The sequence below is a fragment of the Mastomys coucha genome, unplaced genomic scaffold, assembly GCF_008632895.1.
Source record: "Mastomys coucha isolate ucsf_1 unplaced genomic scaffold, UCSF_Mcou_1 pScaffold23, whole genome shotgun sequence".
Lineage (NCBI taxonomy): Eukaryota > Metazoa > Chordata > Mammalia > Rodentia > Muridae > Mastomys > Mastomys coucha.
The window spans coordinates 27,342,717-27,410,678 of NW_022196906.1; the positions used below are offsets into that span (position 1 = coordinate 27,342,717).

At 37.8% G+C, this 67,962-nt stretch overlaps 1 long non-coding RNA gene across 1 annotated transcript; it reads right to left on the reverse strand.

Moving 5' to 3' along the window:
* Positions 1-33,677: 33,677 nt before the first annotated feature.
* Positions 33,678-45,618, reverse strand: LOC116073506. The gene is made up of 3 exons (XR_004111832.1): positions 45,365-45,618; positions 33,872-33,914; positions 33,678-33,776 (listed from the first exon to the last, which is right to left on the reverse strand). It is a non-coding gene; the product is annotated as an uncharacterized LOC116073506 (long non-coding RNA).
* Between the last annotated feature and the right edge of the window lie 22,344 nt (positions 45,619-67,962).

Consider the following 67,962-nt stretch of genomic DNA (forward strand, 5'->3'; position numbering starts at 1 on the left):
AGAGAGAGAGGAGAGAACTTGCTTTTATTGGTCAGGTAAAACACTTCAGCATGAACAGATTACTACCTGCTCTCTCTTGATGGATTCTAGTTGCTCTATCACAGCCTGTCTCTTACGACTACTCAAGGACTGCCACTGTCAGACATAATGCTCTAAGGTCCTGGGCTATGTCCTATTGACCTACACCGACAAAGAAATGCAATAAATGTGTCTTCTTTGTTCCTGAGAATTCTCATGAGAATTAGAGTCTATAGTCTGCTTGAATAGGTCTTTGTGATCAAAGGTGGCAGGAAACACCAGAAAGGAGAGGGGAAGAGAGAGTAGGGTATTAGAGAGCAAAAAGATAAAAAGTGACTTGGCTGAGTTATCAGTAAAAGGGGAAGGTGTGGTATCTACCATGTGAGTAAGATCACACATAAGCTATGCAAAGAGAGCAATGTTAGAGGGAAGTTTGCCTGAGTGTGGACATAAGAACAGAGTGTTCGAGAGAACTCGGGCATGAATCCAAAAAGGAATCTCTGCTTGTTAGCCAGTGGTTCTCAGCCTGTGGGTCACAACCCCATAGGGGTTGAACAACCCTTTCAAGCAGGTCACTTAAGACCATAAGAAATCATAGATATAGATATTTACACTACAATTCAGAAAGGCAGCCAAATTACAGTTATGAAGTAGCAATGATAATAATTTCATGGTCGAGGGTCACCACAAGAAGAGGAATTGTACTAAAGAAGCACAACATTAGGATGGTTGAGGACCACTAATAAGCTGTCTTCAAAATTAGCTTGGGGTCCACAAACTACCCCTGTCTAAAGCCAAATCCACCCTGATAACCTCCATTATTCAAACAATGGGTATTATGGCTTTAGAGTTTTGAGAACTGCAACATGAAGATTGAAATGAAATATCAATGATGTTTACATTTTGAAGTCCATTTCTTGGAAGCAGTCATGTCCACTTGTTTCTGGGCAGCATCCTCCATGTGAGAGGCCACTGACTATGGGTCACACAGTCTAAAGGTTCAGAATTTTGATGATTCACAGGTAATATAGTCTCCTAGGATAAAATTAAGCAGGTTCTCATGAGTGTTTGAAGTTCTGAAGAAATTCCCAAATTTTTCTCTTAGAAGTTGATGTAACAATACTCGGTACCAGATGATGCTTATTTTTTCAGAAGTCTGTCTTTAGTCCTTCATTTACTTCCTGATGTATCATGGTCTATGAGCTGCCAGCATTACGTGGAAAATGTTATGTCAGGTGAGATGGTAGCAAAGGTAACAATGACTTGACCTTGTTACAGTACAAACCCTAGATTTCTTTAACAAATACCTCCGAAATAGATTTTCTTCTTGAGATGTGTGTGATCTCTGACACAGCATATGGAGTGTCATTCAGTTGTCATGTGACATTCCTCCTTCAGTTTTAGTAAAGAATGACATTTACCACACAAGAATTAATCTCTTACAATTATAAGAAAGAAATCATCTTATTATTTCCCCCTAACTTGGGTATTTGATTATCTGACTTGCTCAATGTAAAAATGTTAACTTCTCTCCAAGGATCTCTATTTCACACAGAAAAAATTTTTTTTTGCAATAATTTGTTCATGGACTGACGTAGGTGCAGCTAATACCTCTGATTTTACAGATAAAGAGACCAAGATTTGGAACTTAGAGAGTGTGTAGTGTCACCTCGGGCCCTGTAATTTTAATACCAATGCCTCCTCTGTTTCAGCAACTGAAAAATGGCTTCCATACTGTTCGAGCTTCACTTTTATTCTGGCTAAGAACAGGAAAATAATAAGACAAAGACCCAAGAAGCCCTAGGGAAATGTATTCTTGTGAACTGCTAATGACCACTGCTCACTGAAAAAATTAAAACCTCTCAGCTACTGGTTACAATCTGGACAATCTAATAATTCTGTTTAGTCTTTGAACACTATATTTTAAAAAAGTTTTAAATTCTGCTTCACATAACAAAACTGAGACAGATGATAAGATTTTGGAAAACTGCACTCTACTTGGCAGTGGGATGCCTGGTCAGATTCACCTCTGCTTTCCCACTAATGAGCTGTCCCTCTTGGTCTTTGCCAAGTCAGTTCAAGTTCAGATTTCAGAATCTCTGAGCCCCATTATTTTGGTGAGTATGGTCATGAAAGGAAATTGTTGCATACATTTCATCCTAAATTATTTCTAGTTAATATTCTGAGAGTGCTCAAACTCTTTTTTTTTTTTTTTTTGAGCTTTGAATGATTGCCAACTTTTATGAAGATGTCCATTTTCTTATTTTCTTCAACCATATATTTTGGCTATGTTCATCCCTTATAGACTAATTGTAAATATAGAGTGAATTTTATTACCATAAATATGACTATGATATAACATGTAACTTTTACTGGACCTGGTCTAATTTATTCTCAAACTTTAACAGAGTGAATGGGAATATTTCTTTCAGCTCATCCTAAGGCCATCCCAATCTATTTGAACCCTCTTTGGTCCATGCTGCATCCATCCACATAGGGGGTTTGGTTTAAGAACACTTTCCACACAATCTTCTTTTTACTGTATTATTTAACTCAGTTCTCTAACTTTTAGTAAGCTGAATGCCTGTCTGCCTCTTACCTCCCTATCCAGAATGCCTATTAAGTTTCTTGGATAGCATGTGCTCAGGGTGTAGACCATCATAATGCCAGAATGTGTAGTCCCAGAGTTCTAAAAGCAGTCCCTAACTAAACCCATTGCCCCTGATTAATTATGCACCTATCAAGTCAAGCTTACAAATGACAATGACTGTTGATGTGAAAAGCTTACGAATAAAAATATTTAAAAACGCTTCTTTAACTCCACAAGACTATTAATATTTACACAATAAATGCTATGTTTTTAAAATGTACTATATCTTTGTAGAGACAATTGGTAGCAATAATAAATACTGACTAAATTATTATATTTTTCTTACTATTTTATTCCTACACAAAAGGACGGTTTATATTTCTTACTTTGTTATTTGGCTACCATTAAATTTCAGGCTTCAATTCACCCACGGTTTAGCCTAAGGATTTGGCACCACCACTTGACATCTAGTTATTGGGTTCCAGCTCTTATAAGCAAAGAAAGATTTGATTGGAAATTGCTGAGCTTTAAATTATTAACACAAAAGCACACCCTGAAATGAAGGTTTCCTTAGCAAGTTGTGAGCATCCCAGTCCTCTCTTTTGACTGTGTCAGCACCTTCTGTGAAGTATTGTTTGATGTTGCTGAGGTTGGAAACCACCGCGCATGTCTATTTTTTTCTTTATTTTATTTTATTTTTTTGGCTAAAGAGAAGCCTTTGTTTCTCAGTTTGATATTATTCATGAATAGTTGGAAACTGGGGAAGTTGAAGGGGATTTTTCTCTTTTCTCTCTTTTTTTTTTTTGGTCTGGTTGAATTGGTGGTAAACATTCTTGGAAATCAAAACCAGCAAAGCAGTAAGTTCTATTTTATTTCTTCTGCTTAAACATAATCGGGATGCTGGGATGCTAAAATCAAAACAGAAGCAAAACTGCATACAGCCATTGGATGTCTGCTTCATTCTCCATAAAGCCACCAGGACAGTGTTTATCTAGGTCTGTGTGGGCTATGTATGAATCAGTAGTTATTCCTTCTTAGTCCATTGATAAATTCCATGACTTGTGTAAATACATATTCAGGTATAAAAACATCGGCATGGTCCCTTGTTATTCATAAATGTATTATTTGATGTATGAACCAATTCATGCTATATGCTCATTTTTGTGAAACAGCTGTTAATTTATAACAAATAACTAACTATATACAAACATGGATACAGGCATACTAACATATACAATAACAGCTATTGATTAGAGCATGGTAGTTTGGGGGCACACCAAGCACAGTCACAAGACACATAGCTGAGATTAGAGTCACTGCATTCTTCCCTAGTAGGTATCTTAGCACCCAAGTAGTTCTTGCACTCAAATGAGGGATTTAGAACTGACCAGTCTCTTCCAGAATAGATTCTAATCCTAGATAGGGCCAACATTCAAACTCACATCTTTTTGCCTCTAAAGAAGGTACTGCTTTTTATGCCAGGTGAAGAAGCTGAACACGTTTAGGAGGAAAGAGATCAGGGAACATGATTTCAAATAACCTAAAAATGTCAAGACAGTGTCAGAGAAGAAACTGTTTTGGGGAGGTTACTCAGCAAAAAACGTTGTAGGAATAGCCATGGAAGCAGTCAATCTTTTGAGTTAGCAGAGAATTTAGCATTGTGGTAAGAGGGAATGCAGAGATGAGTGCAAATGAAGAGATCCATATAGACTTTATTCTCTAAAGGAGAAGAATCAAAACCTTACTCATGAATACCTGTTCTTTCAACCAATCAGGAAAAATAACTCATTAGTGTAAGTTAATTCTTAAAGAAAGTGTTCATGTTTTAGCCCCACCCATATTCTCCACCATGTAAACATCAGGAGAAATGACTAGATAGTGAAATTTAATGATTTCTGTTGCCAGGCAAGAATTCCAGTAGAAAGAAGGTAACAACAACCCACCCACAAAACTCTCTACCCCAAATTTGTCCTATGTACAAGGTGAGAAGGCATAAAGGTGGAGCAGAGACTGAGGGAATGGTCAAATACTGGCCAACTTGAGACTCATCCCATGGGAAAAAACCAACCCTTGACACTATTAAAGATACCTTGCTACACTTACAGACAAGAGAATAGCACAATTGTTACCTGAGAGGCTTCAACCAACAGTGGATGGAAACAGATGCAGAGACTCATAGCCAAACATCAGGTGGAGCTTGGGGAGTCTAGTGGAAGAGTTGAGAATAGAACTGAGTAAGCCAGAGGGATCAAGGACACCACAAGAACACCTACAAAGTCAACTAACATGGGTCCACGAAGGCTCACAGAGACTGAACCACGAACCAAAGAGCATGCAGGGGCTGGACCTAGGCCTCCTACACACACATTTGTAGGTCATTTCATGCAGGTCCTCTAACAATTGGAACAGGGGCTGTCTCTGACTCAGTTACCAGCCATTGGATCCTCTTCCCCTTCCTGGTCTGCCTAGGTGGGCCACAGTGTGAGAAGAGGTGCTTAGATCTACTGGGGCCAGATGTCCCAGGGTGGGGTGGTTCCCTTTCTCTAGGAGAAGGGATGGGAGTAATGACTTGTAAAGGTGGGACTGGAAGGAGAGGAAAAAGGGGTCTGCAACTGGGATGTAATGTGAAAAGGTAGAAAGGAAGGAAGGAAGGAAGGAAAGAAGGAAGGAAGAAAGAAATACAGGTAATACAAAATTGATGGAAGGATGTTCTCCTTTTGTGAGGAACTTTACAATTCTCCATGAGGCCTAGGAGGAGATGGCCCTTGGCCCCAACAGCTCTGGTCCATCACGCAATAAGTAGAGCTACAAGAAGCCAATCATTATGTGCCATTCACAGAGATGTCCAACATCTGTACATAATTGCCAGGGACAGAGGACCCAGTCTTGGACACACAGAAAGCTAAATTTGCCCTGGACCATTGTTATTCATGGGGTATAAAAGAACCAGAGGAAAGAATCACAACAGATTATAAAGCAAAGAACGTTTTAAGTCTGACTAAAAGATAAGTCCCCAGGAGAAATGGAGTTTCAAAGAGACTAAAAGACCAAACATGAAACCTCTTTCTTTGTTGATATGATGGCGGAATAAAATACTTCAGAAAATAAGGATTTGAGCCCCACCTGAGTCTGAGGAGTTCACCTACACCAAAGTTAAGTTGCATCAGCCACACCTATGGATTTGTAAGAAATGCAAATTCATGCTTCAGCCCTAATTTATGTTAGATACCCTGGGGGCATGGCTCAGAAGTCTGCCTTTTCACTGGCTCCTCAGGATACACTCTCAAGTTTCCTACTCACAAGAGAAAAGTGTGAACAGCTATTTTCCCTAAAGTTCTTCTCAGTAAGAACCTCCTGAAATCATTCACCTCCTCTGGAGGAACTCATGGACTGTAGAGTCAGCATCTAGACCAAGCCATCATATCTGCGAATAAAGGCTTTGGGGATGGTGGTGAGTCAACAAGGATCACATTCCTAAAGAATTACTCCTTTCAAGCCACTGAAGTCCTTACTCTTTCTAAAAGTTAGAAGTGTGATGTGTGTGGCTAAGAAGGAATGGAAGGCAGATGATGAGGAATTGAGTAAGGCAGTAAAACAGACAACCGGGGTTTATAGACTCTTAAACATGCAACAGAGAAGATGTTGCTCAGTAGGAAAACACATCCTTAGCAAACACATAAAGCCCTGAATTCACTCCCCAGCACCAAAATAAGAATAAAGGGGAAAACATACAAAAGGAAAAAGAAAGATGTTGCAAGAATATTAGAAATAAAACTATTTAGTGCCTGAAGAAATATTAAAAGCATAGTCTCTGAGATTTTTTTGAGTGGAATGGAAATCATTTATATTTCTTTTTGTTTGTTTGTTTGTTTTTCTTTTCGAGACAGGGTTTCTCTGTATAGACCTGGCTGTCCTGGAACTTACTCCGTAGACCAGGATGGCCTCGAACTCAGAAATCCGCCTGCCTCTGCCTCCCAAGTGCTGGGATTAAAGGGGTGCACCACCACTGCCCGGCATCATTTATATTTCTTCAAGACATAAATATACATATTGACACTTTACTTTGCAGTCTTGGAACTTAATTAACTGTAAACAGGGAAACTGGTCTTTGGGTAATTCCTTAGAAAGTTATTGGACAGGGATATTAAGGAATGTTCTAGAAACAGCATTGAAGGGCAGGCAGTCTAAACCATGCTTCCTTTATACATTTTGGGAATGTTGTTCATCAGAGAGAAGAGATATGCTTCAGGTCCTACTTCTTAGAGGGGATGGACCCGGCTTATGGCTTGCTAGTAGTCTGTGTGATAGATCCATATACAGGTTAAGTTGCTACCATTATAGTGGTTCATTTCTCTCTAGGTTTCCTTTCAGTCCTAGGTTTTGGTTTCCCTAGCCCAAGCCAGTTATTGAACTCTAGGGCTAGTCATGCTGATTTTTCCTTGGGTTCTCTGTAGTTTCTCATCACCAGGTTTGTATATAATCATTTTGCTTCCCCAGAGGGCATCTACAGAGACCATCACTAAGTGCTCATTCACATTCAGGAAGAAACAGTTCAGGAATGATAGGACAACAACCCTGTTTTTGAAAGCTCTTAAATAGGACCTTGATTGTTCCTAGGGATGCATTTCAAGATGCTGATCATGTCTCAGCTAAGCCAGAGGAGACAGATATGAAGGAATGATTTTTAAACATTAGGACTAAAGACATACAGAGAGGGATGATGTGACTGGGATCCTGATAGGGAAGCAGCTGGGTGATAGTGGCCTGGGAAAAGGCAGATCTCAAAGGAGAGGACATCTGTTGAACACTAACTATATTTAATCTTCCCTCCCAGAAAACAGAAAAATATCCAGACATAGCTACTACCCACAGAGTCCACTGTCATTGCATTGCAGGGATTATGAGAACCCAGGAACTTTCCAAAAGATAAGGAGAGAATCCAGAAGATGAATGAACTTTAGTGGACATAATAATACAGAACATGTATTTTTATTTAATTCTAACTGGAACTTAATATTTTTCGCTTACTAATAAAGATGGCAACAAATGATAAAGACTTTGTCGGTATAGCTATGCCATTAGGTTCTCTCTCTGTCTATATCTCTCTGTCTGTTTCTCTGCCTCTCTGTTTCTGTCTCTGTCTCTGCCTCTCTGTCTCTCTGTTTCTCTGTCTCTGTCTCTTTCAGTCACTCTGGGTATAGGTGATTGTTGCATGTGTACTTTCTGGTGTGGGTAAATTCCTGAGTAGTTGCAAGTGCACATGTGTTTGTACCTATGTGCAGACCTGGGGTCAGCATTGGGCATCTTGGGTATCTTTCCTTTATCGTTATCTATTTCTGTTGTTTTGAAACAGGGTCTCTGACTGAATCTGCCCTTCTTTGACTTGGCTCAGTTTGCTGGCCAATGGTCTTCAGGGATGTACCTGTTCCCTACCACTGGCCCAGTGCAGGGTTTGCAGGAAGGCTATTCCACCTTGTGCCTTTTTATGTAGGTTCTGGTGATCTGAACTCTGATTCTCATGCATGAGTGACAGACTCACAGCCTGAGTCATCTCCCCATTCCTCTGGCAATTTCCAATTGTTATTCCTACCACTATTTTCTCATTCTGTTTGATTTTGTCTTTTAGTATGTTGACAAAAAAGGACACATAAACCATATGACTCATTTAAACTCGAAGAGAATGCTTTAATATAGTGTCCTTTGTACTCTATGTCTTTCACTGTATACTACAGTGCTTATACTGTTCTGAGAATAGATTCTTATACTACACCAGATCGCTAAAGAGATTTGTTGCACAACGCTACTCAGATACCCTCATATATTGTAATTTTACACAAAAGAAAACAAGGCAAAAATACATTTCCTTTAGTTTGCCTGCCAGCTTGGATTCTGTACATTTTGTGGTAGAATATTTTCTTTCAACTAAAATAAGAATGTAATAACCTGTCCATGGTTATATTATACTGCATTCTTTTATATTTATGCCTCCTAAGCCAAAGTATATATATGCTCATGCACGTGCACTCACGCATATGTGTGTGTGTATGTTTATATATACCCTCAAAACTGAACATCACTCTCATCATCATATATATATACACACACACACATATATATATGCATATATATATATATATATATACACACACACACACACACACATATATATGTTGGAGTGGGGTTATAATCAGCAGTAGGCTGGCCGAAGAAATTTACAATTGGGCAGGAAATGACAAAGACAGTTTATTTTACTTGGCTTTTCTTTTGGGTTATGAGATGAAAAGCTGGTGACAGAGGCTTGGAGACAGAAGCTCAGAAGTAACACATTCAGAGGGAACTGAGATGGACACAAATGCCTGCAGCTGCGTAATGATGTGTGCTCAAAGATGTGTGATTTAGTTACTAGGTTTCTTATGCAATGTAAATATGCTTACAGCATCTGTCCTTAAGGAGTATGACAAACTAAGTGGATCTGCCCTCTTGATCCCATACTCTTGTTCGCTCGGCTAAGTTTGCAAGGCTTCAGAGACCATTGCATAGAAATTTAGGCACCTACAGTTAGGTGTGACTAGAGAGATGTGGAATGCAGAGGAGTGACTAACTCATGCCTACGTCAGTCCCACTTACAATGTCTGAGCCATCATGAAAGAGGATGCTGCAGCCGTGATTTACACAATCATTTTCTTAGAAAGTTTAGTGAGATGCAAGGTAACGCTAAGGGTTGTAGGGTGATGGAGTAAGATGATCTGCATTCCCTTTCTCCAAGGCAGTAAGCATGACTCCACAGCAAGGAGGTCAAAGCACAGGAGAAGATTCAGAAGTGCCGTTTAGCTTTTCTGAAGGAAGATTACCTTCAGGACATGATGTCATGGGAGGCTCCATTCCAGAAAGGGAAGATCCAAGATAGAATGAGCCTCCATTTTTAAGCAACTTGATGGATGACAGACACTGGTAAAATGAACAGATTAATGAACTTTAGTTCCTGCCATTTGTATACATGACACCTCTGTACAGCGATAGAAACAATTGATCTAGAGATAGGGGCAAACTTGGAATACCTGACTACATTGGTAGGAGATGGATGACTCAGCAGAGTATGAGTTATCTCTATTAATGTTCCCTCACACAGGCTGGAGATGGTCCTGGGTATTCTGGGTTGTACAAAGGCAGACTAAAGGTAATAGACTATGAGATGTATTGATAAGCTACTTAGCCTTATACTAATGTAGAATTGGGGGATATTTTTATTTTCCTGAAAATACTACAGTACCTCTGAACAAAAAACAAATGTCCGTTGGTTCAGTGAAGGCATAAACACAAAAGGGATAATTTTAGGGTTGATCGAACTAACTTACTTATGATATCCATTTCAGCTAAGTGAGAGAAAATTTTCTACACTGAAGAGAACATCAAAACAATTGCTCATGTAAGAACCTCAGGAAAGGTAAAAACAAAGAAGAGCAAGAAAAATTATGAAACTTGAAGGCTGGTCCTGCTAGGCAGCTAATTTTCTTCTGGGTGTAATAGTACCCCTGGGTCCCATCATTTGCTGCTTTTCCTGCTCTTCATTCAATCTTTATGGATTCCTACTGAAGAATCTTTGTTGCATTCAAGCTCATGTATTTGCCAGTGCTCTATATTTTTACAATCTAGAAGGATAAAAGTAAATACAGCTTTTATGAGATTTCAGGTTGTTCCTTTTCAAAAATGAGAACACATTATTGTGACTCTTCCTTAAAACTATGGGTAAATATTCAGTTATTATTTTATGGCATACTGGTTAATTCTGGCAACAAAAGAATCAAAGAAATTTGAATGAACAGCAAGTTGGTCTGGTTAGGTGTAATTGTTTGTTCTTAGAAATTCTAATGTTTGAGGAGTAGGCCTGAGCTAATTCAGTTGGTAAAATATCACTACTAATTTGTTATAACGTTGACTTTTCAAATTCTGCCTTTCATATATGTATCTGTTAAGTAAGCAAACATCCATTGGGAGGAAGGCACAGACCAATTTTTAGAATTTTTTTTTCAAGCTAAGTACATTTTGTATACTTTTGAGGGACTCAGATAAAGAGGAATAAATTTGTTCAAGTCAAAAGCTTTCTAAAGACAGATTTTGTGTGTGTGTGTGTGTGTGTGTGTGTGTGTGTCTATAGGTAGACATAAGACCTGTTAACAAAGAAGCCTTGAGAGTTTACTAGTTGTATAGTGGGTCAATCATCCCATGTCTCACTGCTGAAACTATACAGAAACATGTTAAATAATTCACATATATTACCACTGAGTATAAACATTCACATACACATCAGAGACACTGTATAGCAAAGGAATAAACAAATACTTTTCTGGTAAAGCTTTATTTGGTAAGGCTTTTCAGGATACACAGTCCTTCAATCTAGTCATGAAACAACAACATAAAATAAGCAACACACAGCAAAAAAGGGAACAGAAACCACAGTGTTCTGGTTTTCAATTTGAGGAAAATGTCACTTGAATTTACAATATTTTTCTATGTCATGACATTATTTTTCACTTGAGTTTTTCAACTACTTCAAAGTATAGATATGAGTAGATTAAATAATTACATTGGAGATCAATTGCACCCACTCTCAACAATCATGTTAAAACTTGACAGTATAGTAATAGGCATTTCTATAGTAGGATATAGAATCTTTTGAGTATGGGGTCAAAGAGTAGTATAGATTGTGTGATGAAACTATTTCTAGCTTTCTGAGGAAGCCTCATATTAATTTTCATGGCAGCTGAACCAGTTTGCAACCCCACCATCAGTAAATAAGTATTCCCCCTTTTCAAAACCAAAAGCCAACATTTGCTGTTTATTTATTTACTTATTGCCATTCTGACTAGGGAAAGATATAATCTCAAAGTAAGTTTTAATTTGCATTTCCCTGATGGATAAGGATGTTGAACATTTAAAAAATGTTTTTTTTTTCCTGTAATTTGTGCTTCAACTTTTGAGAACTTTAGTTTCATGCCCATGATTTAATTGGGTTCTTTGTTTTCTTGATGTTTAGACTTTTGAATCTGTTGTATATTTTATAGTTTAATTTTGTCAAGTGTTTATCTGTTAAGCATTTTTCCCTATTCTGTAGTCTGTCTTTTCAACTGAATGATGGTGTCCTTTGTTGTATAGAAGTGTTATAGTTTCATGAGGTTCCATTTATTACTTACCAGTCTTAATGCTTGCATTATCTTGGTCCTGTTCTAAACTCCTTTTCTCTGCTAATGAGTTCAAGGATATTCTGTTTTCTCCTCTATTAGATTAAGCTATCAGATCTTATGTTAAAGACCTTGATCCACATGGAGCTGTGCAAAGCAAGAGATAAGGATCAAGTTTTATTCCTCTACAAATTACTATCTAGTTTGTCAAGCACCAGTTTTTTAAAATGTTGTTGATTTTCCCAATGTGTATTGTTGGCCTATGTAAAAAATAAAGTGGACCTTGGCAGTGGTGGTACCTACCTTTAACCCAGCACTTCGTCAGAGGCAGGTGGATGTCTGAGTTGGAGGCGTACTGGTCTACAGAGTGAGTTTCAGGACAGCCAGAGCTACACAGAGAAACCCTATCTTAAAAAAAGAAAAAAGAAGAAGGAAAAAAAGAAAATAAAAAAAATTAGATCAAGTGGTTTTGGGTGTTCAGTCTCATGAGTAAGTTCTCAATTTTATTACATCAATCAACGGTTCTTTTTGATGCCAGTATCATGATATTTTTATTACTATAGAGCTATAATAAAATTTGAAATGTGGGATAGTGATACGTTTTAGCAAATATTTTTATTATTCTGGGTAGTTCTGGCTGCAGAGTTTTCTCTGTCCAATCACATTAGGGCAGTAACAGGCCTGTGATTGGACAGGAATAGAGAGGTGGAGCTAGAAGCGGAGGAGGGAAAATGGCAGAGAACAGGAAGGTAGCAGAAGATCTTCATGGAGGCAGAGGATCACCATGCAGCAGAGGAAAATGACGATTCAGACCCCGCATGATTATAAACCAAGTTAAGGATTTTACAAGGTTAGGATAATTGGGTTAAAACATTGTCTTTATCATTAGGCTCTGAAATTATTGTATTGGCATCTTGTAAATTGTGATCTTATTATATAAACCTGATTAGATAATTAAACCTTAAGATTCATGCTTTACTGGGTACTAGGCACTAGATGAATGATTGTGGGGGTGTGTAAAGCATTGCATGTGAGCGAGATGATGCTGCTACCTGGGAGAAAATAGTAAGATCCCACTGGGACATAGTGTCGCCAGATGGTATTGGCACTGGAACGTGGTCTGGTGGGAAAGAGAGTTTGTAGGGTGGATTCTTTTATGAATTCCCGAGAAACATCTGGCTCTCATAGGTCTTTTGTATTTCCATATGAAATGTAAGAATTAACTTTTTTGTGAGGAATTGTTTTGGAATTTTGTTGGAGATTGTGTTGACTCTAGATTACTTTTGGTAGGTAGGCCATTTTTGCAATTGATACTCAATTCACAAATAGTCAGGAAATAGAAACTGCCTATATGTCCAACAACTAATGATCAGGTAATTAAGATATAGTGTGTTTGTATTGCAGAATATCTTTCAGCTGTTAAGAAAAATGAAATTTGAAAGTAAATGGATGGATCTGGAAACAATCATTATGGTGAGGTAATCAGAAACAGAAAGATAAACACCATATTCTATAATCACATATCTAGGAATACACATATATACTCTTTTGGTGTACATATGCAGGTCAGTAAATTAATAAGGGGTTGTGGTGGAGGGAGAATATAAAGTGATGAGAGATAAAATACAATAGAAGAAAGGGTACACTGGGGAATAGTGGAGCAGGAAGGATTGAATGAGCGTGGTCAATGGATAAGTAAAGTAGAAAACTAAAATCTGGGAGGGATAGAGTAACACTAAAGACCTTTAAAAAATCTACAAAACACAATATTGTAGAATCTTTCTAAAATATATTCATGTGATACATAAAAAGAATTGAAATAGTGTTGTTTTATAAGACAACATTGTATCTACTAGACATCATAGGATAAAAAATTAAAAGCCCAGTATCAGGAATAGGTTACCTCTTTTGGAGTTGCTAGCCCATGAGGTTTTCCCAATCACTACAAGCTATTAACAATGCTCTTTGTTATCCTCTTTAACTTGAAAGCAGCATCATTTTGCTGAAGGCACCATGTTCTTGAATCATAAGACATAGAAAAGTCAAACTGGTAGTTGGTGACCTGAAAGCTTCTCTCCTATTACTAAACTGCTAGACGATGACTCTATGTTGCTTTCATGCTGCTATATATGCCTTTATATGCTGGAAGATGCTCTGTATGCTTTCATACTCCTGGAAGATGCTATGATATAGGCCACCAGAGGAGAAAACTGACCATCAGTCTATGAGCCCAGAAAGTTGCAATAAACATTTGTGTGATAAGACATACCCATTGGTGTAACAGTGGTACATTCATCATAGTTGTAACCAAATGCTTTTAAATTGGAATTAAGACCAACTCCACAAGTTGAAAGCCATGAATGCCCACATTATCAGAGCCCCAAATCCATGTCTTAACAAGTGGTAGGCTCTAAGAGAGAATATGGTAGTATGACTCTTCTAAATGGGCATAATTTTAAAACTATTTTTAATGATGTATTGTTGTACACATAAATTAGTGCCATCCCTTAACCCTCATCAAAGAAGCTTCTATATGTGGTAGATGTTGATTATCACAGACAACACAACCGATCAAAACACAGAGATCAAGAGCCTTCAGAAAGCTCAGCCTTACTTGGAACATTCATATTGTATCCATCCCTCCTGAGACTCAGGATTTACTAAGGAAAAGGAGGAAGAAAAATTATAAGAACCGGAGATTTTGGATGAATACAAGGACATATTTTTTCCAGACACAGCAGAATAGTTTTACTTATAAAATCACAGCAGTTGTTATACCATGCACAAGAACCCTACACATTCAAGTCAGACAAAATCTCAGTCTGTTAAAAAAAAAAGGTGGGGACAAAGTCCCACTGCTGGAATATCAACAATATTCCAGTGGAAGGCCACACATTCAAGAGTGCATGGACAGCATATTTTGAAATTAATGGGCTTTTGATAAAAAATGATAGAGGTAGGTAGGGAGTAAGGATTACATTTGGACAGAGTTGGGCTGGTAGGGGTATATAAACAAAACATATTCCACTAAATTATGAAAATGGTAATATTAAAAAAGAGAAAAACTAACAATGTGCTGTGTACCCACGTGGAGTTATTTTCTATGTAAAATACTTTTCCTCGTTTGCTTTCTGTTTGATTAAGAAAAAAAATGACTAAATGCCTCTTGGAGAGGGAAGAGTTTATTTCATCTCATCATGGAGAGAATCCAGGACAGCAGCTCAAGGCAGGTCCTTGGAAGCAGACATGGTGCAGAGGCAATGGAGGAATGCTGTTTACTGTCTTGGTTCCCATGGCTTGCTCAACTTGTGTTTGATAACACTTCAGGAATACAAGCCAGAATGTGGAACTGCCGGGCCTACAACTGGCTGTGCCCTTCCTTATCAGTCATTAATAAAGAAAATACTCACATGGATTTGCATGCTGGCTAATGTTTCCTTTTTCCAAGCAATTCTAGTTTGAGTTGACAAAAATATCAACCAACATAGAACAATATCCACTTCCAGTGACTTTGTGAGGAGTTATCCCGAATCTTCTTCAGTATTTTATCCAGAACCCTTTTAGATTCTGACTGTGGTTCAAAAAGATACCTTGTCATAGTTCAATTCTGGTTGTACACAGAAATAAGTTTGTTTTTTTGTTTGTTAGCTTTTGGTTTCCAAATTTAATTTATGCCTAGAGTAATACTTCTTCTTCTGTGCTTTTCTCTCCACACACAGGCAAACCTTGAATATACCTCCTGAATGAGAGAATAAATGAAAGAGAAACTTTGCTCACTACAGAATTTAATTTACATCAAGAAGATGAGCTCTCTCTGACATTAAAGTTCACAAATCCCTCTTTCCTAATATTCAAATCTACTGAAATTCTCAACCTCCTTTCAAAAAGGTGATTTCATGTAGCCATTGTATATTCATAAAACTCAGAATCATACATATGTAGATAAGACTAATTAATATTTAAAGAAGAAAATGTGAAAATGATTTTCAGCTTGCAGACATGGGCCATCTCCAAATAGATTTCATTTGGTCTGCAGAGTGTGGTCTGGGGACCCCTCTTCTGAGCTGCACTACTTCAAAGTCAGTTGCTGACACTAGAGCATATGCTCTGTGACTGGAAAAGATGCGAAGTGAAAGATCATAATTAGAGAACAGGAGCTTGCAAGTGTTAACTCTTGTAATCATTACAGGAAGCCTAGTTACACAAGCTAGTACTTTATTCTTTCATAGAATTGGAAATGAGGGTTCAGTGGCATCGTAAATACAGAACCAAGACTAGAATACAATCCTAAACTCTTGGGCTTTTCTCTTGAAACACACGCTTGTGAGTTTTCCCTTGGAAATGAGAAAGATCTCATCAAAGTAGACTTGATCAGAGTCACTTTCCCTAAATCTAAAGGCAGCATGTGTGTTGCTCAGGGGACCACAGTTCTTAGGACATGTAGGGTGCTATGCAAGTGTGGTACCTTGACACCTTGCTGAACTGAGATTGATGCATTTTGTTGTTGCTGCTGTTGTGTTATTGTTATTGTTGTTGTTTTTACCAAACATGCTCTAAGAACTCTCTAAAGTATTTTAAGCCTGGATCCAGATGGTCAGGTATTACAGTAGACAGCTGAGATTAGAGTCTGTGTTCAAGCGAAAGAACTCAGCACCAGATGAGTCACTGCTAGGCCAGCCTATAGGAAAAGCAAAGTGACTACTGTAAAAGTCCATATTTATTTGAAATGGTAAACATATATTCCAAGTTTTTTTTAAATAGACACAGTGTTTCATTTGCTAGAGGTTCTGTCAACATACACATAAAGACTTCATAAAATAGAGCTGTAATTTTTCATGAGTTTAGACTGAATGATGCATTAGTTAAATACCAATTACATAGTTGACATTCATTTTGTCGTCTTGGAATTTTTGAAACATAATGCTATAACTGTGAATTAGAAGGGCAATCATCATTCTTATTACAAGTTCTAATTTTGAAATACCAATCGTAGACCAAATAGTGTATGTGCTAGTGAATAAAGTACAACATTATATAAAGAAAAGCAATAGACACAGCCTAACTTCCTATCAATATAGTTGTAGCTGATAATCATATATCTATGAAACATTTCTTATTTTTAAAAGACAAAAATCATTCTGTCTAAAATGAAATTTCCAAGATAAGTTCTTTCATTAAAAAATAGTTACATAAAAGTTTCATGCTACTTTTTATAAACTATGCTTCCATTAGAGTTACCTTGCATGTACATTCTCATCTATTTATTTTGTTTCTATGTGTTGAATGATACTTTGAGGGGTATGGGGCTTGGGAAGAAGGAAGTAAGAAGAGGAAAAATGGACAGAACCAAAAATCTACTCACCTAGATGAAATAGGACATTTCTGTAATATTAGGCATAGAGAACAAGGTCCAGGGTATGAGGTAGGTCAACCTGGGCTACACAATAGAACCCTCTAAAAAATTGCCAAGGCAAAGTGGGAGAGTTTTCAAAGTAAATGTGAAATAGATTTATTGTGTCTTAGTAAATAAACACGGTAAGGCTGTAGTTACAAACCCCTCTTCAAATCTGTTGCTGTTCTCAGACTCACAGTGTTCAACATTTTTAGGTGTGTGGGCCACAGACTGCTAAAATTGTTGCTTACCAGAAATTTCTAGGCCTATTTAAAACAATAGGATCTATTGTTTGAGGAGGGTCTTGACCTTAAGCTTCACAGGTAGCTTCTCCTCCTAAGGTTGAAGAGGTTAGGCATGCCTGTCGAATGCTGTTGGTGCTAACCCTTCCTCAAGTTTAAAGGGCAGAATTAATCTTTTCTTCTCGCTTCTGCTCAAGGAAGCTCATGTCTTCAGTGTAAGCAGGGTTGTGTTAACAGAAACAGCTCAAGGACATTGAGCACTTTCGGTGTAGCATACCCAGTTCTGAGCATGGGCATGTACACACTCAACCCTGTAAATGAAGACTTCTTATATTGTTTCCACTTGGGAACCTTCCCATAGGGAAATTCTCATGTGTCCCTGTGTCTATAAAGTAGGCACAGTATTCAGTACTTCTGAAGTCACAAAAATTCAGAGCAGTATTTTGGTGCGTATACAATTTTAACATTGATTAACTGTAGAAGAAAAATGCACACCGATGTGATGACTGTGTGGATGTGCTTATTCATTTTTAAATAAAGAAGTGAATTGCTCTGTGTATTCAGTGCTAAATGACATAGAGCATCTTCGACCCCTTTCAGCTCTGTTTTAGAGCTGAGTACACTGCTCCACACATAGTATAAAATAGCAGGAATGCATTTATGGGTGTTTCAGAAACTATTGGGAAGTCTGTCCTAATCCTAAGCCAATATTTACTGAATTCTATGAATAAAGCTGAAGTCAGTGACTCAACATTCACTTTAAAAAAATCAAATTTTGTAACATGATACAGTCCAAAGATAGACTAATCTGATGTTTCCATGCTGAGGAATGACCCGGGAAGGTATCAAAAGTATTTGTTTTCCATGACTAAATCACTGTGGCTTTGCAAGAGTAGCAAACCTTTTCTGTGTGTGCAATAAAAACACTCCAATTCCCTAATATACAATTGTCTTAAATAGAAGCTGAGGTGTTACAGTTAGTGTTTTTTTGGTGTTGTGTAACTAGCATGCACAGTGCAAAGTGGGTGTGTTGGGCACTCAGGAACCAAGAGGTAGTAAGGTTGTACAATGAGACATGGGCAAAAGCAAACATTGCCAGAAAGACCTTGTATTCCAGGGAATCTGATGCCATCTTCTGACCTCTGGGGGCTCCAGGCATGTACAGACATACATGCATGGAAAATACTCATATACATAAAAATAGAGTAAATAAATAAATAAATAAATAAATAAATAAATAAAACTGTTATGCCAGAAAGCATTCATGAACCCCAAAGGACCACCAAAGAGCCATCTCCGATGTAATAACATTAGGGTCTTTTTATTACAAGCTCAGGCTTTGGGCTTTCCTCCAAACCAACGCTAACACAGCAGGACAAGGGTAGGAGGAACAGCCTTGAACCCTCAGTAGGACAAGTTTTCATAGGAAAATAGGAGCAAGTGAAGGAATGTGGCAGGAGTTGTCCAGTCTGGCAACCATCTAACAGAATGACTATAAGCCAACAAGTGGGTGCTTTGAAGCAAGACCATATACAATCTCAAATGGTCAGAAAGTACATCAGAAACAGTCAAACTAATCTTTGGTTAATTGTTGCTAGGAAATAGCTAGAGAGTAACTCTGGTCAAGGACAAGCAGTGGAGTCCTTCCTGGTATGTGGGTGCAGCTTGGATTCTGCTGTAGGTCAAGTTCTCAGGCTTTTTTCTTTTCTTTAAGATGGAGGCCATGGAATAGGTTTGGTCTCTCAAAACAAGTAGTGTAAAAAGATGAGGTTAGAAGGATGTTTTGATTAATGCACCCCATCCCCCCTTGCTTCACCTCCTGCCTCTTTCTCTGCTTAAACTTTTAGCTGTCAAAGTTCCACTCTTCCAATTCTTTTATGCAACTTGTGTACTACTATCCATTCTTATTATCTTTTTTATGTGGCTTGCAATGTCGTAAGTTTTTATGTGGATTTGTCACACACAATTCATTTTGCTTAACCAGCCCCCTATATCCTCATTTCCTCATCCCTATCCCTCCACTACTTTATTGTTCCCCTTTACTATGATTCCACTTATATTCTGCCACTCCTCTCACTCTCCTGGCACTTTCCCATGCTCTTTTCTGATTCCCATTTTCTATATGTACTACAAGTTACATACACACAACAAAGTATTTGAAACAAGGACCTTTATATGAGCAAAACAAGAGGTACTTGTCTTTCTGGGCTTGAGTTACCCAACTCAGTATAAATTCTTAGTTCTGTAATGGAGAGGCATTCAATGCAACCATAGTGGAGCCATAGTGTTTAGATAAATCAAGGTGCTGTACCTGGAAGCTTTGTAACCTTGGGCAAATTATACAAGCATTTTGGGTCCAATTTCATCACACGTACAATAGCACTTTATCAGGTTGTTGCTTAGAGCCCTTGTGAAATATGAAGTTCACTGTGGGGTTATAAGAAATTTGACTATGGTAATAGTTTTCTGAACATGAGATCACCAAACACAACTTGGCATCAAGTGAACAGTTAGTCCAGTGTCTTTCTGGTAGTGTTTGCCAATGTTGTACCCTTAAACATTACTATCCCTTGGTTCTTGAGTTCTGAACTCAGTTTCTGTCCAAGGCATTTGTATATTAGGAATTGGAGTGTTCTTACTGCACATACAAAAAGGCTTCCCACTCTTCCAAAGTCACAATAATTTAATCATAGAAAAGCAAACACTTTTGACATGTTTCTAGGTTATTCCTCTGTATGAACACTTCAGATTAGTGTATTTTGGATTGTACTATGTTACAAAGTTTGATTATATGCAGTTATGAGCCACTGCTGCTTATATGGAGAGCAAGTTGCTGACCTCTGCAACAAGAGCTCATAAAAGCTGAGCCATTGCTCCAGTTCCTTCATTATTGATTGATTGATTGTCTATTTATTTTTGAGAAAAGGTTTTACTGTGTAGCCCATGAACCTTGAAGTTACCATTTATCCAAGGTTGGCTTCAAATTCCTGATCCCACTGCCAAAGCCTCACCAGTGCTAGGATTACAGGCATATACGACTATATCTGGCATCCTGTCTACTCTTACAAGCATTTCTCAAGCTCTTCCTGGTGTTGTGTCCAATCACATTGAGCTATGGAATTTTCCTGCAGAGCACATGCTCACTCTTGTTTCCTTGTTTTCACTTGTCTTCACTGGTGTGTAAAGTCTGTTCACTATTGGACATCTCACTGACCATGGCTTGCCATAAGAATCCTGCTCAGACCTTCTGTGTCTCACTCCCTCCTTGCCATGCACCACTCCCTCCTGTTGAGCTGTGCCATACTCTGGTGTTACCATCTCTCATTTTCTCATAGCTAGACACTGATCCAGCAACTTTGTTTTTCCAGCTCTCTTTGCAGGGGCAAATATATATTAACTGGCAAATAAAAGTATTGCAATAGGAAACTAAGTGGGCTCTTCTGAGGAAGAGTTGCTCGTGCTTGACAGTAATCTGACTGCTCAGGGATTCTTTGTGCTGCAAGGGAGTGGTTGCAAACCTTTCCAGATTGGCTTAAGTAATAGAAACAGGATTTTTAATACAATTCTGCTTGAGCACCACATAATTCAGGCATTGTAAACTTTAAATTATTTCCTACACCTGCTGCAAAACATTTTTGAAAATATTTCACATGATATCCACTCAAACTCACATCCTGGACATTTATCCCATCCTCTTGATGTTGTTAAGTAAACTCAATAGTTCTGATTTGCTGTGACTTATTTCTTAGATAGTGTTCTTCGGTCTTCACTGACAGTCACCTTTACATGTGTACCATGTTATATGACCCAACTTTCAAAGTTTCAAACTTTCAAAGTTTCTGCTGTAGTGGTTATGCTGATTAAATGAAGAAAGCCCTAAGACCTTATCAAAGCTCATATATATGATACAGGTTGTGTTTCCAGAGTCAACTAGATCCTGAAGGCTCTGCCTAAATGATGGATCAAGTTTTTGATAAATTCATAGTATTTATTATTGGGATAGGGCAAAGGTAGGAGATGAGGCTATTAGAAGCCATTCTGTGCCCATGGGGCTCTATTTCATTCTAGCACATTCTTGAGTTTCATTTTCTTTGCTTTTTCACTGCCTTAAGTCAACTAGCTCTTCTTGATCATATGCTTCCACCTTAAACAAGCTTTTCCTAAGAACCAAAAGCCAACCAATCGTGGACCTACATCTTTGAAACCATGAACCGAAAATCATTCTTTCCTTGTATCTGATATTTACATCAGGTGCTTTGTTTCAGTGACAAAATAGGAACTAACATATTCAACTTGTATTTTCTTACTGTGTCTTGCTGATATATATCAGTTTAGGTAATTTACTTGTGCCCACCTTATTGTCACTAAAATAGTATGATCAAGGAAATTTAAGGCAAAGGGCCAGGTTCAAACTAAAGTAATTACATAAAGTCCATGCCTTTAAGATTGGTACTGTTGAATAGTTCTTTATAATATGACAAGAGAGTTTATTGTCCAGGAACAATTATTTCCCCTGCCCCAAGTTCTTCCTCATGGAACATGTGACCTTCAATAGTTCATTGCCTTTCACTTTGAAATCTCTCAAACATCTCTTCATGTGTTTTGTTTGTTTGTTTGTTTGGTTTTTCTTTTCTTTTTTTTTTAAGTTAGCATACCAAGAGATGAGCTTCATTCTGGAATCCTCCCCCCACCCCCATCTATCTAAATATCAGACATGGGTTTTTGTTAGTTAGCTAGTTAGCTCGAGTTCTACAGTTATCTTATGTCATGACTGATGTTATTTTGCCAGGAATAACCCAGGATAAACAGGTAGAAAGCATGATGCTTTCTGACTTGATCCCCCTCTGCTGTTTGGGAACACCTGCAGTTCTGCCTGCTAATTCCTAGTCTGTGTCACAAGTTCCAAGTGACATCTGTCATGCTCCATTCTTTCTGTGGTAGGGATGCTGTCACTCATCTGGCTTCCCTGAGGTATCTCATCATCCTAAGGGACTGTGCTGGTATGAAATGTCACACCAAGGGTACTGCTACCACATGGCTTCACAGAGTCCCTGTCCTATCCCTTGTGACCTTCACACACACACACACACACACACACACACACACACACACACACACACTTGACACCATTATTTCTGCCTTTAGTAATGATCACTGGCTTGGAATAGGAGACTGCTGATGAGGAGTGCACACCTTGAAGCTGGAGCATGGTGATGAATGGAGATGAATTTTTTGCTCCTGTGCTTCATTCAATCAAGCAAGTATCAGAGATAGAGGGAGGATTCTGTCTACTCGTTTCTCACATACAGTTCAGTTAATTAGCTCTTATGCTGTCTAACACGCAGCTGTTTGCTTTAAGTTTATGGAGGCCACAGCAATGAAGAAGTCTGGGAAGCAGACATTTTGCTCAGGTTCTCTAGCTCCCTGATGCTATCTAGAGCATTGTCTTCAGACAAAAAAAAATATGTATTTGACTCTTATTCCTTTCTGATGAATGCTTTCTTGATTGGCTCAGGAGCCAAAATTAGGATTCTGGTTGCAAACACAGCTTGTGTTTAAGCTGCATCTTTGCTCAACCCAAGTATATTGCAGAAATTTCACAATATTGGAGAACGGACTCTTGTTATCCTTGATGGCAACTAGCAGGAAACACTAGGGGTTAGGAAAATGGACCGGGAGTTTGGGGGGAGCACATAGCCTGGAGTATGATCCTATCAGAATAGTTCAGAAAACGTGGGACATCACTAATATTAATGCATCTTTTTAACATTCTAAAATTTATTGAAATTGAGCTAGAAAACATATCCTTGCTTAAAGAACATGAAAAAAATAATGAAATCAGGTACAAACTTGAACCAGCTTGCTGTGTCTCTCCCACTTTCATGAAGATGAGCACAGATATATAATCACTGAAGACAAATTTCTTAGCATACAAAATGTGCTGGGCACTTGGCTCCCTGCGGGAAACATGCTATGTGCCATGTGTGATGAGAACCATGGTGCCCTTCCCACACCTGGATGGAGCAGATGAGCACCACCCTGTGCTGGGATGTTGATCCAGGTGCACTTGCCACAGTCCCAGGAGGAGTCCCGTGGCAGCAGGAGTACACCGTCTCGGTTCACTTCAGAGTAAAAGCTGCAATGTAATTTATTCAGGATGGGCCCAGATTCTTAATTGGACAGGTGTGTGAGAAAACTCTGGCTGTGAGCGCAGCATGTTCAACCATCGAACACTTCTGTCGACATCCTTTCAGCACTTCCTGTCAGGATCACCTTAACTCTGCGAGGTCAGCGGCAGGCAGGTGGTGGGGCCAGCGAAGAAAAAGAGGAACGTGGAGTTGTGAGAAATCAAACACGAACCTACAGGAGTGATGTTTCCTCTCTTTTCTCAGGTTCCTAAAGGTTACATGGAAAAAGGAAGGCGCTGTCCCCTCCATTCTCTGCTGTAGAGTCCCCATCTGTTGGTTTTGATTAATTAACTGTTTAGCTGACACCATCTCTTGTCAACACCTTGAAAGTGGGTAGGAGGTGAATACAGGGGAGGCACGCAGGAGGTAGAGAGTGAAAAAAAATTATTTAACGATTAGAAGGACCCAATGAAGGATTGAATTGAGATTAAAAATTTTTTTCTAGAACTGAGACATTAAAGAAGTCAAAGAATTGGAAGGGAAGGAAGCAGAGTGAAGTCTTTGTTCACTTGCCATTGTGTAAAAGCCTCCATAGTAGGCCCTTGTAAATATGACCATTTTTTTGGTCAGACTTATTTTACTCAGGAGGAAATCTTCATCCACTATAAATGTAATGTATTCATCCTCACATAATCTAGTTTACTAACGGCCTGGCCACCAGGGGTCATTTTTGCCGCCAGCTTTGACCTCCATTGTACAACTCTGAACATTTTCCACTGCATTCGAATGTCTAATTTTCCCTAATGGGAAAAATAGATTAAGCATATTATACTTGCCTTCCCAGAGAATATATTTAAGACATGATGCCTATAAGAAATACCTCTGGACTAGAGTCCTGCTATCTAGAGAACGCTATTATTGATGCTATTTGGAAAGGCGCTCATGGTTATAGGTTGGGAAGCTGGCCAAATAGAAACTGGCATCACCTTTTTCTCCAAACAATTAAGCAGTTGCCATTTATCACTCCCTAGAAATAATGTCTCCAGCACCACATGTTAGGCGTGAGCATTAATCAGATGACTTCTTGGTAATTACTACAATCAAGTGCTCTTGAGCTTAACATGCCCCCAAGAACCACATGAACTCCCACACACCCAGCCAGAGCAACTGAGTGGCTGGGAGCCCAGATGCCCCTTTGCACATCTGGCATTCTGACTTACCCTCTGTCCTTTGTATATGATTACTCTTTCAGGAGTAATGAGTTACCCCCGAAGGGCTTCATCCTTCCAGCTTCCTGCGGGCTCTTCCAGCTGCAGAATACTACTTCTCACCTTAGTCAGCTTGAAGATCACAAGTCAGGGGTAGGACTGGTGCGTTAGACTCAACTGGATGCTCTCTTACGAATCCAGTGGAGAAGTGAGGCTCCCAGAAGACCCGTGCAATTGACCAACTGGGCAAGGCAGGCAAGCCTCCTCACCTGTCTGTTTTTGCCTAACAGTCCGAAAGAGGTCAGCATTTCTGGTATGGAAAAGGGACCCCTTAAAGCTTATCTCTTGCAGACATAATAGTTTTATTGTGTACACACATCTTGGTGCTTTTATTTCTCTCCTGTGTTTTTCCCTAAAAAGGTAAAGGAAAAGTTCTATAGTAATGTTCTTAAGTATACATTTTAAGTGGCATTAATACTCAAATTTATATGGAAGTGAGAAGGTAGTGAGGGGCCTATGGAGGAAATGCAGGAAACAAAATGATTAGGGGAGGTAAAGAAACAATTTTTCTGCACAAAAGTTTGATGGTAATGATGGAAAATAACAGCTTCATAATAATAGAATAACACTACTATTTGAGTTGCTATTCTGCTTGCCACCTTACATGCACTATTTCATGTAATCCTCAAACTGTTCTATATAATAGCTGATTATCTCCAGGTTAAAACTGTGCTAATAGCTGCAAACAGAACACAAGTATTTTCTCTCTGTAGTTGAAACTTATTTTGGATTTCCTGCTTTATCATCTTCTAATAATATAGTCTGTAACTTTGTGGATTTGAAACCAAGGCTTTCTGCTAGCATGAGGGGAAGGTCATGGACAAAAAGGCAGATGTCGTTGGAAGGCAGAGGGATGAAGCAGGGTGCCCAATTATAGGAGGTAACCTGTTAGAGAGCTCCCTATTAAGTCCTCGGTCACTAGGGATCTCAGGAAGGTTAAAATTGTTTCCTTTGGTGGTTTGAATGGCAATGGCCCCCAAAGACTCATATGTGTGAATACTTGGTTTCTAGTTGATGGAACTGTTTGGGAAGGAATCGGAAATGTGGCCTTGTCGGGGACGTTGTATCATTGGGGTCAGTCTTTGAAGTTTCAAAAGACTCACATCATTCACATTATTCCTAGTCAATCTCCCTCTGCCTTGTGGTTGTCTGGTGATGTGAGCACTTAGCTACTGCTTCAGCACCTGCCTGCCTGCCTATTGCTAGACTCCCGCTAGCATATCACAAGCTCTAAGCCTCAGAAACTGTAAACCCTAAATAATTGTGTTGGCTAGTCTTATGTGAACTTGACATGAGCTAGAGTTATCTAAAAGGAGGGAACCTTAAATAAGAAAAAGCTACCATAAGATCCAGCTGCAATATATTTTCTTAAACTTTCTTCTATTAGTTGCTTTTGTCATGATATTTTAGTATAGCAATAGAATAGTAACTAAAAGTAATGATAAACAAATACAATGATATTATTATGGACAATCCACACTGCTACTCCTCCTAATTAATGCCTTTAGTATTCTGTTGTTATTTTATATCATTATTGTTGTTATCATCACGATGATGAGAATAATGTACTAGTAATAGTAGTAATATTGGCACTTCAAAATCAGTTTCCACATGGTCTAGAAATGATGTTTGCAAGTTGTCATGTGAAATTATTTTCATGTTTCTCACCTGGCTCCAAACTGAAAGAAATACGAGGACTTGTTCTTGTTTGTTTCAAATCTATCAAAATATCACATATATCTGCCAACCTCAAACTCTCATCAGAACCCTCCATGCTTCACATCTCCCTCCCAAATTCATGTCATTCTCATTAATTTTTCTATTGAATTGTTTAAACTCACTAAATCCAATTAGTGCACAAGGATGGGGTTATTCACTGGATCATGAGGACCCTACCAGTGGCCACAGCCCCAAGGAAAAGTTAACCTCTCTCCCCAGGCAGCCATCAACTGCCAACAGTGCATTAATAACGAGTAGGGTCTCCACACTGGAATTTTTATCTGTGTCTAGCTTTATCTGTGTCTTTCTTATGCAGATTTGTGATCATTTCTCTCTCTTTTGTTTGTTATTATTTCCTCATTAGCTCCTCTAGGGTTTTAGCAATCTTTTAAAAGTCTCACTCATTTCATTTAATAATTATGTTGGACAGTCTTGTGTCAACTTGACATAAACTAGACCTATCTGAAAGGCGGGAACCTTAAGTGAGATCCATAAGATCCAGCTGTAAGGCATTCCTTTAATTGGTTATTGATGGGGAGAGCCCAATCCATTATGGGTGGTTTCATCTCTGGGTTTGTGGTCCTGAGTTCTATAAAGAAGCAGGCTGAGAAAGTCATGAGAAGTAAGCAAGTATACAGCACTACTTTATGGCCTCTGAATTAGCTCCTGCCTCCAGGTTCCTGCTTGAGTTCCTGTCCTGAATTCCTCCAATGATGGAATATAATCTGGAAGTGTAAATAAACCCTTTTCTCACTAGTTGGATTTTTGGTTATAGTGTTTCATCATAGCAATAGAAACCCTAACTAAGAAAATCATCTATTTTGATGAACAAAATATTTTGTTTATTGAATCTTATAGTCCATTTTTTAAAATTTTAAATTAAATACTTAAGAACAGTTTAGATTTGGCCAAGTAGTTAAGAGACAGTACATAGAGCTTCTGCATATTGTACAAGTTTCACCTAAAATAAGCATCTTGCATTTTTCATAATGAACAAAAGATATAAAACAAAACAATGATAATGAACATTATCATCATTGTTATTTTGTTGACTCACATCTATATTTATGCAAATATTTTCAGTTATACCTAATGTCATTTCTTTGATCCTAGAATTCTATCTAAGGTACCACATTACAATATTCAGCCATATCCTTTTAGACCTGTCTTGGTTATAGAAGTTTTATAGAATATTGATTTTTAGGACTGACAGTTTTGAACAAGGCTGACTCTATGATTTGTAGAGTGTCCCTCCATTGGGATTTACCTAATGTTTCTTTTACAGTGGAGTACAGTTGTGAATTGGATCAAGGAGGACCACAAAGAAAGAATAACATTCTCAACATGTCATATCAAGTACCTGTGCTATTCCCTGTTAGCCTGTTATTCTTACCTTTGATCACATGGCTGCAGCAAGTGTGGTTCAATTATATTTAAGATACCTTCCTGCCCCATCTTGTTTTGGACTGGACTTTTATGAAGGAAGTCACTCTGCACAGTTGAACATGTGAAGAGTCAAAAGAATTCTCCATTAAGGGGATAGTAACTATGCAAATTAGAATTCTTCTACATGTGAGAACCTTCACTGTCTCTGAATTACTTATTTATTTTACTTTGATTTGTAATCCATTACAGTGTTATTTATTTTATTGATTAAATTGTTTCAACTTTGGTTTTTAGCAAGGCTGTTTGACAGAGGCTCACTATTATAGTTTTAAAATTGCTGTATGATGGTTTTTGTGATTTTTACCAATTTATCAAAATTATTCTCATCTATCAAAAATAATTTGGACTGAAAAATTATAATTGTCTCCAGTTAGGGAGTACAAAGCACTGTTTTACATATATAAACTGATATAATTAATTAAAGCCAAATAACATAACTCATTTCACCTATGATTTTAATTGTGAGATATTTAAAATTTACTTTTCCAGTTTCTTTTTAAAAATAAGCAGCATACTTTTATCTACTATATTCATCCTGTAGAATAATAGATCTGACTTCCTGTCTATCTGAATCTGTGTTTTCTTTGATCAAGGACTCTACCTGTCTTTCTTCTCTATCTCACCTCAGCTCCTGGTAATTAGTGTTCCAGTTCTCCTGTATGAGATTCCACATACAAGTGAGACCTGGTAGCATTTGTATTTTTGTATCTGGTTTGTAGCATCAGCTTCTCCAGATTCTTACATGTTGTTGCATTTTCTGGTACAAGATGCTCCAGGCTAACCAGTTTCAGAATCACTCACTCCTCAAAAAGGCCCTGTTTTTATTCTCAGAAAAGTAATATTAGAAATCAAAATTTTAATGCTATATATGCTTGATTCTACAATATGTAGTGGGATGTCATTATTTATAAATCCCTTCAGATACCACAGCAGAATACATATTGCCATTTTTAAACATACACATATTCTTTAAATATTCACACATATAACTATATTATTTGTAGATGTATAATATACAGACAACTCTAACACTTTCTTTAGCTATGTCATATCTCTATCTCCAATACTTATAAACACATCTTTCTTCTTCTACCATATCCTTACATTTTGACTTCTAGTAAACATTTACTATAGTTTCTGACACACTGCTGATGGAAGTCATGGAGTACTGTAATGGAGGAACATCCACAGTGTCTTGGTCATTCTTTTTTTTCCTTTCTTTTTTTCTTTTTTATTAAAATATTTTTATTAAATTAATTTATTTTTTACACTCTATATTCCATTCCCCATGCCCCCATTCATCCACATCCCATACCTCCCCACACCTTGTCTCCACGTGGATGCCCATCTGCCCACACTCCACCTGACCTCCAAACTCCCTAGGGCCTCCAGTTTCTTGAGGGTTAGGTGCATTATCTCTGAATGAACACAAACCTGGAAGTCCTCTACTGTATGCATGTTGGGGGCCTCCTATCAGCTGGTGTATGCTGTCTCTTTGGTGATTCAGTATTTGAGAGATCTCAGGGGTCCAGATTAATTGAGACTGCTGGTCCTCCTACAGGATCACCCTTCTCCTCAGCTTCTTTCAGCCTTCCCTAATTCAACAACAGGGGTCAGCTGCTTCTGTCCATTGGTTAGGTGCAGATATCTGCATCTGACTCAGCTGCTTGTTGGGTCTTTTGAAGGCAGTCATGATAGGTCTCTGTTTGTGAGCACTAAATAACCTCAGTGATAGTGTCAGGTCTTGGGACCTCCCCTTGAGTTGGATCGCATTTTGGGCCTGTTGCTGAACCTTTTTATCCTCAGGCTCCTCTCCATTTCCATCCCAGTAATTCTTTCTAACAGGAACAATTATGGGTTAGAGATGTGACAGTGGGATGGCAACCCCACACCTCACTTGATGCCCTGTCCTCCTGCTGGATATGGGCTCTATAAGTTCCCTCTCCCTACTGTAGGGCATTTCATCTAAGGTCCATGAAACTGGAAAGCTTCTGTAAGGCAAAGGACATATAGGCAACCTACAGATTGGGAAAAAAAATCTTCACTAACTCCACATCTGATAGAGGGCTAATGTCCAAAATATATAAAGAACTCAAGAAACTAATCACCAAAAAAACCAAACAACCCAATCAAAAAATGGGATATAGAACTAAACTGAGAATTCACAACTGAAGAATCTTGAATGGCTGAGAAGCACCTAAAGAAATGTTCAAAGTCCTTAGTTATCAGAGAAATGCAAATCAAAACCACCCTGAGATTCTACATTACACCAGTCAGAATGGCTAAAATCAAAACCTCAGGTACAACACATATTGGAGAGAATGTGGAGAAAGAGGAAGACTCCTCCATTGCTGGTGGGATTGCAAACTGGTACAACTACTCTAGAAATCAATCTGGAGGTTCCTCAGAAAATTGGAAATATATCTACCTGAAGGTGCAGCTATACCACTCTTGGGAATATACCCAAAAGATGCCCCACCATGCCTCAGGGGCATGTGTTACACTATATTCATAGAAACCTTATTTGTGATAGCCAAAAGCTGGAAACAACTTAGATGTCCCATGACAGAAGAATGGATACAGAAAATGTGGTTCATTTACACTATGGAATACTACTGAGCTATTACGAATGAGGACATCCTGAGTTTTGCAGGCAAATGGATGGAACTTGAAAATATCATCCGGAGTGAGGTAACTCAGACCCAAAGGACATGCATGGTATGTACTCACCAATAAGTAGATGTTAGTAAAAAAAAAAAAAAAGGTTCAGAATACCCAAGATACGGTCCACAGAACTCAAAAAGTCAACAAGCTGAAGTGCCCAAGTGAGGACAGCTCAGTTCCACTTGGGAGAGAGAAGAAAGCAATCACAAGTTGGGAGGGAGGGACCTGTAGATAGGGAGGGTAGTGGTGGGGAGACGGGAACCTGATCTGGTAATGGCTGGGGAAAAGGACTGAAGCCCTGAAAGCCAGCAGAAAAAATGAAATAGGCAACCTTAGAAGATAGGGGGTGTGTGGGTGGGGTGAGTGTGTCCCGAATGTACCAGAGACCTGGGAGGTGAGAAATTCTCAGGACTCAAAGGGAGAGACCTTAGATGAAATGACAGACAGTCTTGGTCCTTCTTACATCAATTAACAATTAAGAAAAATGCCCTACAGAGATGGCTGGAGCCAGTCTCATGCAAGCAATTCCTCAACTGAATTTCCCTCCTCAGGTTATATCAAGTTGAGAGTGGAAACTAACTAAAATAGGGATGACAGATTTATTTTTATATTATTTTTATATATTATATCATCTTATAATTTGAAGGATGATATGGTTCATAGACAGTCTCCTTTTTACACTTGGGTTTTTGTCCATTTTCCCTTCCAGATTGGAATGGAAAGACAACAGTGGGGAAACAAGGATACATTTATTTGCCATGTGGAATAACAATTAGAACAAAAACATAAGAACTTCGAGATCCTCAACAGTAACAGAATTCCAACCAGAAGAGGCTGCTAGTGTCCCAGCACTCAATCCCTTAGGAGACTCCATGGTCCCTAACCATGAAGATTCAGGTGTTAAATCTTATTTCGAATGCCAACTGAGATAGCACGTTACAGTTCATAAATTGTTAGGTGGCTTTGAGGTTTCAGTACAAAGCAGTTCCATGGAAAGCAAGCCTACAGGTCCCTGACTTGGGCAGCAAGAACAGATTTTCTGCATCCAGCAGTTCTCCAAAGCCTGAATTGCATATCTCAAGTGGTTAAGCCTCTGCCTAGAGCCTCTGGTAGAACACGCGATGCTGGCTGTATTGACCTCCCTGCTTAGCACAGAAGGCTCATATGGAGAACTTTCACAGTCCATCTATGGTGAACTTCTTACTTGAAGTATACATCTTCCCATGAAGCCTTGGATAGGCAAATCACCTGAGAGTTTGACTTTGAAGTTTTCAGGCTTCTTATCCTCCAAATAGAACAGGGCTTCAAGCAGCTGGGCCCTACCAGGAGCTATGAGTCTGGCTCTAAGGTCTCCCTTGACTTCCTTCCCCTTGAAGCTCTTGTCTCAGTTTTATGTTGAAGCCTGGAGTCTCTCCTAATCTTTAGAGAACATCTGTGTACTGATTGGCTGAATATAGTTATGCAAATAAGGTAAGAACATAGAACCAATTACGGAAGAGCTGTCAAAAGTTTTTGCTTTCCTTTTGTTATGGCCAATTTGCTGCCTGCCATCTGCTGCTCTTGTGGCTCAGGGCTTGAGGTTTTCATCCAACATCTGGGTTTTTGACAGCTCTCTGGCTCCTCTGTCCTTGGGGCTTGAGTTTACAGCCCATGAGAGAACACTGAATTGAATGGAAAGTCGCTCTTTATTTGGTAGGAAGCTCCATATACGGTAGGAGAGTTCCATATCAGGAAAAGAGAAGTTCCATATTCAGGGCCCACTTCTGAACCTATCAAGTTCAAAGAAGGAATCAGGACAGTAGATGGTGACAACAAAGAGGAATGAATGCTGGGGATAGTTGGTTTTCTGCTTTTTATACTTTCTGGAACCTAGAACATGGAATAGTACTGCTCACATTTGAGGCATAACTTCTCACCTCAATTAATCTAGTTTAAATAATGCATCACAGAAATTCTTAGCAGTTTGTCTCTTTAGGGAATTGTAGATACTGTCAATTTGACTGTAACAATCATCACACTACCAAAAGTTCTATAAGTTTTGATAAATGCACAAAAGTCATATATCTACTGCTATGGAATCATGCAAATTAACCACCCTAAAAACCCTCAGGTTTACCAAATGCTAGTATCTGGGTCTGCATATGAAAAACTTGGCAAGTGCTGCTACATCAAAATAAGTAGGAGCTGAATGTTGTGAAAGAAAAGCCCTAGTTGAAGCCACAATAAAATGGATGACCAAGATAGGTCAATGACTGGAAGGTTAGTGATATAGACAGATGGGCCCAGATAGGACGTCATGCTTACTAGGGCAGACTTATGGATGGAAATTACTATGAAAAGCAGCACCTCTTCTTAAAAACTTAAACTGTAAGTGAAGAATTACTGGAGGCCTAGTGTGGACAAGTCAAATAGTTCCCAGTTGTATCGTACCAACACTTCTGTGAGCTTATACATTATGAGAGTCTACTAGGTAGCTAATTTTCTCATTATTCCTGTAAGAAATAAGAAGAAAACTACTTCTAAATATGGTACATCACTATTCTCAGTATGGCCTCTGTTCGAAAAGTAATAATAATTTGACAAGAACTTCACTGATCTTGGGAAGGAAGTACTCCAGGCTATCCTAGAACAAAAACCACTTCTAGAGTAATAGGCTCACTGAAAAACTGAGAAGTACACATAGGATTATAAAGACCTGTCCACCTTATAACTACCTTATAACACATTGATAGAGGCCCACTTATAGTAGGTCATTTTGACCAGTTTGCATCTACCTACCAGAAATAATTAGAATAATTAGAAGTCATATAAGAGGGGTCATATAATTATTTCATCTGAATTTAGACATCTATTTCTAGAAGGAAGAGGGGGGCTCATAAGATTCAGGAAGTAAATGAAATTTACAAGGCATGGGACTCAACTGAAATGTACCAAGCTTAAGAGGCTCCTGAAACTTACAAGATTCAATGCTCCCCTAAATTGTACCAGTTGCTGTCTAGAAGAAATTCTTTTACCAGCAATACTATTTGAAAGTTGCTCCAGAAGTTTCAGGAACACAGCTTTTTTAAGTCATCACTCATGTTGAAGTGGGTTTTCATACACTGCAGCAGCCATTGCATTATGGATACTCCTATAAATAACCACATATCCATACTTAAGAAGTAATGTCAATAAGTTTCTTGCTTCACTAAGCTAGACTTGAATAAGAGCTGTTCTTTGTTTTACCTTTCATCAGTGCTGTCTTGGGTGAGTAGATACTTGTTCATGTCTATTGAGGAAAAAAAATCACCAAATAAGTAAAACAAATGGAGATCCTAAAGTTTTAAGAACCAGATAAAGTATTAATGAAACCTAACAGCAATGATATTGGACTTATCAGACAGAGAATTTAAACAGCAATAACAAATAATGCCAGTGCCTATATATGTATCACAATTTTCACTGATCTGATACTTTGCAAACAAAGATTTATTTTTACTCTTGCTTTCAGAAATTTTAGTCTGTAACCATTAACTTCATTGATTTTGACCTCATCATGAGCCAGATACCATGGTTGCATAAGCATATGACAGAAGCTACTCAACTCATGATAATAGAAGAAAGCAGATGAGAACAAGACATAAACGTCAAAGTCATGGTCTCTAGTAACCTATTTTTCTAGGTATACCCACATGTCTTCTACCGTCACCAAAGATTGAGTTACTTCCTCGGAATCAAGTATCATTCACATGAGCTCTTAGGATAAATTAATATATAATAAATTTTAATAAATAAATTAAGCATAAAAGAGCAAGTAGTCATTGTAAATAAATAAAATGCTGAGAATAACACCAAAAGGTTGGCAATCAAAAGGTATAGGGAACATGAAGAATGTCTTTGGTAAGATTATTATTAAGATTGACATATCTTAAGGAAATATCTTAAGGAAATAATCTCTGAGGGAATTGAAATCCACAATGCTGAAAACAAACAAAGAAAATACAAAAAGTTAAAAAAAAAGGATGAGAGAGTAGAGTAATTCAAGAAGAACAACTACAATGACTGTGATATATGTATCATAGGAGTACAGGCAAGAAAAACAGAGAGAGGGACAGAAGATGCATGTGAAGCAAAGACTAAGAATTTCTCTGAATTAGTGTCAAACATCAAACTAAAGATTCCAGAAATGCAAACAACAATTAAAACTTTAGAAACCGTACCTAGAAATATCATTTTCAAACTACACAAAAATAAAGGTAATTTAAAAAAAGAATAAAACTTGAGAAAAGCATGTGCTTGCAAATGTGTGTGTGCCTCTCTGTGTGTGAAGTTGCTTATACAGAGATAACAATATGTAGAGTCACACATAACTTGTCAAAACCATAAAACCCAGAAAGGAATGTAGTAAGACGTTTAAAATATTCAGAGAATCACAGATACAACCTAGAAATCTCTACCCTTTAAAATAATCCACCAAAATTCACAAGAAACAAAGACTTCAGAAAAAAGTGAATGTAATTTGTTGCTGGTAGACTGGCTGAGCTACCAACCTTTATTTATAAAACTTTAAAAGAATATTGATAAAAATTGTAACAGTAAATGAAAAAAAAATCTTCACATTAGCCATCATTGATTTAACAAGTAGTTGTCTATTAAATACTGTGTCTACATGCATATGTCCAGAAGAAACTGCACTAAGTATAAAAACAATATATTCAAAAATAAGACTGGGAACAAATATGACATGAAAATGCTAAATTTTTAAAAACAAGGAATAGTATTTTAAAGGTTCACCTAGAAACGATTTCACAGCAAGGAAAGTTATCAAAGATAAATAATGGTATTGTATAATTATGAAATGGTCTGTTCACTGAAAATAAATAGCAATCCTTAACGCCACCATTATTGGCTCATGATAGGATGTCAATGCAACACAAGAAATACAAGGAGAAATATATAAACTAACTAGAGACTTACTACTGGATTATCAGTAAACAGTAGGCTGGACAATATACAGGTAAGGACCAGTGTATTCAGTAATAATATAAAGCACCTGAAAGAATTGATATTTATTTTCTCCTTCACCTGATGACAACAGAGTATACATTCATCTCTAGTCCAGATTGAATAATCAGGATTGTTGCATCCTGGGCCATACAACATACTTTAATAGACTGAAAAGTACTTAAGTTGTACAGTCTTTTTTTCAGATCAAAATGGCATCAAAACAAAAATCAATAACAGAAAGAAAAGTGGAAAATTCATGCATTATGACTACTTAGCTAATTAAATATGAGTTAACATATTATTATATAACTGACAATGAAAATACATCTCAGTTTGTGGGACTTGATGAAAGCAGTGTTCATTAGGAAAATTTTTAGCACTGGATGTATATATGAGAGAAGGAGAAAGATCTCCATTCAGTCATCCCAATTTCCAAATAAAGAAGTGAAAAATCAAATCCACAGGGTGCAAAAGAAAAGAAATAAAAATTAGAGAAGGAGGCAATGAATTTGAAAACTGCAGATCAATAAAGAAAAATCAATGAAACCAAGAGCCTGGTTTATGAAATGATTAACAAAATAAAGCTTTTGCCATGCTAAGGAAAATAGGGCCAGAGTTACTAATATCAGAATTAACAGAGAGAAAATTGTTAGAGAAACCCTGAACACAAAACAAAACTAAAAGAATTATTTGAGCAGCTCTAAGTCTGACAAGCTTGGAACCCCCCCAAATTGATTTTTTTTAAATACACAATTTGCAAAATCTTACAGAAAAGAAATGGCCTAAACATGTCCTTATTAAAAAATTGATCTAATGATTAGCATATGTACCACAAAAAGCACTTAGCCCAAAAGGATCCACTGGTGAATTCTTCTCAATAGCCTGAAAAGAAATTTTATGAGTTTTATCCTTCTTCAGAAGATAGAAGTAGAAGAAATATTTTCTAACTCTTTTTATGAGTCCAATATTACCTTAAAGATCTAATAAAACTATAGATAAGTATCTCTCAGTAACATTGATGCAGATTCTTAACAAAATATTAGCAGGTAAAATCCCATAAATGTACAAAACAAATTATATTCATCAGGTGGAATTTATCAGATTTACTGGTTCAACCTTTGAAACTCAATTAACATAACCCACCCTACCAGTGAACTGAGAAAGAAAAATATTTGATCTTCTTAATGCACAAAGAATGAAGTAAAGTATTTGATAAAAGCCAACTTGTCCTCTTTAAAAAAAAATAAAGTAGGGAATGGAAGTGCATTTTTTTTTTATCAACTTGACACTAAACTAATTATCTGGGAAGACAGAACCATAATTAAGAAAATACATACATGAGACTGGCCCATGTGCAAGACTGTGAACAGGATTTTCTTTCTTTCTTTTCTTCCTCTTTTCTTGTCTCTCTCTCTTTCTTCCTTTCTCTCTCTCTTTCTTTCTTTCTCTCCTTTTTTTTATGGAGACAGGTATAGTTTCTCTGTGTAGTCCTGGCTGTCCTGGAGATCAATCTGTAGACCAGGCTGGCCTCAAACTCAGAAATCCACCTGCCACTGCCTCCCAGCTGTTGGGATTAAAGGCATGTGCCACCACTGCATGGCAGAAGATTTTCTACATTACTGATTGATATGAAAGGGTCATTGTGTGTATTGCCTTTCCTGGACAGGTAGTCCTTGAGTGTATAAGAAGGTATGATGAGCATGACATAGGGCATGAACCAATAAACAATGTTTCTCCATAGTCTTGTCTTTGTCACTTGCCTCCATAGTCCTGCCTTGAGTTCCTGCCCTAACATCCTTTAGTGGTACAAGGAGTCTGATAATAATGTGACAAACCTGTCCATATTTGGGGGAGGATTATGAATGGACTTTGGGTTAGAAGATTCATTCAGTGTTCTGAGCTTAATGAACTATTTTTGTGGGAGTATATGAAGATAATGCTGAGAGCAAATGCAGACAATACAGCCATGATTAAAGAAGAAGCAGCATTATTGAGGCAAACCTTTACAGAAATATTTCTTTGGGGACAGAACACATAAATTGTGTGCCAGAGAGGACTAAGGCTGGCATCTGAAGTTGATAATATGTAAGAGTTTCTGAGGTGCTATGCTACTAGTTTTGAAGGGAGAGCAGCTGAGGCTGGATATCATGAGACATGGACAGAGGCTACTGGAGAAGACAAAATCTAAGTTACAATAGAAGCCCCAGGTTTGAAAGGGGTCAAGAAGAAAAGTTGAGACATATGGTAGAGTCAGAGTACCTGAGGGGATCCCAAGAGAGGTTATCGATGAAGGTACAGCCAAGTTTCAGTGAAAATGCCAACACTTTGGAGGTGCCAGTACCAGGAATGACCACAAAGACAACAGCAGGTGAAGCTGGCTTGACTCTATCAAAGGAGATATATGTGCTCTGGATGGTAGAGTCCCAGTGGTGGAGCTACTCAAAGTCCATTGGAGTCTAGGCAACTGTGAGTCACAGACATTATATAACTGAGTTATTTATACGGTTGGGGTTTGGGTTTCCCTTTGTTCAGGATTGTATCCTGCTTCTTCCCTCTTGGATTAAGAAAGTATTTACACTATTTAAAAAAATTATGGGAGACCACGCTTGAAATATTTCATATTCTGATTGTGTCCCGATTTTTACCCCTTGGATTAAGAAAGTATTTATACTATTTAAAAAAAATTATGGGAGACCACACTTGAAATATTTTGAATTTTTAGAAACAATTTGGCAGTTTGGATAGACTTTTACAGTTTAGAGATACTTTGATGGTTTAGAGAGTCTTTGGGGTTTTAGAGATATTTTGGATATCTTAAAAAGATTGAACTTCTAAAGTGTTTGGATTTTTAAAGACTAAGTGACTCTAAAGAGTAGAATGCTTTACACTGTCATATTTATATTAACATGGCATCTTGGGGATAATAAGATAGGAAAGGTTATGGTTTAATAGTGATTTGTTTGTGTGTCAATTTGACAACGGATCAATTGTCCTGGTTCATTGTTTGTCAATTTAAGTATAAGTTAGAAGTGTCTAGGAGGAACCTTAATTGAGATACTTCTATCCTTATTAAAAATTACTTCCATCTTTATTTTCTCTTGGGAAATCTAGAAGTGGACAGGCCAAGGCCAAGTGTTTTGGTGCCACCCCTGGGCTGGTAGTCATGTTGTTTATGAAATTAGACTAAGAAAGTATGAAAATCAAGCCAGTAAGTAATGTTCCTCCATGGCCTCTGCTTCAGATTTTGCCTCAAGGTTTCTGCCTTGAGTGCTTGCCCAAATGTCTTTCCGTGACTTTCTTCAATGATGTAGAATGATTTTGAAGTGTAAGCCAAATACATAATTGCTTTCCTCCACAAGTTACTTTTGGTCATCTTGTTTTATCATGTGTAGAAGCCCCAACTAAGATAGAAATTAAACACTTTTACTTGCTAAAAATAAAATCTCCAGTAGTTTTTCAGTTGACATTGTATTTAATGGTGAGAATACAGATGCTTTCCACTTAGATCAGAAACAATGCAACTAAGTTCATCTTACAATTCCTTTCAATTCTCCAATAGACTTGTAGTGAAAGAATCCATTTCAAAGTTTAAAATAAAAGGTCCTTAATTTTACCAATTCCAAAAATACTTAATATGAATCTTTTAAAACAGGTTGAAGAATTTTTCAGGAAAATTTACCAAACTGTAATAAAATAAATTAATGAACTTAATATTGAGAGATATTTTGAATTCATGAATAGGAAGAACCAACATTGTTAAGAAATAAGTAATTCAAATTTGATCTGTATATTCATTGTGATTCCACTCAGAACTCCACTGAGCTGTGGATTGCGTATGTGAATGTGTGTGTATGTGTACAAATTTAATGTAAATTGCACACACAGAAAGAAAAGGCTGCAGAACACAAAGTTGTAAGACACTAGGTTCAACATTTATTATAAGACAACTATAATCAAGATGTGGTGGATTATCAAAGCAATAAAAAATAAATAAACTAGCTGTCATTCAGGAGGATAAAGAATGAACTCAAGTTCAAGGCCAGCCTAGGTTACAATAGTGAAATTTTGTATCAAGAAATGATAATGAAAACAGAAAAGCAGATCAAGGGAACATAATACAGGACCCAGATGTAAACACACTTAGCTAGGAACATCTAGTTTTTGACAATAGTATCGAATATATATTGGGAAAGGACAGCCTGTTTAATAAATGATGCTAGCAAAACTGGATATTTCCCAGCAAGAAAATGATATTATATTCATATCTGTCACCCTGTAAAAAGTTAATTCAAAGCAGACCAAAGATCTTAATTTAAAACCCAACCAAGAAAGTTGCAACTGATAAAGGGAAACACTTCAAGGTACAATCATGGGCTTTTTGAGCAGAATCTCTATAACATAGGACCTGTCCCTAAGAAATGATAAATTGGATTACATGAAATTCAAAGTCTTTGTACAGGAAAGGAAACTATCACCCGAATGTACAGATAGCCTCAGAGTGGGAAACAGTCTTAGCAAGCTATACTTCAAACAAGAAGGTTACTATCTAGACTACATAAAGACATTCTAAAATAAAATTTACATGCAAAAATACCCTTAATGACTAATATATAAGCCAGTGAACTGAACAGATAATTCTCAGAAGAGGAAACATGGCAAGTAATCAAATATTTTCAACATCCTTAGCCATCAGAGAAATGCAAGTAAAGACTAGTTTGAGATTCCACATCATCACACTCAAAAAGGTCTATCATCAAGAAAACAAATAATAACAAATACTGGCAAAGGAACGAGGGGAAGGGAAACATAATTTATTATTGATGGAGGTAGCCATTGTGGAAATCAGTGAGGAGGTTTCTTAAAACAGAAAAGATAGAACCATTGTAAGATCTAGTTATGCTACTGCTAATCCTATGAAACATTTCATATCATATTGGGATGTGGATAGAGAAATGGGATGCTTATACAACTAAGATACTTGCCCACAATACCTTGGGCATTCAGGCATTCAAGTTTATTGCTATTGTATTGGATAATAGCAAGAAAATGCAACCTCCATTATCTATCAAACATGAGTGGGTAGTCAAAATGTAATATATATGTATATGTATATATACATATATATGTATATATGATAAAATTTTATATAAGTTTTATATAAAAGTATGATTGAATTTTATTTAGTCATTGAGAAATATATTTTCAAAAGATGAATCAAATTAGAGGATATTTTAAATGAGGTTCCCCAAGTTTAGGAGAAAATTATTGCAAGTTCTTTCTTATATGTAGATATCAGCTTCTCATCATCAAATATGTGTAAGTAGGTGTGGGTAAAGGTCATGACACTTGAATCATGTACTATGACAGAAGGAAAAAAAGATTTAAGGAAGTTGGAGTGGGGAAGGAAGGAGATTTCACAATTTGAAAATAGAAGGATGAAATCAGAGAGAGGAATGGTCCTAAGGGAAGGAACAGGTGATGGAGGGAAGAATAGTGGCAGTGAGTGCTATAAGACCTGCCACTCAATTGGCTAATACTACTACTACTACTACTACTAAGTGGGTTCATGAAACAGAATAGACATTCCAGAAATAAATCAAATAAATGCATCCAGTTTGTCTTAAAGAAGATAACAAATGTAATACAACAGAACAAGGATGCACATTTGAAGAAAGAGTTCTAGGGCACTAACTGTACACTAACATCGAGCAGGTGAGGGATTATAGAAGTATCTTTTATTTGTCTGATGTAGTTGTCCTTTCTGAGTCATATTGTCTCCATCTGCTAACCTAGGCCTATTGCTGTAAGCTTTTAGCCTCTGTCTTATCTTATCTATGCCTAGAATGTTTTCAGTTTCTGAGACTTACTGCTGAATAAGTTGATTCTTTTTAGCTCTTTCTCAACTCTGGCTGAGTGACCAACTCAGCTGTTCTATCTCAAACTCCCTTCCATGCTGACAGATTCAATCTGGCTTCTTTCAGTTTCTCACTGAATTGCTCTGCTTGACCTCATACTAACTTTGGTGATTTGTTTTAATCTTCAGCCTCCTTCTCATTCTCTGGCCCATTTTGTCTTCACTTGTCTTTTGCTGGTTCTCTCTCTCTCTCTCCAACCTGTCTCTGTACAACTGTCCTAGTAAAACTGCCCCTTCTCCTTTTTCTCTCAATGCTGCTTTCTCTTAAGTAACCTTTCTTTTCTCTCTGTTCTTGTGAGAGTTGGACATATCTTATTCTGTTAAACCTTTTTCTGATTTGTCACTTTGTCTCCCTCTCAATTAGACATCACTTTAAAACATGGGTTCTTCTTCTACGAACTAACTTTACCTTCATTGTTTGGGAATAAAGCTATATACTAAGCAAAGTCTATATTCTAGCCAGGGTAGTTATGTTTCTAGATTAAAATCTCTTTACAAGAGAGAAAGTGAATTTAGCATATACATTTTAATTTTAATTTTAATTCTTTCACAAACCAACTCAGATTGGGTGATGAATAAAAGACAAAAATATTAAGCCCAGGAAAATGTGTGGGTTATAAATCTTGGAAATGACTTTTCATACCATCATGATAAAAAAGACTGATTGGATGTCATTCATTAAATCAAAGCTACTACTAATAAAAAGACTACTTAGGAAACAATAATACAGGGCACAGAGTGGGAGAAAGCATTTGAAAGAACTATTTCCAAAATTTACATAACTTTTAAAACACAGTAGTCAGTATACAGACAACAAATAAGAATTCAAGTCCATGAATGTATGCAGAAGGGAAAGTCAAAATATTAAAAATTTGAGTTTGTTACAATCAAAAAGATATTATATTCTTTTATTTGCATTAGCATATGTGCCTTCACAAATGACAGGGCACACTTGCAGAGGTCAGAAGACAATTTGTGGGAGTTGGTTATCTCCTTCTGTCTTGTAAGTCCAGGAGTTGTCTCAGGTTACCAGGGTTGGTGGCAAGCATCTTTACCCACTGAGCTATTTCACTGGATTGTATTGTGTTTTTCTTGTTTGTTTGTTTTTTGTTTGCAAATATTTAACTCACTGTTATGTTTTTGCCACATCCACTCAGGTCTACATTTCTCTTTAATATGTATTTATTAGATATTTATTGTTTGTTTGGGTTTTTCAAGATAGGGTCTGTGTAGCCCTGGCTGTCTTGGAACTCACTGTGTTAGATCAGGCTGGCCTTGAACTCAGAAATCTGCCTGCCTCTGCCTCCCAAGTGCTGGGATTAAAGGCATGCGCCACTACCACCTGGCTAGATATTTATTGTTAATATTATACTCAAGTTTATATGACCAAGATATGTCTCTTAAATAAATTTTATGATAATTTTCTTCTAAATTTATACAGTAGTTAACTGAGGTATTTATTATCTTGTTCTCCTTCATGGTGACATTTGAAGCCCAGCTGAGTCTATTAAAAGTATGAGAAGTTTCTTTACATTGAACTCAAAGTTATCAGATTTTAGCAAGTGTTATACATGATACTGAGAGAAATGTTTACAGGGATTTTGGTGAAAAGGTGTCAAGTTATATTGTGAAAATGAGCACACTACCCAGAAACATTTGTGGTGCAAGAACACCTTGAGATCATGTAAGAACTGCTTCTGTGTTGTCTTCAATGCTGCATGTAGGTATGTGCCCTGTCCCATTCAACTTCACTCTATTGTTCATGACTTTGGACATCAATATATCTGGTAGTCTTTAGGACCTATAAATTAATTTTGAATCAGTTTTTAACTATGGACACAAGTGATCCTTCTATTAGTCTGGAACTTCAGATCTCTCAGTAATACATTAGAGATATTAGATTGTGACAATCTTTGTAAAGAAAATGTAAACCTGGCACATGCCACCAAAACTTGTCACCCTTATCCCATAATTTTGCCTCATGCCAACAAATTTACCAAAAAGGTGAGATATTTATTTAACAGATATAAAACCTGAGGCAGAGACATTTATAACTTGTAGGAGGGCATTCAACTCAGAAAGGAAAGGTCAACAAAGATAATTAAAGACCACAAGAGCACACCAACTATTGACTTCACTTATAATTAAGAACATGTAAATTATAAATAAATAGGAGTGGTCTGGGAAGATCACTAAGTAGTTAAAGGCTTTAACTGTGCTTCCAGAGGACCTGGTATCACTTCCCATCCCCCATAAAGCAGCTCATAACCACTTCCCTTTTCTAACTTCTGAGAACATACATGCAGGCAAAATTATACACATAGAAGTAAAAATAATCAAAATCTCAATAGAACATTATATATTATATAAAATGAATAACTATGAATGTAAGAGATTTTATTTTAGTAAAATAACTTCAGTGCTATCATGCACATCAATTTCCTGAGCCAAACATTAGGCACAACATTGCAAGAACATAATCCAAAACCAATTAATAGATTCTGGATGCACTTGAAATCTAAATTTGATTGATGTGCTTATTACTTTAGTATTCATAGTAATAAAATATTAAGTTCATATTTAATATACCCTATGAATCATTTTAAAGAAAAATCTATTTTAAATTCTTCATGTCTTGTAAGATATTGTCAAATCAGAATTTCAATGTTCATACCAATAAAAGTTCACAAGCAGAAGTCAAAAACCATATTTCACAATGGTAGCCACAGGAAATCATATTTAACTTATACAATAAAAGGATATAAAAACCTATAAGCCATCATATATGATACATGCTATTTAATTAGACATTTTAATAATAGTGAGTCTGCAGAAACTAACAATTTAAGCACAAAGCTTCTCAAAATGACATCTGCATATTGCTAACTACTTTTTTTGTCATGAAATGATTTTTGAGGGTTCCAGTTTAGAAACTCAGCTCCTAGTTCAGAAGAACATGTAACTTTTCCTACTTACATTCTATTGTGCAAAAAGTATTAGTGATGTCATCAATTATGCTAATTGAATGTGTCCATTTAGCCTTGCCAATGTGCAATATAGTGACTGCAGAATCAATCTAGTAGCTATATTATTGGGTATCATATTGCCAATGTTTTAAAATGAGACTATTAAATTTTTAATTAAAAAACCAATATTAATAACGTTTAGAAACAAGCTCAGAGCTATTTTTTAAAAGCCATAAGTTTTTCCTTGAAGGTGATTTAACTATTATGTTTCCTGTAAGTAGGGTACCTTACCATTTGGAAAAGAAATGATTTAGATGTTACTGAGTAAGGATGACCGAAGAAATGTGCATGCTTAGTTATAAGTGGTAGCTATGTGGCTGCAACTGAATGAAGGGAAAGTGAAGTAAATACCAAAACCAGTACAAACATGTATGACTGCATGCTTGACAAAGTGGTAGTCAATTGAAAGGAATTAAATGATTGGAATTTCAATGCAGAACCCAAGTAACAGAGGGCTCAGGTGACAAGTAAGGACAACTGTGTCTCAAATGTAGTTGATTTGAACATACTCTGGTCTTGATGCTTGGAAGAAAACCCATTGACATACAAGGGGCACTGATGGATCAGCTGTGTTGAAATTAGCACAAATTTAGAAAATATGAGCATTAAGACTAAAACCACACTTATTAGTCAGAACAAAGCCACTGCTGGGTAGGGGGTAGCCAGGATGCTGGAATCTGTGGGGGTATATAAAAATCTTCCCTTTGCAAAATGATATTCTCAGAATCATAATACTCTAGGTATGGGATACTTTTAAAAATAGAAATACATTTTTTGATAGACAAATTTAACCTGACTTTTCTTTTCCAGTGCTTTTTGGTTGTCTGCTGAAGCTCAAGGACAGAGTGGAAGAGTATGGTGTCGATAGCAGACCATGACGCTTGTTGCTTGATCCATTTGGAGAAGCCTTATCATACTAGAACCCTCATTTTCCATTTCACTTCCCCTGAAGTAAATTGTTGTGTTGATCAAAATATTTGCTTTTCTCTGTTAGAGAGGACTGACAGACTGATGCTCCCTGATGTCAACCTTCACTGGTCATGCAATTTGCTTTGATAGATGGAATGTGAGGAGAACTAGGGTGCCTCATTTCAAGCAGAATTTGAAGAGTCATCTTTATGACATCACCACATCTTCTTCTGTGTCGTGATTGTCAGTACTCCAGACGTAGTGAAAGGCTGGAGAATCTTAGAATTTAAAATGAGGGCATTTAATACAAATGTATGGTGTATAACCTTTACCTAAAAGGACATGGAGGGCCACTGTAGCCAGCCAGAAATATAAAATAGCCAGTTCCAGGAACTCAGAGCCTCGGGGCTCTGGTTCCAGATACCTGTCCCTCCTGAATGATCCACAATGAGGGCGGAACTAAGAATGAAGGTCTAGTGGTTTATGAGACTCTCCACCCTGTTTACCAGTAGATGAAGATTACATTCCTAGAATGAATGTGTTCTCCTCCCTAACTGAATAACTTGGGTCGGGTCCCTCTGAAAGTTTCCACTGTTTATGTTCTGTTTCCTTGGTAACCTTCTCTCCACCCCCAGCTTCTGGATTTTCTCTTAAATGCCCCACACTTCTTGTGTTCGGCGTCAAACTCTGGCCAGCATGGTCACGAGATTGACCCCGGTACCGGTATCCCCAATAAACCTCATGTGATTGCAGCAAGTTCGGTCTCTTGTGAGTCATTGGGTGGTCACGTCATCCCGAGACTTGAGTAAGGATCTCCCCAGTTCTGAGGGTCTTTCAGTAGGACATCACTTAGCCTAGATCTCAGAGACAATAAAAATAAACACGATATGTTGGTGAGCTTTTGTTTGTCACTGGGACAAAACAGTTGAGATAATCAATTTACAGAAGGAAAGGTCACTTTGGTTCATGTTGCAGAGGATTTGCTCCAGGGTTGTTTGGTGGTTTTGCTTTCTACCAAGGGTGAAGCAGAATATCATGCTAAAAAAGTGTGCTCACCTCTGGCAGCTGAGAAGTGAGAGAAAGGAAGATAAATGGGCTAGTATGCCCTATCCCCTTCAATAATCTAGAGATCGCCTAACCTCTTAATGATTCAAGAATTTCCCAGTAGTGCCTCTGGCTCGAAACAAAGCCTTCATCATGTGGTAATACCAAACTTCTAGACTGAAGTTACATCATATTAAAAACTGGGGCAGGAGTGGAAAACATACCTTAGCATAGAAGGCCACCGAAGGTGTTCCATGGGTGTTCCTGCACTGCTTAACCTAAGCTGGTTGATAATGCCATCAACATGGGTAATATGTTTTGCAGCCTGAAAATATGGGCAAGGGACATAGACTAAGGCTGATGAATATTTATATGGTCCCCCTCAATGATAGGGCTGCTTCTATATTTTGGATTAGAAATTTCTTCCCCTTTGAGAGACATTGACTGTTGGTGGTGCTTTTTAAACAATCAACCCATGGCAACAAATTACTAAAGGATCTATGAGTGATTATGTCTTATAAATATATCCCAGAAAGCAGGGGTAGAATTCTGTGCATCTCTGCACTCACTCCATTCTGTAACAAGCTATCCCTAAATAATCAATCTACCACAACTTAAACTCAAGTCTTTGAGGAAAAAAAGAGAGCCATGGATCTCCCTACCTCCTACACAGAGGTAGTTTATGTATAGAACACAGAATTTTTATGTTTAAGGTCTGTTAAAAATTATGCCTACATTTGCCCCTAAGTTTAATGTATAAATATACTGTGGGTTTGATCACCAAGTAAAGTTATATTTTTCCTTATTTTCCACTTTAGTAAAACTAGCCTTCTTTCCCCAATACTCTACAAATGATTGATAGAAAAATCTAGGTTGTGGGTGGTGCTGAGTGAACTTAAACCAGCAGAAAGATCTCCCAGGGTTCCTTCTGTCCATTCCAGATGTTGGTGAAAACCGTGGGCAGCTAAAATACTTTACTGGGTCTTCACTCTGAGATAACAGGGAGAATAGACAGGAAGAGATGCATGCAGAGTGTCTACAAGCATTCTCTTTTCTCCTTGGGGCTCATACCAGTGTGTGTGTATGTGTGTGTGTGTGTGTGTGTGTGTGTGTGTGTGTGTGTGTGTGTGTTTTGTTGGGAGCCAAGCAGCTCCCTTCTCTGTTAATTGGATCTTAGATAGTAAAAGGTGCCAGGTTTAGCCTTAGGCTATATGAAGTATCGAGGCTCACAGATGAAAAAGAAATAATCTGTAGTGAGAGAATCTGGCAGGAAGACATCTTTGCACCTGCTCCAGACAGGCACAGCCAGCACTTTTCGCAAAAGCCAAGCAAGGGAAAGTGTCACACCTAAAGGATTTAGATTTAGGATATCAGCACTCCTTATTATGGCTGCTCAGGCCCCTCCATCAAAGAATGAGAAAGAACAAGCAAATGCACAGACCATTATCAGCTAAGTCAAGATCACTGGCTTACAGATGGGCATCCCACTTAGTCCTTTGGGACAACCAATTGCTGAAGAAGAGAGTAACATATCTAAACCATGTCAGTGTTCGTAGGTGACACAGAACTCTCACTACACATACCACTCTGGGATACTGGTGCTCAGGGTCCACTAGGCATACACCCCCATTGTTTCCCATGGTCCATTGTTTGTCCAATTTAAGATGTGATTTCCTGAGAATGGAAATTTTCACTCTGCATCAGCAGTGGTGTAATTGATGGCTTCATTGATGTCAGCTTTGCCTATCTGGCAAGTTTGTCAAATCTACTTAGGGCAAAGTCTCTATGCGGGTTTTCTTTCATCTCCCTCTTATCGCTTAGCAGATTGAAGCAGCAGCTGTTGACCAAATGAGCAGAGTGTACAAGGAGTCAGACCCTGGGCACTTATTACGTTATTCCTTTAATCAGTAACAGCAAAAGGCGATGTTTTCCATTGAAGTAGCAAAGACATCACAACTGACTGATTTTCAGTTTTGACATTTCCTCCCTTCTTGAAGTATATCCAACCCTTTATTGAACGTGCATAGTAAGACAGCACTTGATATAAACGGGCCTTCTGAGTGTGTAAGTCAAACCAGAAGATGTGGATATTTGGTGGCTCCAGAGGCAGAATGTGAGCAAAAGGTCTCTGGTTCTCTGTGAACTGCAGAGAACACAGAGCTCTAGTGGTGATTCTCAGAGACTGTCAGGGAAATTTATGCCCTTGAAAGGAGGAGAAATAAGGCAGCCAGTTGGGGTTCGCCCTTTATCGTGACCTGACCTGTTCTTCATTGCTTTTTATGTTTTTCTGTGCTAACCACCCTGTGATGAACGGCGCTTCAGCATGGACTCTTTAAAAGTTATGGCTGGGGATAGTGGGATTGATGGTAGTGCAGTTTATGAGTGTCTGAAAACTCAGAAAATATCCCTTAACTTGGCTGAAGCTGTTGGTGGGATTCATGGGGACTAACGGAGTGCCGGGTCTATGACTCTTGAGGATTCTTCTGTGTATTGAATGGAGCTCTCAGAAAATCTGAAACACTTTCCAAATCTGACAGCATTTGTCGGGCTTTCCCATTATTGTGCTTCCTTTTGATTTCACATTTTCCTGACAGTGAGCCAAGGATATTTATAGATATATTCAATATTCTTTGCTTCTCAGGCTCTGGGTCGTCTCTGATAGCTACTCCAGAGACTCATTCTGAAAGATAAAGTATAAGAAGAGAAATAATGCAGACTTGGAAGTTGCAGGATCATGACTTCATGTTTTGTGTTTGCCTAATATAGAAAATAAGGGTAATAGTACCATTCTTGTGGAATTATTGAGAGAGGCAAATAGGCTAAGGCAGAGCCATTACATGACATTCATTATATGCCTTCAAGAAGTAGCAATAAGATGAACTAGGATGTTTTCTGTAACAGAACACGCTATATTTGAAATCCTCTTTTCCATTTGGAAATGTAAATATTAAGATAATGGATGTGTGAATTACCTTAAGTTTATATATGAATCAAAGCATGTTGTACCTCACAAATATGCACTGATATTATGTCAAACAAAGTTAAAAGAAATAAATAAAAGCTTTTAAAAGTCTCTAAACATAAAATGCTATTGTAAAATAAAGGAAAAATGTTCAAAAGATGTCAGCAAAAAAAAAAAAGGTTTTATCAGCATAAAATCCTTTTGAGTAAATATTTTAACATTGCTAAGAGAAGAATAGGAGTTCTCTTTTCCTTGATGAAGTCCCTCTTCAGGATTTCTATTTAAATTTCTCTCCTAGCTTTCTCCCTTTATATTTCTGTTTTTAATATAATGATTTTAATCCATTCAAATACATTTAAGCTTGTTTTGAGGTCAAAATATGTTTATTAAATAAAGATTTGTGTAAGAAGTAAAGAACTCTGCAAACTACAAAGTATATTAAACCTTATCTCCTTTATTTGACATTGTTAGTGAAGTGATATTTTATATAAAATAGTTTCCATATAAAGCAAGTCTCCCTTTGCTATGAAATTCTGCAACTATTTTGTTAGAGATGGTCTTAAAATGTTTTATCAACCTTCTTTCCCTCAGATGGCATATAGTGACATTTTCTTTATGATTCATGAACAAGATTATCAACATGAATCTTTCTAGCCTTCTGTAAGCGGGTGACACCATCAGAAATGATTGACATATTGAATGTTGTTTTCCTTTACACTTAACAATTTCAGACTGGTGAACTGGAATCTTTTTGCCTGTTCATGCAATTTTTCTGTCAACTTCCCAATCTCTTTTTATGACAGAGCACACAAAGAACATGACAATAATTTTATTTTTAATTCTATCTATGACTTTTAATCATTTATAGTATATTCAGATGACAATATATTTTAAAGTAATATAGTAGATATATAGATTTATGATTTGTAAGTTTTAAACTTCTTGCATGTTTTATTCTTCAAAACAGGCAGTGTTATAAAATACATACTGTATTAAGTATTCTGCATGCATATTTTGTCCCATTTAATCTTCACACCCCAGAGAAGGAGCCATCTTTAACATGCCCATATGACTGATGGAAGGTTGGAGGTTTAAACATTTGGACCAAGGTCAAGTGAACTGTTGTAAAATTCAAAACAATCCCATCTGACTCCACAGCTCCATCTATTTACTGAAAAATGCCAATTATTACAACAGTACAGGAATTTTGTGAGTCTAAGCATCACTTATGGAAAATGTGGCATGGGGCAAAGGAAAGAAGAAAGAAGGGAGGCAAAAGAGTTAAGAAGGCATTGGACACCATAAAAGGATCCTTAAGAACACTTAAATGAACCCTGGAGAAAATGAATAATCAGTCCCAGGTAGAAGGGGAAATTAGACACAGATAATCCTGTTAAGCATCATTTCTTAGGAATCTAAAAGATTGGTTTTCTTCTATGTGGTGTGTTCTTCAGCTTTCTGCTCCTATAAGAAATATCTGATATGTTAGTTTGTGATAAGACAGGTTATCTTGGCTCTTGGCTGTAGAAGTTTTGGGTTATCTTGCTAAACCCTACTTTGTCTGTCGGCCTGTACTCAGTCAGCATACTGTGAGGGGTAACTAAGAAGAACCAATGACACCAAGACCAGAGAATGAAAGAGAGAGGAAGGGTTTATTTCCATGTCTTAATTGTTTGATCACTTCCAAATCACACTGAGCTGCTTAAATCATTAACCCATAAGCCTTTGGGTGATATTCAAGACTTAAAGTATAGCTCAGAGAGATGTTTGGAAATAAATCACTCTAGGATGGATAAAAAGGAACACATAAATTTTCTTGTAAGGACTAAGATGTCTAGCTCCTAGGCAGCTGAATAAATTGTAGGCATTTCCTTGTTTTGGAGAATTAAGACAAAAAAGCTGGTATGGAAAATAAGTTAAAATATCACCTTTATTGCCAATAATTTTTTTCTGAAATTTTTTGTTCCAAATCTTAGGACACATTTAGAAAATGGTACTATTCTTGTGGAATGTAGGGCAAACAGCAGTTGACAGGACATTGGGAATGGACCCCATCTAGTCCCCTTAGTCCCAAGAGAATTAATGTTTTGTCATGTCTGTTCTGGTTCACAGAATGAGCACTATAACTCCATCTTAAAATGTTACGTGAACTACATAGCTTAAGGAACTACTGAGTAAAACTGGGAATGGAATTGACAAAGGGATCCATTGCTGGAGAGTTCAAGACCAGGGAAGGCTTCCTGTCTTCTGTTACAGAGCATGACTGCTGAAGAATGCTGGATTTCTCCTGCTTTAGGTAGACAGTCCCCAAAATAGAAGAGTAGCACTGAGTATAGCATTCTTAACTTATTTTTCCTATGTCCATCTATTAGACTAAGCCACTTTCCAGCTCTCAGTAAAAAAGGACAAAAGGGTATAGAAATGGTAGGGATTAGATGAAGTGGGCCCCTCTGTGAGGACATTGCATTGAAACAGAGAAAATAATCCCTTGTGTTACAGTTTAGCACTCACAAAAAACTTCATGGGCAATCATAGGGAATTTCCCGGTTGTTTAGAGTCTCTTCTCTACAGTTTGGAGAAAAGCTTGTTTTAGGATTAGTTCTCACATGGGATTTCATGTAGTATTTGGAAATGGAATGCTATGAGGAGATATTGAATGTATCCATGCATGTGTGCATGTTGTGCGTGTGTGTTTGTGTGCATATGTGCATGAATTATGTGTGTGTGTGTTGCACACACATGTCTATGTATTTGTGCTTATGTGCATGTGTATGTACTTGTGTGGATCTGTGTATGTGTGTGTGCATGCATAAGTAGATATAGATGCAGATGTACAAATTAGAGGGAGCTCTAGAAACAGTTAAAGAGGAATGAGGGACAGCTGCATTTATTTAAACCACTTTTGATCAGCAACATTTGATTTTCTTAGTTGAACAGCATAGTCTTATCTCGATTGCGCTCAATGAATATATGTAATGACCAGTAAGAGTTAGTTGAGTTGGTGGTGTAACTATATTGTAGGGTGTGTGAGGAAGAAAGTAGTTGGAAGAAAGAGGAGAGAGAAGAAAGGTAGAAGGCAGAGACATTAGGATTACTGAAATGATAATCACCTGGGAATGACAGTTTCACCTAGAGCAGCTGTATGTGTCGTGCCTCTGTAAGCAAAATGTCTTTGTGTTCCAGTCCAATCGTATGTAGGAATCAGCAAAGACAGAATTGCTCAGGATTTAAACTCTATTTTTCTACTCAAATTTCAAGAAGTTTAGGAGGAACTGCCAGTGGTCGGTGTCTTACCTAAGGTGAGTCACACCATCAGGAAGGGATGAGTCACTATTACGAAGAAAGAGAGAAAGAGAGAGAGAAAGAGAGAGAGGGAGAGCATTCATCACTGTCTTAAAATGATGCTGAGGTCACAAAACTCCATGTTCATTTTCAGGTTTTAATTTTACCAAATGAAATGAATGTAAAACCAGTTTAATCTTCTCCACCAGACCTGCCCAAGAACAAGCTTTTGCTTTAAGATACACTGATGTTCCCCAGACAAGCAGGCCTTTGCCTCTTTGGAATTCATAAGGCCCTTTATGTCCATTACCGATAAACAGAACTTGTCACTTCCCTTAATTAACAGCAAATCAGAGGCGATTTATTCCTACTTTACTTACTCAGAGACACAGCAAGATCAAAGAACTCTTCAGTCATCCTGCCCTTGAGGTGGCCACTGTCTTTTTTTTATTCTAAATTAAAGTACCAGCTTTAGGCTGAAGCATTTGGCAGGGCCTTCTTTAAAAGGTGGTTTGCCTAGAAAAGCACTCTCGGTGAGAACCCTACATAAGACTGGACTACATCTAAGCCTTGAAAAAATATTGTCAGAAGTACAGCCATGAAAGAGTGGGTTCAAACGGCTTGTCATGTGCCAGTTTATTCTGAAAAACTCACCCTGTGATGCTGGTTCTTAAGAATGAGTGAGTGTTAGGAGGAACAAAGCAGCCACGATGATCACACATCTTCATTTGGAAAACTCCTATGATGGGCCTTCACTGTTCATTGCAGTATTCAGGAAGTAAGGCTGTTTCTTGCACCATGTGAATCCCAACACACACACACACACACACACACACACACACACACACATATTGATTCTGATTCTGATGTTGTTCCCAGAAATCCAGGTCATTATTTTATCATTGAAGAAAATGTTTTGCCATCAGTCAGTTAACCTGTTCTCAGTGTATTCTCATCAAGAAGGGCAAAAGATTTGGTAGCAGCATGGGTTGGCAATAAATAGGAATAAAAGTATTAATGGGGTATAAAAGTATTGGGGGATATATACTGTATAATATTGTGTTGATTGATCAAAGCTAGTGGGTTGTACCCTTAAAATTTTGTGGAGAGTAGATTTTATGTCAAGGGAAAAATGAGAGGATTGAGAGCTGCTGACATTTGTCTTTCTAGCTTAAATATACATTCTTTACTTTTGTTCCCTCTCAAACCTCAAAGCTCATTGCTTTTTTCAAATCACAATACCAATGTACTTCTGAGAAATCCAGGAACAATGGGAACAATTGAAACAGAAACACCTTGAACAAAAAATCATTGAGAACTCAAATGCTCACTTGGAACAAATGATACAAGTTCTGAAACAAACTTGACTTTGACCCAGGTATTCTCACCTACTTCATAGCATAAATATTTTGGAGAAAGCAATCTTGAGTTCACTATATAGTCAGGAGATGTCTGCTTAAACACAGCTGCTCTTCAATTATGTCTGTTGAGAATTAGTTCAAGGGCAACCAGAAAATACTTTGTTAGTATAAACTCCCTGTCTTGATGTAAATTTTAAATGAATAAAATGACTTTATTTTAAATTTGTACGGACAGAATATCTACTCATTTGGAAGAATATTAAAAGTTTTTACTCTGATTAGTACCTGGTAAATTCACCATAATCTAATGCATGCTTAGTGTATATTCCCTTAGTCATTTTTTCAAGTCTGTTCCTGATTAGTTGTGCTGATTCTGAGCAATTGTAAAAACACTTTACATTCAATTGAAGTTCTAGGGGAAAAAGTCATTGACATTTGGATAATCAATGAGTTCATATGAATAACAAATATATGTGCATATTTTCAGTGGACTTTTAGATAGAAAGACATTGACTCATTAATGCTGTGGTTCTCAACCTGTGGGTCATGACCCCTTTAGGGGTTAAAGACCTTTTCACAGGGGTTTCCTAAGATCATTGAAAAACACAAATATTTATATTACAATTCAAAACAGTAGCAAAATTAAAGTAAGAAAGTAGCAACAAAAGTATTTTATGGTTGAGGGTCATCACAGCATGAAGAACTGTATTAAAGAGTCACAGTATTAGGAAGGCTGAGAAGAATCACTGCATTAATGTATTTGTGATGTTCCATAGAAGTTAGTCTGCCATAGAGGGGAGCCAAGAATATGAAGAACATAGAAAAATGTCTAGGTAATGGAGTTTACAAGCATGTTCCCATGAACTACTAGTTTCATTAAGTTATAAGTGACTGGTGACAGGGGCTTTCTATGTTGGAAAGTGCTAAACAGAGCAAAGATGAATAATAAAAAATTGGCATTATCAAAGCTCCTAGTGTCTGCAGGTCCATTACGAATACCTGAATACCACAATATGTAGTATTTCTCAAACTAATTTGTAATTAAATCCTCCCTTTAAGAAGATATTTATCAAAAAACATGTCTTGCAGAATAGAGTATGGCAAGTGTTTCATACAGTGTGGGGAAAGTGAAGGATCGATCCAGCAGATTAACAACAATAAGGAGCACTATGTGTATAGTACCTCGTGTTTTATAAGGTATTTTCTTATTTACTAGCTTTTCCAATCCTCAGGCTAAACAATTGTATAAGGAAAGAAAGAAAGAGTTCAAAGTAGTTTTCCATAATTCAATAATACAAAGGAAGATTTTTAAAATTAACTCTGGCTTTCCAACTTGACTTGAACTGTTTGTTAACCGTTTCTCCCTATAGTGAGGGAGTCACAGATTTTTCCTTCTCAGGTTTTTGCCAAGGGATAGTCCTAAACCATGGTTCCCTGTGGTAGAGTCACCGTGACTGTCTGTACCAGAGTAAGCTCTATGTGAGCATCTTCATAGCGTCTATCTTCCCCCAGAACCTTGTCATTTAATTCTTTTATTTCATGGTGTCTTAGCAAAAAGAGATGGCATAAAAGGAGTCAAAGAATGGCATGAAATAATTTTGATAAAGAGGTTTTACAGTATAGTCTGAGATACCAGAAGATGAGCTCTTGAGTAAGCATTGGCTGCAGGCTCTTGCCATAATAAAAAGAAAAGAGATTAGGCAGTTACTGGTCCTAGGACAATCCAAGTACAGAGAGCTCCCAGACAGGAGAAGCGGTAGAGTTACAACACATCACAAAGGCAGAATCTTACAGACTCACTAGCCTGATTTTACTCCTTTTTGATCTCCTGGACATCCCTAAAGTCAACACAATTTGTAAGAAACCAAATAACCAGTAACAAGCTTGATATAGCACATACAAGTGATCATCTTTCTTGACAGTAGATGGTGAAGGAGGGTGTAACCTGGATCATATAGGGACATACCCAGCATGCTAGGTAACCAAAATTGCACTATAGTTCTAAACATGGTGTACTGTCTTGCCCCTGGTCAGAAAAAAAGAAATCTGAAAAAAAAAACCAATCTGCAAAATGCCTTGCCCACCACTTTGTTGGGTGGTCATTGTGTGTGTATGCGTGTGTGTGTGTGTGTGTGTGTGTGTCTGTTAGTTAAGTAACAATGGTCTCATATGAACGATATTCCAGAATTAAATTCTGTCTTTCCTTAAGATACAAACTACTTATTTTTGTGTTTATTGTCAGTTTTTCAGATGTTCATTTCTGTGCATTTTAGAATTAAGAGAAAAATACTCACTTTAATGTATTAAGGCTAATAACACATTTAGATATGTATAAAATTTAATTTAACTAGTCAAGGAATGAACTTTGAGATTATTCTTCAGCCTTGAATACTACTGACCCACCCTACACAATGCTTCAAGACACTCATCAGCATTTTCTTAGAATTTCTAAGCAACCAACAAAAGTAACTGTTGAAATGAACTATTATTTCCACAAACAATCCACAAACACTGGCTTGACATTAAGAAGTCCCTGAGCTGGCTTAGTACTGATTAAAAACTACCTTAGAGCACAGAGAAAGTGCCCACAGCCAGCCCATTTTGCTAACTGAAATTATTGTCTGCCTGAAATGTCCTCAAAGGCTCACTTTTTGAACACTGGTTCCCTAGATGGTCATGTTGTGTTGGGAGAGTATGGAACCTTAAAAATGTGAATCTGGATCAGCAGAACTAGGTCATTTGGGGTGGAATTTTGAAGGTTATCTTGGTCCTTGTTTCTTGTCCCACCTTGTTTGTTGCCAGGTCTACAGTGTACACCCAGAGCAACACCCTCCACCACATCTTCCTGCTTCAATGGACTAAACAACCTTGTCACACATCCTGGTACTAGGAGTTAAAATATATCTCTAGTTTTTTAAGCTCTTTCTGCATCACAGGCTAATACAACCAACTACTATGTATTCTGACCTCAGAAATAAATATCTATACAAAAAAAAGTAAGGTTCACCAATACTTCATCTAGGAAAGGTTCCTAATTTGTTTTTCTCTGACAAACAATTCAAAGCCTTTTATAGTAAGGTTTTCTTCCATTTGTAGTTTCAAAACAACGACCTCTCAAATATCCTAACTAGACCTCTGAGCCTTGTGGAAGACAATTGTCTCACACCAGTCTACTCATGTAAGGGTGAAACCCTCCTCGGGCTGGAGCTAGGAATATTCAAGGTACTGATTTCATAACCTTGTTTTTCCTGGTTTCCACTGGCAACCACAGGTTCTTCAAAGGTTACAGCAGATAATAAATTAGTAGCAGCAATGTAGAGGCTGTTAGAAGGAAGCACACTGAAATGTGACAGGTGCCAGAAAGAGGAGAAAGAAGATACGCTAACTGGAAATGCCTAGCAGCCAACGTCCAGTAAGTGTTGGGCACATAGCCCTTAGTAGCACAACCACCCCTGAGGGCATCACTCTATTTGAGCCATACCAATGGCCCTGAGTCATCAGGAAAAGATTAACTTATGTCAAGAATATTCTATTTAGTAAGGAAAAGAAGTTTGCAGTGCATTTTAGAAAGATTTCCATCAAAAACCTTTATATATTTTGATGTATTTAAAGTATTAAGTTCTGGCTACCTAGGAAATTCACATAGTGTGAACATTTAGTGGTTGAAAATGCTGAATATAATTTTGTCTTATGGAAGTGTTTTTTTTTTTAACCAAAATTTGGGGGTCCTTGATTGTTTAGTAGCATAATGCAATGATTCTTCTCATTCTAAGGCAGAACTTTTCTGGATGTTTCCAAATCACACAAGTGAAGAATGGGAATAGTTGATACAAGAAAGGGAAACTTCATTTAAAATATAAATTTTAAAATATAAATTATGAAGGGAAAATAGTACCACATCCTGGCAGTGGGAGGATTAAAACAAAACAGCAGATCTAGGGCCTTGTTGTTTCCTCAGATATTTTTTTTTTCCTTTCTTCTCTACCTCTTCTTTTCCTGATGACTCACTTTCCTCCCACAAATCACTGCAAACTCCAGAAACAACAGAACTTGTTTAAGCACTGTAATCCTTCTCCATATTAATCTATAGATAGAGAAGCAACAGCGCTTAATCTCTCTGCCTCTCTCTGTCTTCGTCTCTGTCTCTCTGTCTCTTGGCCTCTCTCTCTCTCTCTCTCTCTCTTTCTCTCTCTCTCTCTCTCTCTCTCTCTCTCTCTCTCTCTCTTTCTCTCTCCCTGCCCCTCTCTTAGGTTGTTGCTTGGGATCAGGATGTAAAGCTATCACCTATGTAGCACCATGTCTATTTGATTCCTGTCATGATGATAATGTACTAACCATCTGAAACTGTAAACAAGCCTCTAGTTAACCAGTTGAATGTTTTTTTCCTAAGACTTCCCTTGGTCATATCATCTCTTCCCAGCAATAGAATGGTGACCAAGACAGAATGAAACACAAAGAGAATGATAGTTATGAGAGACAGACAGAGACAGAGACACAGACAAGACAGAGACAGAGAGAGATAGAGAGACAGAGAAGGACTAGGCCTGGCTTCAGATTTTGAAAATTCAAAGCCCAACCCCAGTGACGCAGTTCCTCCAGCAAATGTCACATTCACTCCGGTAAGCTAACCTCTTAATCCTTACCAAATAGTCCCACTAACTGTAACCAAGTATTCAAATATAAAAATGAGCCTATGGGGGGCATTCTCATTCAAACTAGCACATATTCCTAATATTTTTGCCTGGAAACATGAAGGACAGGGCTAAAGCTGAGGTAACTACTCTTACAACATGGGCTGCATAGGTTTCTAAATTTGAAATGACTTCTATAGAGAAGAACTGGGTGGGCAGAGGCACCAAGGGAATTATGACCCAATAGCAGACCTGTGTCTCCATAAAAGGGTGGAAGTTTATCCCATACAACTGTATGGTTCTATTTTTAATTCTCAACTAAACACTTCTATAATTTTAGAAAATTAAGAATTAAAATATCAAACTGAAAATGAATAAGGAAACATTTATTTTCCTTTGGATATAAAGATTAATCCAAGTGTCACATCATATGTCTATTGTTCCCTAGACAGGACTGGGAATTGGAAACCAGTCTGGTAAGCAGGGCCAGTAAGGGCTATATAGAGAAATGCTCTCTCAAAATAAAATAAATAAAAAAAGTGTTACAGTCAAGTAATCTAATCAATATCATATTTGAGGATCTATCTGGTACAATATAAAGAGGGAAGCATATAAGAATGCTGAGAATGGAAGAAGCAGATAATTATTATTAGAGATGGCAAGAAAGTCTAAGTAAAACCAAAATCCACCTAAATGCAACCTAATTAAAAATAATAAAATGTTTCCAATTATTTGGCTTTACAAGGTCACTGTTCACAAGACAACAATAAGAATATGTATTCTTCACAAGTGAACTTCCAAAACTTCCTGAGTCCACAGGATGACTCCTACAAAAAACAAATTCCAAGAGAGAGAGAGAGTTTGACTGCCCTCAGAGTGTAGAGGCTTGGAATCTTGTGCTGATTCCAAAGGCCAGGTCAGTGGCCCCTCTGGGACAGGGGGCACTCCTGTCTTTTTATTGGACACCAGCTGTGGTATGCATTAGCTGGATGAACCCCACATTTCCAGGTAGTGGCTGTGTATTGCATTCTGAGGTCTGGCTGTGGTTCCATGTCCTATACTATCTCCCTCTTAGGGATTCCAGAAGCTATTGCATACCATGCTGAATGGATGAAGCAGAGTTGCAAACAGGTAGAGTTCTACATGATCCTGGTTCAGCTGAAAGTGTATGCTAGGGATGAGAGCATAAGGGGGAGAAAGCCTTCTCCAAAGGTCTTAGTGCTACAACTCTTTTATGTGAAAGAATTCTCCAACAATCTCCAATGAAATAGCTCTCTGAGATGATCTTAGCTTGTCCACATTGTTTTATTTGGGGTGGGTGTGAATGCATATACTTTTTTCAGGGTCAATTAGCAGTACATATGGACCTTGGAGAGTAGGAAGGTGTTTTCAGGGTAAATAAAAATCATTGGCTAGAGGTTAAGTTTTATGAATGACTCCTTTGCATGGAGAGACACTCTAGGAATCCCAGGTACTTGCTGGGTGGGTTCTTATTGGGGAAGAGGAAGTGGGGAAGAGGAAGTTGAATTTGTAATCTCACCAAGGCCATGTGATATTCAGAAAGTAGACTGTGATGATTTTGTGCTCCCCAGACAAGGTTAGAGAAGGAGAAGCCCTGCTTAGAAATTGAGTCCCCCATTTTCTACTGAGCTCAGAAGGCTATTTGTACAACAGTAGACCCTGACCTAGATTAGTGGGACCCAACAGAGTTGTTGGAAAAGGCACCCCAAGGGAATCCCCAAACAACCCATGTTGTTGCAAAGGCTATAGGCTGTGCCCCACAAATGAATGGCAAGCTCTAGTTGTTGAAAACAACAACACCTACACTACTCACTGAACATGGAGAAGTTGAACTGGTGCTTTCTTAGAGCTCTCACGCCTATTGGCCTAGTGTTAAGGTTTCCAGAAAGTACTCTACATTCTACCAAAGGAAAACCATAAACACCAGCCCTGCTACAAACCCTTTCATCTTCAGTGGTGTTTTCCCTGCAAGATATGCTAGTGCAATGGTGGTACAAAGCTGTGGGCATAACCAACCCATATCTGATTTGATTGAATCCAAGCACAACACTGTTCTGGTATTCAAGAACCTCAGACTACATTGCCCAGGGTGCTAGGGGAAAAAGAAATACTACTGCTCTAAGAAAGTTATAGTACTGCAACTCCTAATGATATTCTGCTATCCTCATAGATTAGTGACTTGCTCAACCATTTCAAAGAACCTTCCTCTTGCAGCAGATGAAAATGAATACAAACATCCACAACCAGACAATGTGCAGAGAGTAAGAGACCTAGGAACATTCATCCCCAAATGGGGTGTTTCTATCAAATTTGCCCTCCCTCTTAGGATTCATGGAACTCTGTGAAAGAAGCATAGAGTATAAGAGCAGGATAGAGGTCACAAAGGAAATAAATTTTTAAACACAGCAGTATTGATGACACATAAATTCACAGAGACCGAGGCAGCATGCACAGGGCCTGCAAAGGTCTGTACCAGATGGGGTGCTAGAGCTGAAAGGAGACGTAGACACACGCCTCAGCCATAACCTGAAGCAATCACCAACTGATAGCCACTTGAGAATGAAACATCAGTTTTCTCTAAAGAGTCTCACTGGAAAAACAAACTATTCTTAAAGGGAGACTGCATTGTCAGTCAGTAGATGGCCAGCAGAAAACAAACTCATTGGGAGCTTTGAAGGTTCCTTGTCCCCAAATTCCCTTTAAGGGGCCTTTAGAAAAATAATTTCTATTTTTACTTATTTTATTTTATTTAAGTCAACAGATTTTGTAAATATATTATAGCTTATGGTTTGTGTAGTTTATGGAATTCATAGGTGTTCAAATGAGTGGGTTTCAGCATCTATATGTTTCTTGTACCTTTCCTTTAGCTTTTTTCTTTTTGTGTTTTGTTCTATTCTCATTTAATCGTTTCTGATTTATCTTATTATTTTATTTTATTTTATTTTATTGTATCTCTTAGATAGATGTTTGCTTTCTAAGGAGAGATAGAAAATCAGGGTGGATCCATGGGAGGGGAGGTTGGTAGGTATTGGGAGGAGTAGAGAGGGGGGAAACTGGAATCAAGATATATATTATATAAAATATATATTTTCAATAAGAGAAAAATATGTTTCCAAGGGAAAATTGTTTCCCAAAGATGTATAAGATTTTATTAGAATCACTATAAAGAACATAGTGAAATATAAGCCGTACAAATGGAAACACTGACATGGTTCACAATATACCAATTAGGAACATCAGTTTTCCTCAAGCTGCTGTTATGATGTCAGATATTTTCTCAGAATTATTTTCAAACATTGTAAAATGATAATTTAATTAATATAGATGAACAATGAGTCAAACAAAGCCTTGCCAACCCAAATATCAAGGAATCTGTTAAAGCTAATCCAGTTAAGACAATGGAGAATTAGACACAATCTCCAATGGAACCAAATGGAGAACCTAGAGGAGACACCCCTAAGTAAAAAGTCAAATCCACAAATGATTTAGCATTGCAGAAGAATGAGAAAATGCCATCCTCTTTAGTTCTTGTGAGAACTGTACAGTCTCAAACAAAAGGTGGTCCACTTCTTTTGCACCCCAGAAAACATTGCTTCCAGATGGATTGGAACATCTAAGTAGAAATAAAAGACAAGCATCCACTGAGTGCAATGTAGATGTTTGAAAGGTAGGGTGATATTTCATTCCTTAAACTCTGAAATGTCTACTTGTAGGTTAAGGTCCCTTTTCCCATGCTGATGATCTCAGAATTCCATTGCAAACTACTTTCCCACTCTTTCTAGTTTTCATTTTGTGTCCTGGGACAGCAACTCTCATAAAGCTGTCTAAGCTCCCTTATTATCTAGTATCTTCTTTCTTTAGATATGCTGATTATTGCTAAGAAGGTATCCATCACCTTCCCCTCCATTACTTTCTACCTTTTTCAAGTTTTGGTTACTATGGTTTCTCTAGAGTCTAGAATCGGGAGCTTAGAACCTACAGTTTGTAGATGACTTGCCATGACCACAGCTTTCTGCAGGTTTTGGTATCACTGCTCCCTTCTGCAATGGTTAACTTTGACAATCAACTTTATTGTACTGAGAAAGAAACACATAGGAGAATAGAAAAACAGTACTGTGGATGCTTAAGTGAGGGTATTCCCAGGGATGATGATATCTTTAGAGGTTTGACCAAATAAATGCTTTAATTGAATTCTGACAGGTCCAGAATTCAATTCACTATTGGAAGTTGGAAGAATTGGGGAGGTTATGGTTTTGTTCATGGAATTAGGTTATTTGGAGTGCATGTTCAGGGACAATATCTTGTTTTGTTACAGCTGCCTTTGCTTCCTGACTGCTGAGACCTCAATAACTCTGCTCCATGCATACACTCTGATGCCAGGATACTGAAACCACCAAAACTTGGAGTCAAAATGATTGGTTTCTCACCTGAAGTTCTCAAGGGTATTGAGAGCTTCTACCTGAAGTTGCTCACAGAGAAGCAAAGCAGCCCCCTCATTTCCCTCTACAATTTGGAATGAAGAGAGGTTAGAGTTTTGCAGTCTTCCTAGGTTTGGACACTGACACTTCTTCTTGAGATCCTTGCCCTCTCCATTTCTTTAGCAAAACAAGGGAGGGTAATAGTCAGTCACAGCTGTTAACAGCTTGTAATACATAGGAGAAAGAACCCATTAGGTGTATCTACGCTGTGCCTCCGGTATTTCTTCTAACTCTTTTGCACTCATGTGCCTCTCATATTCCTCACACAGAATCTTCTAGCTCACTGATTCTATAGTAGGCTATGTGGGTATATCTTCTGAGATATGCTCTGGGGCTATTCTCAGGAGTACAAACGTTACAATTCTACAAGACAGGATATGTAGGCTTAGATTTTTCAAAATCTACTTTAATAAGGATTCACAAATGCTTCAACACCCCCATTCTATCCCACTGTACAAAGGTAGAAAAGATGGTAAATAGGACAATGGGATGTGGACCTGTTTAGAAGTAGTTCTTTGGGAGCAGCTCCAATCTCTGTTTTTCAGGATACCAGCAGTACAGTTGAGTAGTGTCAGTATAGCAATAGTCCAGTTCAAAAATCTCACCAATCAGGAATCAGCAACAGCAGCACGATCTAGCAGAAACTACCAGGCCTCCACCAAATCAGCACTAGTCAGTGGGAGCAACCAGAACTAGCTGGAATGCCAGGAGTTCTCTGTCATGTCTCTTTCAACAAAGTGGAAAAACAGCTAAGATAAGAGACCAAAGAAGAGCTGCACGGTTAGCTGTGCAAGCTGCCCATCACTGTCGAGTCCTGCCTATACTCTCTCCAAACACTACATGTCCTCCCACGGGTCTTTCCTCAGGAAAATATCCCATGAGTGAGTCTTCCTCAGCAAAACACCACATGAGTCTGCATCCCATGACATAATCAGAAACTTCTACTTCAGGCTTGGCTTCTTGAATTAGTGTCATAAGACAGAAGAATAGGGAATAACTTCCCATTGAGGAAATTCTGATCCACTGGAGAGAGGGTATGACAGAAAACAGAGAAGAAACCTAATTATTGTACCTGTTGGATATAGAGTCCAATCTGAGATATTGTCCCTGTGCTGAAAAGGTACAGCTTCTCTGCTCGCATAAAGCAATGGAGAAGTGGTTTGTACGAGGACACTCTGCCTTGTTTTATACCCTCTTCTTCCCTGCCTCACTTTCCTTTCCTCTCTATTCCTCACTGGGTTGAGGTAGAACTTGTCCCCAAAGCCTTACTATTTTACTTGAGCTCTATTTTCAAAAGAAATCAGTAGGGCAACGGAGGCATGTTAAGTAACATCCAGGATCTTCCTTAGATACAATTAGTCACTTAAGTCTGTTAGAGGACATCACATTGAAATTGAAAGCTTGGAGCATAAAAAACAAGTGACATGATCAGCAGAAGAGTAATAGATATTGTTTTCAAGCAAGAGAGAGCATGTGCTAGGAACTGACAGGAGGCCAGTGTGAGTAGAGGATAGAGGGCAGTGAGAAAAAGGTGTGTGTGTGTGTGTGTGTTTGTGTGTGTGTGTGTGTGTGTGTGTGTGTGTGTGTGTAAAATAAGGTGGAAAGGCTGGCAGAAATATGAAAGCCATAGTAAAATTTTTAGGTTTAATCTAAGTATTCTGGTGAAGTAGGAAGCCACTGAATACTTTTAAGCAGAACATGATCATTATCTGTCTTGCATTTTAAATCCATTTTGGCTACTGTATAAACATGGCCAATTATGTCATAACACTTGGGTTTAAGCTGTGTGTAAATAGAAATAAAAATGTTGGGTTTGCCACTTAGTTTTATGACTTAGTAAACCTATGCCTCATTCATTGAGAATGGGGCCCATGAGGAATTCAGGTGATGTACCTGGAAATCAGGGCTTCCTTCTTTTTTACTTGTTGACTTGAAGCCCCTGGGATGCATCTAAGTTAGAAGACTGGAGAAACTCATTTCTAATTCTTCATATTTCCACAAAGCCCTGTATCCATACTGCCAGGAAACTACTGAAAATCTTTACTCGAAGGACAATGAGATGGCTCAGTAGGTAAAGATGTTTGATAACAAAATGAAGTACCTGGGTGACATCCTGGAACCCACAAGCTAGAAGAGGAGAGCTCCTGAAAGATGTTCTCTGACCCCTGCATATATCAGAGTGTGCACATGTGCACATGTACATGCACACACATGTACACACACACACATGTACATGCACACACATGTACACACACACATGTACACGCACACACATGTACACACACATGCACACGCACACACATGCACGCACACACACATGTACACACACATGTACATGCACACATATGCACACGCACACACATGCACACGCACACACATGCACACGCACACACATGCACACGCACACACATGCACACACACACATGCACACACACACACACACACACACACACACACACACACACACACAAAGAGAGTAATAATTAAAAATAAAACAACCCTTTTTCCAAATTTGAATAATTCTCACAACTGTCACCATCATTGCCCAAGCTACCATTTTTCTAATCCTTCCTAAAGTGTATTTCTTTTCATTCTTTCAGTAGCTTACTAGTAGTCTTATTTTCATTAATTAACCTGGATTAATTAACTTGGATTATCATATTGAAATGCACTCTTGAAACAAAATGCAGATTATCAATTGTTTTATATTATTGTACTTGTAGGTGAGTATTTGAATACTATTTATTCTGTCCAGTATATTTTCCTCTTCTTCTCACAAATATCCCACAGACAATATTCTATCAAGTTGTGGATGTTGTGCCTTTTAGTTTTCTCCATGAGACAGAAGATATTTTCACTACATTTTCCAAGTATCAAATATATGTTGATTAGTTGAATAAGTAGAGAAAATGGCCCCACGAGTAGAACTCCCATTTACTAAGGGTACACCTGTGATGAGGCAGGGAAAGGGTAAAGGGAATGGTAGAGGCTTTAAGGAAAGGGAATGAAGAACTTTTACTAGTGGTTGGGATGGTTGTTTTCAATGGCAACTTGTCACAAACCAGAATCCCCTGAGTAGGAAGTCTCACTAGAAGAACTGTCTCCATTGCCTTGCTTGATGCTTGGTCCACTCTGAATGTCAGCAGCACATTCTGGTTGCAGCCATGATATACAGGACATGGCAAAAACAATTCCCCTGTTGATTTCCCTCTTGTGAGTCACTTTTTCCTGGGGCAACTGCTGCTGCTATTGCTGCCTTCACTGATACCAGAACCTGTGTTTTCGAAGGTCCTATTGTTGACTAAAGACTAACAGCTCTCCAGGAACCCTAAAGTTTTCTACACCAGTTTGGGACTGCTGAGGCACCCACCTGACCTTGGTGAATGAACAACTACTACTGTGTTGTTGACCTCTCTGATATAAGATAGCCACTGTGAGAATATTTCAACTTCTGAGAGACCCAGCCTCAAGGACAAGGAAGTACAAGATTCTTTAGAATGAGACAACTATTGTTACTATTTTAATGTATGTCGACTTAATAAATCAGTAAATCTCTGCTAGTTCTCTTCCTTTGGAGACCCTGGCTAATGTAATGGCCTTTACTACCTGAATGTCTGGGTCTAGGCAACATCCACAACTTGTCAGAATGTGTGTTGTAGAATATGTGTGAAGAAAGAATAGAAAATATAGCACATAAAACAAAAGATTAGATATTAGCCAAAGAGGTATTTATAGAATTATGTAAATCCCATTATATTTGTGTAATAGTGGATTTGTAGTCAAACCAGTTAGCAATCATGTTATTTTCCTTTATAGTATTTAACTTCAGGCACAGATGAAGGGCAGTTGATTATGAGCAGGAGTGAAGCCCTGGATTGTGCGTGAAAATGAGAAGAGTGTTGGTAAATGTATAATTGTGTCTAATGCTGGCCCTGTGAAACCTATGCTGGACATAGAGGAAGGTGAAGAGGAAGGTGAAGACAAGAGACAGGCTTGAAGAGTAAGAAGTTGATGGTATTTGTGGTTTTAAGGTATGTAAAAGGGGATTTGTTCTGAACAAGGAACAATAACTGTCTGGGCATTGAATGCCTGAAGAGTACAGGAAAAAGCCATTCAAATCTATTAGACCAAAGTAATGAGGCATGAAAGACCAGTAGTTGAGTGTTGAGGAAAAAAAAACCCAAAAATATTCAAGACAGAGAACAGTTGGACAGGGTAACCTGGAGGGATGCTGCTGCCATTGACATAAGGGTTTTACTTGTTTGTTTCAGGAAGCAATACAGAAAGGAGACATCTGTGAATGCCCTTAAAAAACAAAGGTTATATACACACTATTTCTGTCAGAAAGGATCTGAATTTTAACAAGAAATCAACTTCTTTTTGAGAAATAGAAGAAACAATGTACTAAAGTACTCCTAGAGTAACACATACATATACACAAGTGCGCGAGCATGTACAATGTGAGTATCTACCACTAATTCATAATTTCAAAGCAGATAAAAGACTATATTCTGCTTGTACAGATGTTACCAGTAAGGGTAAGTATAATCAGTCACAGCTTGGCCAGCATTTGTAGATTTTTACTTCACATTTTGAGTGCTAAGGACCAAATCCTTGTGCCTGCTGTAACAGTACATTTCTTTTGTATTTGACAGTTGACCTGCAAGAACAAATGAGAGAGAGAGAGAGAGAGAGAGAGAGA